This window comes from Anguilla anguilla, chromosome 5 (genome assembly GCF_013347855.1).
Source record: "Anguilla anguilla isolate fAngAng1 chromosome 5, fAngAng1.pri, whole genome shotgun sequence".
In the NCBI taxonomy this organism is placed as follows: Eukaryota; Metazoa; Chordata; class Actinopteri; order Anguilliformes; family Anguillidae; genus Anguilla; species Anguilla anguilla.
The window spans coordinates 40685965-40746001 of NC_049205.1; the positions used below are offsets into that span (position 1 = coordinate 40685965).

Consider the following 60037-nt stretch of genomic DNA (forward strand, 5'->3'; position numbering starts at 1 on the left):
GGTCATATTAAACCTTTAAAAACAAACTCTGACACATTTCAGCATCAAATTCTCGTCAGGTAGACAAAAAAAAGAAAACTTTTGACATGAAGTCAATAATAATACTGTCAATGACGATAACAGTATGTAGGCTATATAATAATAATAATAATAATAATATAAAAGGACAGGGCTCAGAGGCACAGCACGTCTTTTGAAATTGTAATGTGCTGCCACTGCCAATATTTTACCTGATTAAATGGGATTGATTACCTGCCAGCTGTGTAGTATGCAATTACTGCAACATCTCAGAGGTTTTATAGATATGGCCCCTGGTCTTGCACTACACATTTCACTTCTATATTGCATTACCTATTTTGATAGTCATATGTGAGGTTTATTTATGTCCAGAACAAGAAATGGAGCAGTGGAGCAGATTTCCTTAGTACATCCCTTGAACCTTTGATCTTTGAGAGTACAAGTTGAATCCTGAGAGCATCAGCCTGGCCCTGGGATGTATGTACCACATCTGAAGACTAGTCCATCCTTTACCCCTGTAGACAGCAAGAAATATGGAGGTGTCCATCCAAAGGTTCAGTCCACAGAGTCACTCAGATGATGTGCTGTGGCTTTCATCATTGAGATTATAATTTATAATGATATGTCTTTGATGTCCGGCATAAAATATAGTAAGATAGGACTTCTCCAGCTTCCATCATTGCGAGTTGAGATTGAGGACGGCTGTTGCGCAGTAGGCACTAGTCAGTTGCCGTTGCAACGTAGCGCAGCCATCGGACAAACGATACGACTCGATTAGAAATCTCCCAACTCGTGGGGCTGTTTCGCAGTAATACTAATAAGATGAGAGGTCCCAGAACACCTGAGAACCCTGATGGGTAATGATGTATTGGGGCCTTAGGGGCGGCCAGAAATGCGCAGCAACTGTTCTGTCAGTAATTACATCTCCCAGCACGCCCCTGTGGCTCTCATAATTACTGTTTGGGATATGAATTATTGAACAGTCGATCCTTGTGAAGTGCAAAGCAGAGGGATACTGTGTGCTATTCGAACATGTCTCTAGCGCCCAGTCACCAAAGAGCGCCAGGCTCTGTATGTTCAGGGTACAGAAGCCTTGCTTTCACACCATCTCTCTCCTTAACCCGGCCTCTGGTCTCTATTTATACGTGTTCTGTAGTCAAAACAATCACATTGTGGGGAAGCACCTTTCTGACTAAACCACTTGAAAGCATAGAAACAAATCCTAAGCGTGTGTATGTACATATATATATATATATATATATATATATATATATATATATATATATATATATAATCACCAAATATTTGTTTTTCTGAACATGGGCTACAAATTGTGGGACAAATACGTAGTTGAGCTGTGGAAGATTAATAACATGCTGTTTGATTATTAAAAATACATATGCTCAGAGTGCTAATGAAAACAGCTGGGAGGTCTAATTGAAAACATTGTCTGCTTGGGAAAAAACACATCTAATTGCATTCAAGGCTAGTCAATCAATAAACAAAAAGGCACAAAAATGAGGGCTTCATAACAAGACCAGGAGTGGAAACAGCCAGCATCATACCAAAATCTACAAGCCAAGTCCTGAACAGAGGGGATGCCATTAAAATGTGCTTTGCTGTAACTCTGACGTTGTGGAGTTTCTGTTCCATACATTTTCACTGACATTGCAAAATTGTTCTAAAAACAAGTTCTTTTATTTTCAACTGAGGCATTTTGGTTCAGCATCCTATTTGCTATAGCCAGTAGTTATGAGCTGTCATATGCGACTACAACATATGCGACTGCAACTGTGCTGGTGAACCCATCTCATTTTTAAAAATTATATTTCCTCATTGCCAATTTAGTTCTTGCAATTCAAACCATAGATTACACTCAATATGCAGTTCATAAAAAGTATTGTCCTTGAAAAAAAGCTAAACCATGATTTGTTAACTTAAAACAAGTCAAATAATATGAATATTCAGAATTTTGTGAGATAACGTCTCTTATTTGAAAACTCAGCTGCTTAGAAAACATGTACAACTACCATATTTGGAGTAGTGCTGAGAAGTGTATTCAAGTGTTTGACTATTTTTGCATTAAATCAGGCATTTAGAGCAGCATTCCAAGTTGAAAAAGGGAAAGCATTTTCTTTTAAATTCCCATGAGTATTCATGAAGGACAGCCAATGGACCTTTGCTTTAATGAGAATTTATTGTTTTTATCTTCCTGCCTGGAAGCATAAAAAGAAAAAGCGGAGCTTCATACAGTGTATTGCTTTTTTGTGGGGTGTGGGGGTATATTCGTTATTTAGATATTTGATCATGGAAATGGCAATGTTTGACTATTAAAATGAGTTGACAGCTTTTTATACAATCCAAGGTGCAAGATTTATAACCTGAACTGCAATTCATTCTGGCTTTACACATCCAGATACAGTATGTAAAGGCTTACCAGCCAGGACAAGACTCCAATAATTTTATTAATATGACCTGACTAATATGCATAATACATATACAGCTTCTGTGAAGATAATACTTTTTAGAGAAGTCCAGAATGATTTGGAGAGATGTGCTTTCTCTGACATTCTACAGAATCTCTAAAATATGAGTGTTTTTTTATTACAATAATTAACCGTACACACAGATCTACACACGCAGTACTTTGAAAACAAATCATAGAGTAATTTCTCTTCATAATATGTTGGAGCTGGTTAAACTTTGATTGGTTATGACTCTTTCTTCCCAGGGTGTTCTTTCATGTTATTTTAGAATCCTGCACAAGCATACAGTACAATACTTTTGAAGTCATAAGATGTTATTTAGAGGATGGGCGAAATGGGCAAGGATTGCAAAAATTGCTTGTTAGTGCAGATTGGTCTGTCAGTTAGAGACACTGCCTGGCTGCACGCTATCAAAGAGCTATAACTTCAGTGGAAATGGGGAATTTAGTCACCGTATGGAAAGAAGCTAGAGGAATATCTCTAGGCAAATTCACTATAGGGATTTTTTTTCTTCTTTTTTGTGACCAATATAATTTCAGCATCTTATATGTATTTATTCAATCATACACACACTTCTTCTAATTCTCAGGTGAATTTGCAATATTTTTTGCACAAGAGCAGTATATTGATTGAATTCAGATGGCAACATTGGCTCAGGTGAGAATGTGAGGACAAACAGTGTAGTCATTCACTGTGGAGTCATTATATTGACATTGTGCCACATGTTCCTTGTATAGGTATAATAAGTTATGTTGAGAACTACCATTTTTGTCATTTATTGTACCAGGAAGCATGTTGGACAATGCTGGGCAGTGGACACTGGAAATATGGCAATGGGCAAATACATTGTTTTATACAAATATTTATTTGTAACATTTGAAAGGACATTTTACACACTAGGTCTATAAATAAATTGCCACAGCACGTTACATGTGTGTTCATATAACAGAATTGTACACTCAAATCTTTATCAAAATGAATACAAAACAAAAAACACCCAACAATAAAATAAACCATGCACTGTATTAAAATAAAGTGAACACCTCTGAGAAAACATCTTATTTGGCCATGATTCAATGCATGATACAGACACCAAAAATGGAAGCTGGGACTACTGGGAGAACATTTAGAATACTTCAAAATAAGCCTCAGACCAAACTGTAACAATGTTCTTTCTTTCTTTACTGAATGGGGAAATAATGAAGGATGACCAGTCAACATGCAACTGAATGAACACCCCCATGCAAAGAAAACTCCCATAGGCACAGCATAAACAGTGTTAAAGTTGCTTCATTCTGGATGGAAGTACACATTTAAGGTGAACGTTACACTCAATGTCACATAATATTTTCTTTGAGTTCATCCACAAGCTTTTCCATCTCAGTCTTGTGCGGTTTACACAGTTACGGGGAAGGGGGGACTTTTAAAGAGTTGCAGGAGCCTCCCTGGCTCCCTCCAGTCGTTCCTTGACCAACCCACTGCGGAGGAAAAAAAAAACAGCATTACTGAAGATGTCCTATATTGAATGAGTTGCATGGGTGATGATGAGGAGAAGCCAATTTTACAAAAGAAGACAATATGGTCTTCTGCTCATCAGCAATAATGGACTTTTGCTTCCATTTTTTGAAATTGCTTCCCTGGTTTTGAATTCCCCAGAGTTTTTTTGTTGTTATTGCATACTTACATTTCTTGAGAAAAAAGCACTGTTACACAAAAAATCCTTTCAAGAAAGCAATCAAAGAAAACAAACAAGTTTGGCTATAATTGGTTTTGTTTGCTATTTTTCTAAAAACATCAATTTGAATTAAGCCAGTGGAAAAGAGCTTTTTCATTGGATGTTTAACTGACCCTTTTCGTTTTAAAAAAGCTCTATTTTTGAGCAAATCCAAGTGCACTTTGCAAAAAATGAATGCAGATGTAAAAAGGATGCGTAGAGTTTGGCTATGTTTGAAAGCAGTTTTTGGAAAGATGAATGTCTCTGATAGAGTGGGTATAACTTTGACTGAAATCACCTAGGATAGGCTGGATAACAGACAAGGCCTGTGATCTTGAGGGTCACTGGGGATTGAACCAGGACCTCAAAGCAGGGTAGCAAATTAAAACAGAGTCTCTGCCTTCTCTTGCACATCCTCTCACATAAGTCCTGTCAAATGTACTGATGGGAGGACTTGGCTCTGCGAGACTTACACAGCAAAAACACCAGTGTTTATTTCACTTGTACTTCTTCAAACTCAATTGGACTCAGATATTAATTAAAAATGCTATTCTGTTATATACAGTGGATGACAGTTGTTCTTTTAAATGGTTAGATATATCATTAAATATATTTTATCCCCAGTTTGGAATTGCTCTCTGATTTACGGTTCTGTTGTACCACAGCCAAGGTGTTAGGCATTGTCTACTTTTTTTAATTTGATGAATGTTTACTAGGGAAAAGCTGTCTCACTTTTTCCTGTGTAGGCTTGTAACGCATTTATAGGCCTACTTTGATGTACATGCAAGTGTTACTTTTTCTTTGCAAACACCAGCACATTAATAATTTTATTATCGCTGAACTGGCCACGCTGAGTTTGTGACAAGAAAATTAACACTTGAAACCCATTGTGCATCAAAGCTAAAGACAAAATGTTGTTTGAATCCAGTAGCCATACAGCATGACACGTGACATATGTTTTTGCTACCATTTTCTATTGCGTGTATTATTTCAGTTGGGTCTTGAAGGGTTAAACAAACATGATGCCCACATGCCATGCGCCTGCCAAGCCCTACCTCGACCAGTGGGTGCCAGTGGGCGATGGGCTTGCGGGGGTACGTAAGCATATCGTTCCAGTGGTCACGGCCCAGGCTCTCCGCCTCGTTGCCCACCCGACATACGCCGATGATCTCATTGTGACCTACACTGTGAAAAGGGGCCAAGAATGTATTCTGTCTTAAATCCTCCAGCAGATATCAATGTTTCATGCAAATTCCAGGCGCTCTTTCCTTTGTTATTGAATAAAAAGGCAATTACAGTCTTCAATATTCCTCATAAATATTTACAGATAAAGACATCGGGGAGCATGAATTTAGAATCCGTATGGCCTAGTTATCAATGCTAGTTTTCCAGCACATTTCATTATGCTATCTTCATAAAGAAGAAAGGATATCTCAGTGGAGAAAAACCAAAACGTTGGTACAACATGCATCTTAGTCTTTAAATATATCATAACATCTAGCCTGAATGTGCTGACATACAGAAATAAAATTGACTTTCAAAATGTATGACACAAGTGCATAGTTAACAGAATAAATTAATTTGCCATTAATTACACAGTGGAGATAAGCAGAGACCTACATAGCATCCACAGTTTTGCAAAATGTCAACCCCTGCCAGAATTTCTTTTGCAAGAAAGACTTTGAATTTCCATTGCATGTTCATGACTGTATATGCGAAGTATGAATAATAATAAGAACGTTAATAAATATTCAGCAAAAGACCTGAACTCTTCAAAGAGGGATTAATCTCACCGGTCGTAGTCCATTACGGCTATTAAAAGACTAATTTGGTCAATGTTTTCTGGAGGAACATCAAAGACTATGGCTTCATTGTAGATAGGATTGAGAGTGTTTCTTTTGGTTGATGTTTTTCGCTTCTTTAGTCTTCGCCCTTCGCACATTAAGGAAACCTTTACATAAGGATCTGCAAACAAACAAACAAAGAAACATCATGAACCTGGATACAGGACTTAGCAAAAACAAGGAACTTAGTCCATGGAGCCACTGCTATATAACACGTTATACAATTTCTTTTGCAGTGAAATAAATAACATTGGTGTTATAATCATCAATATGAAGGTTTATTTGTTTATTTATGGTTTTTCTCCCCATTTTCCAGTTTCCAGTCATACACATGTAGTCTCCATTGCTGATTTGGGAGCCCACAGACAAGCATGTGCCCTTTTCCAGGGCTGCCACTTCTTATCACACAGCAGTTTGCAACTTTGCACTTTAACAGACATGTAGACACTTCATGTGCAGCTGAATAGACAAAAAACTATAAGGGGCTGCCATGGCTAACTGAAGCCTTCCCCTCCTTGGATGATGCTTGAGCCAATTGCACATTGCCCTATGGGTCTGCCAGCCACAGTTGGAATTGGTACAGTCCATATTTTATACCAGACTGTAGGGCATGTCTAGTATTACACATAAGTGACTTTTTAAATGTTTTTACTTTTTTTTATTTTAATTGTATATATGATTTGGTCCAAATAAATATAAACCAAGATTACACAGTATTCATCTTGCCATCTGTTCAAAATTGGAACAACTACTGTATTTTATGGAAACTCTATATTATACAGTAGAACTTCAGTGATACAAACCCTTTGGATCAGGAGTGGTATTTCTCAAAGTAGGATTACTGAGTCAGCTGGATAGCTGCACTGAGTAAAACCTGGAACAGCGCTTTTTACTTCAGTCCATGTTCCAGATTTGGGAGGATTCTGGGTTTTACTCAGTGCTGTTATCCAGCTAACTCAGTAATCCTGTTTTATATAAAGGAGGGCTTAAGAAATAAACAGACACAAATGGTGATCTCTTCTTATCCAGAGAGAGCCACCCAAATGTTTTACACAGAACACAATCATGAGTTCCATAATTGTTCCAAGAAATAAATCAAAGGCCATTATGATAAACAGAATCTAGTGGTCACAAGCAGTACAAATTTAACTTACATACCCATAATCAAGGACAGAAAAAAGTGTATTCAATAAGCTTCTTTCTGCTAAACAGTTTTTCAAACGCAGAGTGAAGACTCATCTCTTCAGGCTGCACCTCTCCCCACCCCTCCCTAGCCTATAGTTCAGCTCACTGTACCTAGCTAGGATAATTTGATTATGTTAGTGTATCTGGCAGGATTGTTTTTGTATGATTAGGTGTGATTCCAGTGCTAGTTTGTACTTGGTAGGATTCTTGCTTGCTGAACAAGCTTACTCTACAGGGTTGGAGTCCTGATCGATGTGGTCACTTCTGGCACTACGATCCTTACTTCACTCTAGTGTTTCTTTTGCGCCTCTACATCATGAAACCTATGCACTTGTTGTACGTCGCTCAGGATAAGAGCGTCTGCTAAATGCCTATAATGTAATGTAATGTAATGTAAACATAGGGAAGCTAGTTTTGTTCCTATATAAAAAGTGAAGTTTCATCTTGTGTATGCGCACTTTTAAGTTATGTTTAACTTAAAAGTGAATCTATTATCAATCCAGATCCCCAAGTATTTACAGTTATTTCAATAGAAGTCCCAGCTAGAGTGCTATATGGAGATTGTCATAATCTTTTTTTTTTTGATCTGGTAAACAGCAGGCACTGTATCACTATTAAAAACAAGTTTAAAATGTATGAGTGCCTTTTGCAAAGCAACAAAACAGCCAAGGGGATGGGTAGAAAAAGCAATAAAGAACTGTTTCATCTGAATAAAAATGAAAATTACAGCCATTTAATATTTTAGATATGTCACTGATGTAATGGTGAACAGCACTGGACCCAGTATGGACCCTTGAGGAACACCCTTTAACAACTGTTAAAATTCAGACTGCACATCCCTAACTTTCTCACGCTGAGATCTGTCAGAGCTAATTATGGAACCAATTGCATAAGCAAATTGCATAAGCAAATGCAGAAGCGCTCTAATCTGATATGTGACAGTCTTTGTAATAACATGGAATTACAAAGTATCGAAGGCCTTAGAAAGGTCAACAAAAAGTGCAGCACAATGAAGCTTCCTCTCTAAAGCGAACACAACATTGTTTAAGGCTAAGGAAGCGGACGGTGCTATGCTTAGCCCTGAACTCAGGCTGATAGGGGCTAAGCAAAGAGTGGCTCCAAAGAAACAATTTGAGCTGGACATTAACCAGGGACTCCATCATTTTAGCCTGTTATGGCAATTTGGAAATTGGCCGGTAATGATTTAAAAGACTTTTTCCCCACCTTTGAGCACGGGCAACACATGAGCACTTTTCCAGGCTTTAGGGATAATGGCAGACACAACTGATTGGTTAAAATATGTGCAACATACTCAGCAATCAGAGGGGCAGCAAGTTTTAGAAAAAAAGGGGTCCACATTATCCTCACCAGTGGGGTACCTTGGGTTTATATGGTTTATTTAAGTGCATCTGCAGCCTCTCTAGTTAAAAGAATAAAAGTAAAAGCAGGAGAAGCTCCCAAAACAGAACAGACAATCCTTATCACACAAAGAAGAGGGCCCTGGCGTGTTTGTTGTGCATACATTATAAAAGAGCTGACTGGCAGCTGCAAAATGCTTATTAAAGGCTGTGCATATCTCCTTTTGACCAGATGCTAAAGTAGTGCCAGACATGACAGACAGGCAATGGTGTGGCATTATTGCTTGATAGAATTTACAATATTCCAGATCTTTGTAGGATTTGCATAGGAGCTGGTAAAATAATGAATATAATGTCTGTCCTTGGCTCTCCTCCCTATGATGAGAACGTGTTCCCTAAGGTAGATTTTGATATATTCTTTTAGGTTAGGTCCAATCAGTTCTGTGATAAATTGGGTTGAATTAAGATTTCTGCATATTTCCTTAAAATCATCTGATCACCCATAATAATGACTTCAGATTTAATATAAGTAGACCCATAATCACCCATAATAATGACTGCACATTTAATATAAGGAGACAGAAGTTCAGCAATCTTAACAAGAGAATCCTCAACTGCAGATGGTGGTCTATATATACCTGAGAAAACCACATAATTATTTAATCCTACTTCAACCTTTGAGGCAATTAATTCAAAATGTTTATGTAAAGTGACATCATTCAAAATAGTAATAAAAAAACATGACTTTACATAAAAAGCTACAACACCACCCTTTCCAACCCAATCTATTCTATACACATTATAAATACATATGCTATATCAGAGTCAGAAACACCTTGTTGGTTGGACACAGGTTGAAGGGGTAAAGCTAGCTCCTCTGAAGTAGAATCATGCGGATGGATTAGTTATTTGGTTTTCAGCCTTAGCACAAGTATGGAAAGCATTTATTTTGGCTGACCTGTTACTGTTAACTAAAACAGGAATATAGAAAATAATTGAACGAGCATTTGCATAGTTCCCTCCACACCTACGGGGACTTACTGACCAAAAGCCCGAGCCTTTTTACAGACTGAATAGTGTTTTGACAGGATTTGTGGAAGAAGTGTGTTGAAACGGGCTTCTTTTCCCCCTGCATATCACCATCACCCTCCCTCTCCCCTTCCCTCTCCACCCCCTCTCCTAGCTCTCCCCTTGCCACCTCTGGCAGCAGCAGGTCTGGAAGATTGTAAAAAATAACTGCATTAGATATTTAGTTTACTAATGCACTGATTGAGGTCCATTGCTTTAAGTTTTAGACTGGTAGCGCTGTGCTCCTGTTAGTGTTGACCTAAGATCTCTGTTAAGAAAGTCACAGAAATAATATTTAATGCCTTGGCAATCTACTGTGTATCTTTTGAGCAACTCATTATTTCAGTAGTTATGTAAAGAGTAGGTGTGACCACCGAAGGGTCCCTCCATCTCTGCACAATCAAAAGAAACTATACTTGCAAGGAAAGAATTTGACATGTGAGTGGCCTGTCGTCATTGCAATTTTATTTGCTAGTGATGTATTTTCATGAAACACATTTTTACAAGATATTGGGCGTCATTCATGAAACATGCATATAAATCACATTTGAGTGTAAACTGAACTTTTCCATGAACATCATTTTTTTCTTATCTGTACTTGTTCATGGTTTCCTTGGTTTCCTGAACAGGATTGTGCATAAAATTTACAGTTAGCATTAATTTCATACACCTGGGATATGCACAAAAACAAAGGTTTGCACATGTGTCATGAATCCCATATTGGTTTTTTGTAGGAAGATTCTTAAGAACAAAATTATTCTTAAGAAAAGTTTTGTGAATGAGGCCCATTGTGATTGCGATGTGAGAGTGAAATGCTCACAAATCACTTTTGTGAAACAAGCCCTGTCTGTTGACTGGTCAATCTGTAACCCCGAGGCTTCTATCTCAGAGGTTCTGGTTGTATATCTTGTTACTGTCATTTTTCGCTGGTTCCCCTAAAAAAAACTCCTTGGCCCACAAATACTTGGTATATGAAAAACCGAAGGATTGTTTCTGTGAGTCTATAACTGAATTCTACTGAGAGTGTGTGTTATTAGATTTCTAACTCGTGTCCCCTACAGGCCAGTAATGGACTAAAAATTGTCCGAAACAGTTGCTCTCTGTCAAATATTGTGAAAATAAAAAAAATGAGTTATATATTTTTTCCTCTACGGTAAGAAAATCTGCAGTCATGAAAGCACATTAGAGATTATATGGTCACTTGCCTGATGCTCCAGTGATGTCCATGGCTTTTAGATTTCGTGCCTTTATTATTGTGATGGTCAGTCTTCCGGCAGTAGGTAGGTAGCAGAGTGAGAACATGAGATCTCCTAGGTCCACATTATCCTAAAAAATAAGAATAATACATAGGAATGCATAACAGTGAAATTCTAGGCAGATATCAATAAACAATATTTGTCTGTCCATTATAATCTGAGCAATTTTATTGTATAAGAAATCCTTCCAACTTGCTTATTATCAAGCAGCAAGCATGACTCTACAGCAGGGGTGGGCAATTCCTGTCCACAAGAGCTGGTGTCTATGCAGATTTTTGTGTCTACCCTGGCTTTCTAAATGAGCTAATTAGCAGTACACACCAACACTGGTTCACTCGCAGATTAGATCACTGTAAAAACATTTCAGATAGGGACACAGGAACAGTCTTTGGCTGTCATCCATGCGTTATCAAGGAATGTAGCTAAAATTTCAGATTGTGTAACTGTTAGGGCTAATTTAGTAAATAAGACCAAAGATTGGCATGAAAACCAGAAACCGATACTGACCTCCTTGCCCACCTCTGGTCTAAAGAGCTACTGAATCTAGATAGCTTTGCTTGTGATTTAGAAAAATCTGCTCACTATAATTAGGCTACTTGACAGCATAAAATTATTATTATTATTATTATTATTATTATTATTATTATTATTATTATTATTATACAGCTTTATTTTACCAGGAAACGTCATTGAGATTAGAAATCTCTTTTTCTAGAGTAAGACAGGCAGCAGTGCATATAACATGGTTGCAGACGGACAATATAAAAATAAGTTATAGACAATAAGGATTACAGAAGACAAGGTTATATAAAATAAAAAATAAAAAAACTGTAGTAAAAACTGAAAACCCATCATTCGAGTACAGAACCACACAGAGGCAAGTAGCTTACACAAAAAATTGACAGCCTGTTATACCTGCCTCCAAAGCTCTCACATTGGCCCTAAAGGCTCCAAAGTGAGATCAGCTCCTGGAAATTTAAAACCTTCTTCAAAGAATTCCAAGTGAACGGAGAAGCATACATAAGAGCACTTTTCCGAATCCTGTGAAGGCTCTGGGGACGGACAGAAAGACTAGTTGCTAGGAGCGTAGACCATAATGTCCTACACTTTTCTTTTGTATATGAATACGTAAATAAGCAGACCAATAATTGCCTTATAAACAAAAGTATACCAATGATTAAGTCTATGGTGCAGTCCATCCCACCTGAGCATACAGGAAACAATGGTGAGTAAGGGCTTTGCAATTCAGTTATAAACCTAGACTGTATCTAATGCACAAAGGCATTGAGAAGATGCATGCATGTATACTATACCCCCATAATCGAGTACAGACGTGAAACTAGCAATGACTAGGGTCTATTTAGCCTCAAAAGAAGAACAAGACTTTTTTCTAAAATAAACCCAGTTATTTTTCAGTTGTTGAATGCAGAGTCACCAATTAAGACTCCTAGATATTTACACAAATTAACAGACTCAAGCTCATTGCTAGGTAATGATGTAGAATTTGGTGATTTTTTCTTTTAATTTGTGAACAACATGAGTTTTGTTTTGTCTGCATTCAAAACAAGTTTCAGATTGTGAAGGGTGCTTTGTACAGTATTAAAAGTAAGTTGTAGCTGGCAAAGAGCCTGATTCCCTGTAGGAGCAGAGCAGTGTATAACTGTACCATCAACATAAATATGAAGGTTTGTGCTGTATACATGATGACCAAGACTGTTAATATAAATAGTAAAAAGGAGTTGCCCCAGGACCGATCCCTGTGGCACACCCTAGTATATGCTTAGGGACCTAGAGGTTATACCTTCAGCCTGAAAACACTGATCTGCCTGATAAATAATTTTCAAACCAACAGACATTGTGTTGGTATATTTATATAATTTTATTTATTTGGCACTGTACTCCACAATATTAGATTAGTACTTCACATATTCACATGTGGTTTACGTGCCTCATATGTGAAACATTGTGGTGGGGCATTATGGTTTGGGCATGTATGGCTGCTATAGGTACTGGCTCACTTGTTTTCATTGTTGATGTAACTTCTGATAGCAGCTGAAGGAATTCTTAAGTGTAAAGAAAATTCTTATCTACTAAAGTTCGTCCAGTTTCATTGGATGGTGCTTCATCCTACAGAAGAAAAATTATCCCAAATGTACTGCTAAAGCAACAGTTATTCAAAGCCAAACTGGCTAAGTCAGTCACCCAATCTGAACCCAGCTGATCGTGTGTTTCATATGCTGAAGAAAAAACTTAAGGAAACTAGCCCCCAAAACAAGCAGGAGCCAAAGATGGCTGCAGTACAGGGCTGGCAGAGCATCACCAGAGAATATACTGGTGATGCCTATGGCTCATAGACTTCAAGCAGTTATTACATGCAAAGGATATGCAACAAAGTACTATACATTAGAGCTGGGCAATAAAAATGATATCATGATGTTGGTACTTGAATATATTGTGATAGGCGATTACACCAAGTGATCTTTTAGACTAACTATAAGTTGATACATAAAAAAAGAATATACATTTTTAAAAATATGTTTAAAATCATGTACACTCAAATTCAGAGTTTTAATAGGCTAGAAGGAGCTATTTTATTCTGCACAGAGCATGTTGCCTCATGTGCCAGATCCATTAGCAGAGCAAATCAGATAAACATGTTTTTTCCATTATGGTTTAATAGATGGGGAAATGTCAGCATTTTCTGTTAATCTGTTAATTGTTGATCTGTTTTCTGTTTTGTGCACCGCTGTCCACAGAAAGCCTGATGAAATAATATGGTATATTTTAGCCAGTTCTTAAGCCTCAGGTTTCGCTCTGCTGGAGATATCCTTTTTACAGCAGAGCATTAAAGGTCATTCCTGTCCTCTGCTGAGGTGCATTCATTGTCAAGCACAATCTGTGCCATATACAATGTTTTACTGCTGTGGGAAGGTTACTGAAGTCCCTGTGACCAGAAATGTATTACAGCCAAGTAGTATACAGTACAGCAGGACCCTATGTGTGCATTCCTTTCGTGTAATATGCACAGTTCTGTATGTTGTTTATCTGCCTTGCCCTGCTGCATTGTGAAAAATAACACATATAATGGTTCATTTTTGGTGATATTCCAATATATTTATGAGAGAGCCTCCACATTTATGATTGGGATTGTAAGGAAGGAACCTTTAAAATGCATAATACGCATACACAGAAACAAACAAGAATACACATACCAATGCTGCTTCATTTTTGATAATAATGTCCTTTTTGAAGTACTGTCAGAAACAGTTAAAGCGGGTAGTATGTAGCATGCACACTTTCATTAGTGCTATGTATTGAATAGTATCATGTTATGTCACTAATATCAATTATCACAGCTCAAATTTATTAGATGCTCAATTCTTATTGGTCAATGAGTGGTCATCATTTTTGTATAATGACTGCTATATAATGACCACTGCTTCACACCTGATAATATCCTTCCACACCCTATGTAGCCAAGTAGCCAGTCAAAATTAACTCTCTTATGTCAACATATAACTAGTTAAACAGGTGATATGGGGGGGAAAAAGTCCCCTTTAATATGACACACTTCACAATAAACTGAAATGTACATTTTATTTCTGTAATATTTTTTTATTTTTTAATATATATTATTATAACTTCCTAAAATAACAATATTGTGACTTAACTTGTTTGTGTTTGCTAGAATACTGTTCATGTCGGAGCTGCATCACCCTGACTGGACTTATTTTGAAACAACTGACTTGTTCACTGTACGTTATCCCTTACATAGTTAATTATCATTGTCAAGTTTAATAACCCTATATCGCTTGCTATAGGCTGGTCATTATGGTTATGTATGTGTATAACAAGGATTATAGCCTTTACTTGGTTATAAGGTTATAAGGGTGATGTGAAGACACATTTAACTACAAGAATGTTTAATCCTCATTCATAAGTGATTAAGGAGGTATAGTGGATTGTGGAGGATTGCTGAAGGTGAATATTCGGAATAAGTGGGCATTAAAATTAGTCCAGTTCATTCCTGATAGACAGAGGTTAAACTGGGTCAGAATGATCCAGAATGCCATTTGGAAACCGTCTGTAAATATATACATTAAGGTTAACTTGAATTTGCCTGGAATTTTCAGAAATAACAATGAATTTATTGCTCTAGCCAGTGTACTCTCAACCAATCAAAAAAAAATCCATCCACCCTTTACTTCTGTAACAACTTCCACTTTTCTGAGAAGGCTGTATAATAGATGTTGGAATATTGCTGCAGGCCTTTGCTTCCATTCAGCCAGAAGAGCATTAGAGAGGTTAGGCACTGGGGCGACAAGGCAGTTGGCTTTCCAATTAATCGCAACAGTATCGGATGGGGTTGAGGTCAGTGCTCTGTGCAGGTCAGTCAAGTTCATCCAAACCGGTCTTGACAAAACCATTTCTATATGGACCTTGTTGTATGCCTGGGTGCATTGTCATGCTGTAACAGGAAAGGGCCTTCCCCAAACTGTTTGGTGAAGCACAGAATCATCTGGAATGTCATTGTATGCTGTAGCATTAAGATTTTCCTTCACTGGAACTAAGGGGCCTAGCCCAAACCATGAAAAACAGTCCTAGACCAAGGGGTGTTCAGATACTTTGGGTTATATGGTGTACATCAGATCTTCAGATTCCACCACGTCCCAAATGGCAATTAAAATTTTTATAAAGTATGCCCTGTAATTCTAAAAAACAAACAAGGCAATTTCCAATCAGAAAGGTAGTACTCAGCATGCCACAAGTGCACAATCACTCAGTTTTATCAACATATTCTTGCCCTTCTCAACATTCAGATTGGCAATTTCAGGTGAAAGACCTCTGGTTCACAAAGCTATACTACTACACCACACCAGACAGACCTTTCTCTCAAGGTAGCACTCAGGGTGAGAGTAACAAGGTAGCACTTAGGGTGAGAATGACAATGTAGCATGAATCATCTGACCACTTTGTCTCCTTGCATGCTGACGATGAGGGCGGATCCATGAAAGCAATTTCTCTCTGGCTAAGCAATCCAATTACCTGCTTCCATCTCCAGACTACAGGCTGACAGTAGCCTCTCTTCTCATGAGCACTTAAATCAAGTCAGTGGTGAAATTATGGTTACTTGTGCTCAGTAAATCAAATTACAACGAAGCACTGAAGAGCTCAATGTAGCTCAGAAACAGTGGAACTAATCTGATGTAATTATATTCCTTGCCCCTTCCATTTGGTCTACTTTGGACATTTTTAATGTTGGTATAAATAGATATAGTCATGTTCCATGTTTTGAGAGAGAGACAAAGAGTAGAAAAATAATGCTTTCAAATAGGTTGTTTGTGTTTGCAGCTTAAACAAAACAGTTTTGTGTGTTACTGGGTCACAATGCATAAAATGTACCAGCTAGACAGTAACTCTGAATCAGGGGCGTCATGCAAGCCAGAATTCTGGGGGGGCACAATTAGAGCGGGGGGCATGGGGTTCTTCCCCAGAAAAAAAAGAAAATAATGACGCAGTTTTCTGCAATTTGACAAATATATTCAAAGACTTTGGAGGGATTATTTTAAAACGTCACTAAATCAGTTTTTGCAGCTCAGTAATCTCCCACTTTATATTAGGGTAAATACTGTATATTTATTTGGAGATTTTCATGTCAATTATTTGTGCTGTTATGGTTATTGAAAATGACACTCACTTATTCACTCACTTCTACACTGCTGCCACTTTTCTTGAAAAAGAGCTAAATCTTGTCTGCTTCACCCAATAATTTTAAGGGGCATAAATTCACATAAAAAGACTATATCCACAATGCAAATTAATTTAGAGAACATAGACAATACAGCCACAGATGAAAGGAACCTGCCAACATGGTAATAGCTTTATTTTCAAACACAATGCATAGGAAGCAGCATGAGTACAGATGAGACTGTGCTGACATCACATAGCAGTGTCTGCTCCATTGCCAATAAAAGCTCAGACTGAGCAGCAGTAACCTATTTTCCAAACTGCTCAGCCTCCTTGAAAGATCCATCATCACCACTAGCCTAAGTACATAACCTGTAACCACACCTACACACAATTACATCTGCATATATTTCCATGAAGGAAAAATAGCCTATCACTATAAATCTCACCTAAGATAACCTACCTCTTGCACTATCAACCTCCTGGCTAAGGAAAGGGCTGGGGCTATCTGTCGTTTTTATAAAGATTGACGAGATTTTCCTCTGCATCTTGACCTGGACATATCAAATGGAATTCAGGGTTTTGCTGTGATATTGGTGGTAAAAATTATCAGCTCACTGCCATACAATTCACACAGCTCTCCTTTACCAATATTAAATAGGATGCTATACTATCACAAGTCACGACTAGCTAGCGAGCCAGAAGGCTAAACAACAGGGTTGAGGGATGGCTAATAACTTTAGCTGGTACTAGCCAACTATCTTGCAAAGCAAGATATATCATGTCTATATTTATCAAATGCAATTAAGTGTGTATAACTAATAGCATTTCATTTTCACATGTTTGAAAAAGGGATTGATGCTCTACTAACCACTTCAGCAACACACCGTTAAGCTTTAGCCTACATCTCCTCCAGCATTGATGCGCAACAGAATGTTGTGTGCGTGTGTACCTGCTGTTGCGAACCGATTTCATCCAGCAACTTTTGGAAGAAACCAATACCATAGGGGAAGGGGATGTGTGACTTTTTGAGGTATGATCTATGATATAATTAAAAGAATACGTTTGACTCATAAAATTAAATGATCATAACTACATATTTTATAAAAAATAATAGTAACAAAATAAAATAAAATAAAAAATCCAGATATCAAAAATCTGGTGGGTGCCCCCCCAGCTTAAATGGGCATGACGCGTCTGCTCTGAATTGATCAAATAATGATCCTGTTTTGTGACTTGATTTATTGTTAAATCATCATTGTACGCCACAATTGACTTAAGATGTCAAATTTAAAAAATGCCAAAACTACTATATGACCAAAAGTATCTGGACACCACTTGGTCCGGTGTTGATTTTCATGGTTTGGGCTAGGCCCCTTAGTTCCAGTGAAGGCAAACCTACAGCATACAATGAAATTCTAGACAATTCTGTGCTGACCCAACAGTTTGGGGAAGGCCCTTTCCTGTTTCAGCATGAAAATGCCCTCGGTCTCACAGCAAGGTTCAAACAGAAATGGTTTTGTCAAGAATGGTGTGGAAGATCTTGACTGGCCTGCACTTAGCAACCCCATCCAACACCTTTGGGATCGCCCAATCAGTGCCTGACCTCACTAATGCTCTTTGGGCTGAATGGAAGCAAATCCCTGCAGCAATGCCCCAACATCTAGTATATAGCCTTCCCAGAAGAGTGGAGGTTGTTATAGCAAAGAAAGATGGACCAACTCCACATTAATACCCATAATGTTGGATGATATTTTGGATGTCAGGTGTCTACATACTTGTGGCCTTGTAGTGTGCAACCATATTCTTATTGATAATAGTTTTTTGTATGATACCTGAGATTTGTGACCTCTATTGATTTTCTTGTGCTCAGTGGACCATCATGATATGTGTTACACGGGCAAAAATAGATGTGTTGTTTGAAAGCACAGGTCGGTCCTAACAACTCCTCTCTTTGTAGTAGTAAGTCATTTCTGTTGACCTTTTACTCTTTGTGATTAACAATTCCTTCACTTGATCGATGGCAGTGAGAAAGAAATTGTCAGACACATAATTCAAATGGCAGTTATTTATGGATAGAACAAATCTGCCTCACCAAACACACAAGTGTATCTCCTGTATATAACGGCTGCACTGCATGTGCTCTGCGTGTTCACTAATGAACAAACAAGTCAATAGTTTTGGCAGTAATATTGCATGGCAGTTGGGAACTTGCCTAAAATTGGAGGTTGCTGGCTGAATCTGAGGTTTGCTAGCAGCTATATCTTTGCTAAGCTGCTTTGCCTAGATTTACCCAGTAAAGACTCAAAAGTATAGATGGATAAAATGCCTGCTAAGAAGATGAATAATGACAATATCTAAAGCTTGCTTGAGGAAGAGAACGAAAGCAACAAATAGACCTTCTTGGCAAATCAAGCTTTTTTCCATTTGCTTTATCTTTGAATCCACTGATGGTAAATATTGTGAGTCGTACTCTTTCTCTTCATTTATGCAACATTCAGTCCTCAGACAAACCCTCAGTGGTATTATGCCACTGATATCAGTTTTACAAAAGCATTCTTTATTCATGTCTGAGTGTGAGTAATTATCATGCTGTGTCTTTATCTGTGTACACCAGATATGGCATTAGCACACTTTGTAGCGCACGAAAGTATAATGTGCTGTGCAGCATCATGACAATAAACAGCCAAAGGAAATACTGACTGACAGGCAATGCAGTCAGTGCTCACACCCACGAGACTCAGGCTGCCAACTCAATCACATACAGGGAAAGTCTCTGTACACAGAATACATAAATATGAATATTTTCCCCTTCTTGGACCTGTTCAATGCAGTTACACATTTTGCAAGGCAGATGCCATTCAGGTCTTTGCCCGCTACAATTCAGGAGGTAAATAAATAAATAAATAATCCCTTGGCAGTTTATGTTTTTTTTTGTTGGTTTTTTTTGGAGTTTCAAATGTAGTTTAAAATTGCAGCTGGGCTGTTCTCCTATTAAAATGATTTGTTGTCATGCCATGTTGTCCATAATGGCAGTTAAGTCTGTGAAATTCAATAATCATCCAGAAGTTATTCTAAAAGTACAGGTACTGTAGCTTTTCCTCTGAGCTTAGAATTTCTTTTTATCGTCCAGTTTGATATATATATATATTAAACTGTATTTTTGTTATAGGTTTTCCAACATGTTTCTTTGTTTGGTTACTGGTAACATGATTTTGGATTTTTACTAAACTTTTCTCCATTCTTCCAAGCATTATTTAATTTGAATGGTATGGACAGTTTGTGCATCTTGTCACGTTTTTGGGTATCTATGCATATTTGCATTTAAGAGGGTGAAAGACAGAGAGAAAGAGGGTGCTACATGCTTTATTTTTAAACCATTAGCTATATGCTTGACTCCAAGCATCCCAAGATAATGGGACATAATATTTGCAGATGGGTGTTTATAATGAGAAAATTAGTTATAGAGTGAGAATGCTAGAAAACCAGTTACAAGTAAATGTAGTAATGTTATTCTTTCCGTGTGGTTAGGATATCATGTAAGATTTAAATCCTACATGATATCCTATGCATTGTCAAATGAATTATGCATTGGTGAATTAATTTGGCACACAAGGATATTGATCAAATAATTGTGTGCACATTTACTTTAAGAAAATAGTGACAAATCTTAAACATGCAAATCTTTGACATGCTTTTCTTTTCACAATTCAGTAGTTTATTCAATAGTTAATTGCCGTGCCAACATAGTTGAAAGGAATTTGCATTAGTGCAGCTCGTTAAAAACACACAATCGTCTAAATTCACAACAGTTCTTGCCATACGCAGACATGCATATCCACTCTCACACAGTATCACCAAAACCTACACACACAGTCACATCTAAATTCTTGCCTACCTATTACCACCAAACTTTCATCGGACACCTAAAATCACACAGATCACTCAACTAAAAACAACTACAATAATGCAATAACAAATTCTAAAAGATTAATTAAATATGGACCTAACCTCTTTAAAGTGCTTTCACTTGAATGAAAGAATGCTCACTCAAATGTCCATTTGCATTATGCAGTTCATATGCATTATGCAGTATTTATCGAAAAACGTCAATACAGTACCATGCTGGTAGAAAAATCATAATAACTTTTTAACATTTTAATTCAGTTGCAATATGTATGTACCTATTTAGAAGTTCATTCAGAATGAAAAAACCCTCTGAGATGAAACAGTGGGTTTCCAAGGGGATCTAGTAAGTTGCAAACACCTACAATTTAAAGTAGTGAAATGAAACAAATAAAGACGAGTAATTCAAATTCAGTCCAAGAGCAATTATTCAGTTCATAATTTTTCTTTTTAGAAAAATTATGTAATAATGATATTGTACAGGATTACATCTACTCAATGTCACTGCTGACTTTGCTCCAGTTAACCTTATAAAAAGGGGCTTAACTAGTTGCAATCACAATACTGATTTAGATCAGGAAACATAAAATTGTATGCAAACTTATAAGCTTTTGCTGTGTTTTTAAAGGTGAATTTCAGTGTTTATATTTTGAGAGCAGATCATCAGATGGTTGATGTGCTTGTCTCAATCCTTCGTTTATAATGAGTAAATCTTTCATGTTTCTCTTGTTTTATTTCTCAGTCATCTCCCCACCTCTTGGGAGGATAACCATTGATAGGAGGGGAAAATCCAGAGAAAAAAAGAGATCAAAGGCACATGTCCCTATGCAGTTAATATCGCTTAATACTCCACATTTTTTCTTGCTAACCAAAATACAGCTCCAAATGTGTAGGAGGAGATCTTTAGGCACTGCCAAAGACTGGGATGACTAGTCAAGATTAATATAAATTATTGGTTTAATATTGGTTGATTAAATTCCACTAAATTAATTAACTATACTCCAAATTATTTAACAAGAAAAAGCTTGTAAAAAGTGGTTTTAATTATGGCAATAGATTTGTAAGTAGGTTTTTGTCTTGTAGACATTACATTACATTACATTACAGGCATTTAGCAGACGCTCTTATCCAGAGCGACGTACAACAAGTGCATTAGTTCAAGGTGCAGAGGTGCAAAAGAAACACACTAGAGTGAAGTAAAGATCGTAGTGCCAGAAGTGACCACATCGATCAGGACTCCAACCCTGTAGAGTAACCTGTTCAACAAACAACAATCCTACCAAGTACAAACTAGCACTGGAATCACATTTGCCTAATCAGACAAAAACAATCCTGCCAAATAAACTAACGTAATCATATTATCCTAACTAGGTACATTGTTAGACAAAACAATGTAGATGGTAACTAAATTTATTTTGCTTAACAAAAAAAAGCAAAGTTAAATACACAATTAGATTAGTAAAGGTTATCTTCATTATCGGAATATGAAGCCAGATTATTTTATTTGTGGTCTTTTTTTTTTTTTTACAGTATGGCCTCTCATAAATATGTATTTTCGACACATGGGAAGGTGCTCAAAGGGGAAATGCTAGCCTTGGATTGATCATTTGTCTTTCAAAGATATTAGCACAAGCCTCTGCATGACCTAGGTAGCAGAGTGGAATCACATATTTGTTCTCTTTAATCTCCACCCACTTAAGCTCAAACGTTAGTGCTGTGAAAATTATATCAACACACTTTGAAAAAGGTGGTTACTTTTCATGAAATATTTAGTACCTGGAAATATTTAGCTCCTGGATTGCCAAGTATGTTATAAATTAACTTTTGTTGACACCAATGCTAGCCGATGTTGATTGATATTGAGATAACCATCACTGCTTTAAAAAGGCAGCACTTCACAGCCTCACAGCAAGAAGGTCCTGGGCTCGAATCCCTGTTTGGACCTTTCTGGGAGGAGTTTGCATGTTCTCCCCGTGTCCGCGTGGGTTTCTTCCAGGTACTCTGGTTTCCTCCCACAATCCAAAGACATGCAAGCAGGCTACTTGGAGACTCTAAACTGCCCATACAGGTCTTCACCGTGTCGGCTTGTGACAGACTTTTTCGTCAAAATGCGATTTTTACCACGGACATACAAAACTTGAAGTAGTCAAATATTACCAGAAACACACAATTGCCTGCTAGACCTGTGCCATAGTACATATTTTAATATGCTACACAATTTATAATGATAGTATTTCTAATTTTAAAAAACAATGCCCTACCTTGTTATGATGAAAACTTGGAGACTGGAAAGTCAGCCGTTCTATATGAGCAGGTGGCAATCCTAAGAAAGGCATCAATAGCCGCATTTCCACCGCAGGAACTATACCCCGGAACTAGGAACCTTTTGAGGAACTCAGTGCGTTTCCACCGCAGGAACTAGGGTCTAAATTTAGTTCTGGGGGCTTTGTTTTACCCCCCAAAACGTTCCTGCTCGGGGGGTAGTACTTTCCGAAAGTACAGGAACCTTTTGGGTGGAGCTTGCAGCGCTGAACATTTCTGATTGGTCGAGTACTCGTAGCATTTGTGTTGTATTTATTTTCCGCCATTACCCGCCATGTTTGAAAATATGCAGCGGCAAACCAATTTATTTTCATAATAACTTCAAATAAAACTTGTATGTTATGCGGCGCAGTAGCCTACTTTTGGTTATAGCCTGTCAACGTCTTGGAATTATAACGTGTGCTCTTCTGTTCTTTTCTTGCTTTAGTATTCGTTTTATAAAATGCTAAGCATTCGTGCTGGGACAGCATATTACGTAGGCTACCAAAACATTCAAACGGATTAATTTGGTTGCTGAATATTTTCTTCCGGATTTTCTTTGTTAGCCCGTTGTAATTGACTCAAAACGTTTGATACAGTTATGTGAGGTATGCGGTAGTTCTGCATAATTAACATTGGTGATACAGTACAAGCAAACTGGAAATCACCTTCCGCACTTTATCCGGGTAAAATAACAGGTTAATTCTAGTAATCTTCCCTTTAGCTTTTTCAGACTGCCGTAATTTTACTCAATTTTACTGCCGTTTTTCAATTCCACGAAAAGACCAGGAAGACTATGGACTCATTTATGGTGCATGGTTCGCATCTGGAGGGCACACTTCGCTGCTCGGCTAGCAGTAACTTCGAAGGAAAGCAAACGGTGGCTGTACCACTACTAATTTACATTTTCACGCAAGTCCGAGTTTTCGTTCTATTCTTGTCATTTTGCGATTAGCCTATATGGAATTGACGACGAGAAAGTAATAAAACAGCAAATTGTTTACAACGTGTGCATGTTTTCTGCTGTTAATGAATGTGTTTGAGAGGATATATGAAAATCAATAAATACAAAAGTAACCATATATAGTCATTGTTGGTAACCCGTTGTATATAAGTGGAATAAACCCCTCCGGGCTGTCCCGGTTATTAGAAAATAATGTAGGCTACTTCGGTGGTAGTATGGGGTTACAGAAGAAATCATATGACAGATGGACCGACGACAACGTCAGTGGGCTAATTTGCCTAATCTTCGCGGTACTTTAGACCCTGGTGGAAACGCAGACAACCATTGGCTGAAGGAACCTTTTAGTTCCTGGTAAAGTAGTTCCTGGGACTGAAAGTTCCGGGTAATTTTGGTGGAAACGCGGCTAATGTGGCATGTACCAAGTCTATTTCGCGTTTGAGTTTTAATAGCGTTCATATGACTGAAACCTCACGGCTGCAGTTGTCTGGGCTTAATGTGAGCAGGAGTATTGCAAGTTTGCTCAGTTCATTGTACTCCTCGCTGCTCTCAAACAGATGGCACCAGAATTTGACAACATTACCGTTGCATTGGTCAGACTTGTACAGTCGCACTGTGGCCAAATTAATTCATTAGTTTCAGAAAACATTAGATTGTCAATATTTTGACAAGAAAATGATTGCAATGTATATTATCATGGGAAAAAAATGTACTTTTTTCCCAATCTATTTTTTTTTGTTGCCACGGACACAGACAAGTCTTGCCACGGACACGTTTGTCCGTGTACGGACATGTTGATGACCCCTGTGCCCATAGGTGTGAGTGTGTGAGTGAATGGTGTGTGTGCTCTGCGATAGATTGGCAGCCTGTCCAAGGTGTATTCCTGCCTCTCGCCCAATCCACGCTGGGATAGACACCAGAACTCCCTGCAACCCTGACCAGGAATAAGCGAGTATAGATAATGGATGGATGGATGGATGGATCACTGCTTTAAATAAGTCTGATACCTGTGATCACATACATGCTGAAAACCGTGTTGGCTTGGTTAACTACGAATAGCCAATGTACCCTGTTATTCTGAATCTTACCAATTTAATTTTATCTGTGTGTCATCCGTTGTGGAACATCTTGAGCCCCGGGCTTAGCTATTTCATAGTCAGTCATTTGTTGTTCTCTGCCTTAGTCAGCCATCACCCCAGAAATTCTGAAGTGTAAGCAAAATGAGTCCTGCACATACAAATCCAGTCTCCTCTGACATACCCCTCAATCCCACTTCTGTAGAGCAGCAGTCAATCTCTAGTTTTGAGCTAACAAAACAACCTTGTCGTTAACTTTGAAGCACACTTATGTGCAAGTGTTATCTGAATTCTTGCCAAGCAGTTTGGTGACTTGATTATCACCAAAACAAACTCACCAACATGTTGTTATGAAGGAAAAGTAACAATGGCAAAAGTTAAACTTAAGAACCAGTGATCTGGACAATTATCTGCTGAAGAACTCGGGTTAATGATGATCTATCTTTTGAATTTTACAGTATGTGGGTGTGGTGAAAAACTGAATATTTAAATGATCTGGATTTGCACACGATGTTGCCACTATCTTATTTAATAAGGAACATACTGGAGTTCAGTTGTGAGCAGTTGCCAGTGTTGCTGCACAGGGGTACAATTAAAAGTATGCACAAATGAAAAATATATTGTTAGAAGGTGAATATACTGTGAACTCCATGTTTGGTAAAAAATAAACATTTTTATTTGGCTCTGTACTCCACAATAATAGATTTGTAATCAAACTATTTGCATGTAGTTAAAGTGCAGATTCTCAGCTTTTATTAAATGCTATTTTTATACAATTGATTTACATGTAGAAATTAAAGCACTTTTTATATACATAGTGCCCACATTTCAGGGCACCATAAAGTTTGGGAGGGACATATTTATGTTATGTAAATTAGTCATATGTACTACTTTGTTACATATCCTTTCTATGCAGTGACTGCTTGAAGTCTGTGACCCATAGTCATCACCAGATACTGAGCATCTTCTCAACTCTCTGGTGATGCTCTGCCAGGCCTGTACAGCTCCTGCTTGTTATGGGGGCTAGTTGCCCTAGGTTTTCTCTTCAACATGTTTAATTGGGCGAATGTCTTGGCCAGACAAGATGTTGGCTTTAGCAGTATGTTTCAGATCACGGTCTTGCTATAGGATGAAGCGCTGATCAATGAGTTTGGCGCCATTTTTAAAGCCAAAAACTGGAAAAAAAATTGACCAAGTCATTCACCCAATCTGAATCCAATTAATCACAGAAAACTATGTTTTAAGTGAAATGTTTGCATTTGCCAGAAATGAAAGCCCTAACACTAACAGCCTGTCCTTCTTTAAAGTGTATCAGCACAGACAACTGCTATAGTCCTGTATGTGTGTACCGTACTTCAAACAACATGTACTCACCACTGGGAAAATTCATTATATTTAACTGACTGCTTGCCACTTCAGACAGGGTCAGTGTATGACTGACTAGCTGCTCGGTGACCGTGTGCCTCCCTGCTGTTTGCGTGCCGGTTGCTGCAGTGCTAGACATAATGGTGTCCCAATTTTCTCATGTTCATTCAGAATTTTAGAACAAGGATAAGCTAGCTTGATTTTGTAAATTAGCATTATGTCGCCCCATGTTAAGTCTATGGGCAATTTGGTGTCCAAATTTCGAATTTTGAGGTCTCATTTAAATTTAATAATGCCTACAGCCATGAAAATATAAAAAGCATGCATGTCTAAAAATGACAGATATAATAAGGGGTCTTGTGTTAGGATCCAACAGATTTAAATTGAGTTATGTTTGTGCAAAAAAGTCTTATTTATTAAAGCTAATTTTTAGGGGTATCCACAACACCGTAATGGCCTAACGTAGCTATAGACCATTTTTGGGCGTACGTCACGTTTACGTCACAATGTTCTGGTGGCAGAAAACAGGCAAACTGATAGGAAGAGAATTGAAAGTTGAAACACCGACAAAATGTCTTGTACTGTTGCCTGTCAAAGGAGAAATAGCAAAAAAAAAATAGGGCCTTCATTTTTACTGAGTACCATACTCGAGTACCCTCATTGAAGCCAAGTGCAGAAAAGTTTGGCTGCAAGCCATTAAAAGAACAGACTGGATTGATGGTACCATTCATAGTTTTCGTGACTGCAATGCCCATTTCATATCAGGTAACATTTTCTCCAGTACTCAACACACACACAAAGCCAGAAATAAATGAAGCAGGCTAACAGTTAATGATACCTAAGCACGTTAATTCATAATTGGAAACGCCAATGACTCATATTAGCACCCTTAGTGTGCAGGCAGGAGTAGCTTTTAATCGCTCATGGCAAGTTTATGACTTCCTTCATTTTATAAGGCAAGCATAGAATTATTGAACTGGCATATTGTACTATGGTATATAGGCTATGGTATAATTGCATACATATCACGTGTTCCTACTTTCCAGAATGAACAAACACAAATTTAGCTAAACCTAAAATAACCCTGCTTTTTGAAGTGGATGTAGTTTTATCCGAGAAGGGAATACCCCACTTTTCCGCCAAATCATGTTGCATGTACAATCCCGATTTCCTAAGAGTTACGATTTCCCAGATTCTGACATAATAATGTGTTCATGTGGACCTTCCTGGTGGGAAACTTGTGTAGACCGTAAATCTGACAACAGCAGCAGCAGTCCTAGTTAAGTTAAAGGTTGGACTCTCTGACAAGATAGCTACTTCAGTAACGTCATGTAGTGAACAATGATCTCTTAATGGATCCTTATTAGCGTTATGTAATTTGTTTTGTGCCGAAAAACATTCAAATAATTTGACAGGGTGTCCTGAGGATCCATAATATTGCTTTCCATGAGTTAGCAAGCTAATGATGAAAGTATCACGCTCAGATTTTTCTTTTGCTACCACTGCTACATTAGGCAAACCATCAAGACACCGTTCTTTCTGCCAACAGTTCGGCTCTGCCCACAAAAAATGTCATCAAGGTTTACTAACTCCAAAATGGTCTATACCAAAATAGGTAGTTAGTGAGAACATGGCTCGCTATGTATATAATTCTGAGAATTGGCACTGGTTTTGAAACAGAAGAAATGGCAAGGTTGAAAAATCATCGTCTTACATGGGAGAGCTGACCAACGCAAACATGCTAATTAAACATGCTGAAGAGGGAACTTAAGGCAGCTAGCCCCCGATACCAGCAGGAGCAGCAGATAGCTATAGTAAAGGCCTGGCAGAGCAGTGCCAAGGCATCATAGAAGTGAAGATATTCAGCACTTGGTGATGTCTATGAGTCACAAACTATATGCAGTCACTACATGCAAAGGATAAATGGTAAAGGACTAAATATGACTACTCTCATGACTCACTAGTCCATCCACAAACAGCAGAGTACACGTTCCCCACAGTAAGTCACTCATACAGATGCAGCACTTTGATTTGATTCCCATCCCCACAGTTCATGTTCCACATAAGGAATGTAATGTAGCGTAACTGGGCTTATAAAGTGATTTATGCATGTAATCATGGTTTCTCTGGTGTTGTCCCTCATTGTAATTTCTCTGGAGGTGTGGCCCAGTTTGATGTTTGGTACTGACACCGCGGATCTTAAAGCTACAAGTTGTGGCTAACCAGCCCTCACACTCTGGAACTCTGATGAGGTCCATGATCATGTGACACAGGGTCGTTCTGTGGAGGAAGTCATTATGCTGGTAACTGATTCATCTTGGCATGTAAATTCAGATATGTCTCCCCTGAAAATATTTAGAACCTATTTTATACCTATTTTTTTTTTTTGACATATTAATTATATCTGGATTCTCATTTGTAGATCAAAAATGTAATGTCTGAGGTGCTAAACCCTGGTACGTACAATGGCTTCCAAAATTACTGGCACCATTAATAAAGAGGACCAAAAAAAAGGTCCTCTTTATTAATGGTGCCAGTAATTTTGAAAGCCATTGTACGTACCAGGGTTTAAAATGGATAAAATAAACAATATTAAACAATAAACAATAAGATATTGGTGAACATATTGGGGTGCATCTTTGAATTTTTCACCACCTTTCACAAGCCTTCAGATACTTCTGTCTGCACTTGTGTATTGTATAAGGGAGCTTTCAGTATCTAGTCTTGATTCTAGACTTTTGATTTCCTTTGGAGTCTGATATTGGCATTTGCCAATAGGGGACCAGAGGTCCAGTATTTTGCCAATGAAAGTCAAGGAGGCCAAGGCTGAGAACCAGTGAGGAACATAGGCCAAAACGTATCCTTACCAAAATCACAGGTTGGAACCTCAGTAAGAAGAAAGAGAGCACTGTTGAGTTCAGTAATCTCAAAGGGCCTGGTAGGCCAAGGAAGACCTCTACAGTTGATGTCCGAAGAATTCTCACCATAATGAAGAAAATCCCCCAAACACCTGTCCGACAGATCAGAAACACCCTTCGGAGGGCTATCTACAGAAGACTCCACATACAGAACTACAGAGGCTACACTGCAAACGACTTGTTAGCCACAAAAACAGAATGGCCAGGTTTCAGCTTGCTATGAAGCACCTAAAAGAGCCTGTGGAGTTCTGGACAAACATCTTGTGGACAGACAAGAACAATATGTCATGGCTTGGGCATGTTTGGCTGCCACAGGTACTGGCTCACTTTTCTTTATTGATGATGTAACTGCTGATAGCAGCAGCAGAATGAATTCTGAAGCGTAAAGAAACATCTACTCAAGTTCACGCAAATGCCTCCGAACTCACTAGACGGTGCTTCATCCTATAGCAAGACAATGATCCCAAACATACTACTACTAAAGCAAAAAACAAGTTTTTCAAAGCCAAAAACTGGAAAATTCTTGACTGGCCAAGTTATTCACCTGATCTAAATTCAACTGAAAATATGAGTTTCCTATGCTGAATAGAAAACTTAAGGCAACTAGCCCCATAACAGCCAAGTCAAGGAGAAAAGTATTTGGTCCAAACATTATGGATCACATTATTCTTCTTTTATGTTATTTTACTTTACTGTGGTGTACAACTATTTCAATCTCAATAGCTTAGAAACAGACACATTTAAAATCCTGTTTAATGTGTACCTCTGACTCGCCATATGTTTTTTTTTTTTTTTTTTTAATGTAACAAGACAAAATCCATGAATAAGTTAGACTGTATGCATCATCTCATTTCAGATGAGCAGGTCCTTAAAATAAAGGATGACTGATTTTCAGTTCACAAGTTTGATTGTGAGTGTTTGTGACTAATGGGAAAGAGAGTTGAGTGAGGACACAGGGAAGCTCATTATAGTTGAGAAGACGTGCTGGCATAAGGGATAGTGTGGGAGACATGTAATTGGACACAGCATTGCCAAGCACTGCATGCTCTGGTAGCTTGTGAGCAGATAAGAGCTGGGGTGGGAGAACTCAGACCTCCAAGGAACCCCTGTCCTGGGCGAGACATGTAAATAATGTATGGCAGTTCCGTCTCTATATCTCACTTTCAAAGCAGCCCTTTTACTGCCATTTCAAATTTAGGTCACCTTTTCACATCCTACGTAGGACCTTGTGAAATATTTACTCCTCTAAGTATGTTTTTGTGTTGCCACCTTTTTTTCTTTATAAACCAGGAGGGGGGATCTGGGGACAGCGAAGTATTCCATTTGTACCCTTGTATCTCACTGTCATGGTCAAAATAATTGCCTTGTGTGTTTTGTCCATGGAAGCATGGATTGGGGGAATACTGGCACCTCCTCAGTGTGACTTACATGTGCTCTGATGTGTACTTGCAGAAATATTAACAAGAACTTGAACAAAAAATGGAAATAATTTTAAATTAAAATTGGCTGTTATTAAATTGATCATTTTGAGTTGATTTGTGGTTTGGCTCGGCTAAGTTTAAAAAATTCAGTTTATTCCCAAAGAGCAGAAACAATTGGACTTAACATTACTAATCGCAAGGTCTGCATTTTAAGCATTTAGCAGGTGCTCTTATCCAGAGTAACCAACCCATTTTACATTCTTTGTACACACAATCAATTCAGTGTACATTTACAGTAGCAAGTTAGGATAAGTACTTTGCTCAGGCGTACACCAGTGCCCCATCTGGGAATCAAACCTGCAACCTTGAAGTTACAAACCCCTTGAAGTTATTACCCGAGATTGGTCAATAGTTTTGAACAGTGTCAATGACTAGATGTTTAAGGAAATTCCAAATGCATTTCTTCAGCGCTCTGTTCTGCTGTCCCTGAAATAGCCATTGTATGCTAGTCAGTGTTTCACCTGCTTCTACAGTGCACAAGGTTCAGATTCAGTGTTTACCAGTTAAACAGCAAGTGAATAACCATACAGGAAGAATGGGACGCAAGCTAGAGCAGTGAGGATTTCAGAATGTTTCATTCTGAGATTTAGTGAAATGCTGCATTGGAACATAAGTGTGGATGAAACTGAACAACTTCAACCTAGTACCTAGCACAACCTCAAACTGGGGAAGTCCTTGATATGCATTTGCTTGTGTATGCATTATTGTGTTCATTGTACACCTCTTGACATATAGCCAAAGGGTGCATTGTTATTCATTGCCTGTGTAAACCAAGGCATTAAGTGAAAACATTTGAAGGAGCCAGTATATGCCAGTAATACAGGAGAACATGATCTGTTCCTTAAAGTCCCTGTGCAGCCTCCCTTTTCTTACATTTAAATGGTTCCTTTAGTTACTAAATTATAATATATATGCATTTTTTTTCTACTTATTAGACTTTGAAAAGATAAAAAACCTGCTTTGATGTAAAACTTGAATTTCCTAATATAGCAGACTCAAGACTGGCTGGGCGTGTCAGTTCTGTCCTAATTATTTATTTATGCATTCACTTTTGATTGGCATCCCGGGCCGCTCACTCCCACTGACCTGGATCAGCGCTCACTCCACGTAACGTCAGTTGTTAGCTAACGTTAGCTAGTTATCATACGACTGTAATAATGGATAACGAGTACAGCAATAACAGCATTCAAAATTTTGAATGTCATCTAGCCCGAAGGGATGCTTACCAGAGCCGGTCCGTTTAACTGGCTTTGAACTTGGGAGCGCGCACTACATAAATATTCATACTGGGTGAGTGTTTTGGCCACCGCACATTGGTCAATGCAAATTAGAAACATTTGCAACGTCACAAATTTGGTCTCAAAACCACCAATACCAAATCCTCCTCCAGGCGACAATGTCGAGCATTGTATAGTTTTTAGGGAAAAAAAATTAATTCATTACATACATGTATGAAATACTTTTAAAATCAATGTGTAAGTAGCCTTATAGTCTTTGGTCATACTATAAGCATTTTAAAATCATGATTTTGACTGCACAGAGTCTTTCAGAATATTTTTAAAAGATTAAAAGATGATCATATTAAAATTCCAGAATACACCCCAAAATACATTTAAGGCAGAAGACTCTAAAGCTGCTTATAAACTGAAAATTCCTGTCTTTAATCTGAGTATGCTGCTATATTCGCAGATACATTACTGTCCCTTATAGTGAGGGTCACCGTTTTCTATAGCGCATGACCCAGTGGGATTGAAAATTTCAGTACATTTGATATCCTCATCTGATCCCTTGGGCAGCGAATCAGCATGATCATCTGACTAATCATACAATTACTAGTTCACTGATTGTAAAATTACAATTAGCAACAGTTAGTTACTAAAAATGGTTTTACGCATTGTCCATGCACAAAGTTTACCGACAGTCAAAATGATAATAACTAATGCATGAAAACATTCAGCAAAACTTTTTGCAAACATATTGCAAACCACTCCAAAAGAAGTTTCTTTTAACTTACACACAAATTCCTTGAGGCAGTTTTAACCCAAATAAAGTCTGCTCACTTGACGAAACTCCCTCTGGACTTGATACCAGCATTTGACATGATCTGCTCTTCCAAACTTGTCAATTACAAATTATTTGAACAAAAAACAGCAGTGCAATGGCACTTGGGGAGTTCTGGGACAGAGGCGAGAAAGGCTTTCCAAAAATTGCACAGAAAGCAAAATGGTACCTGTCCATCCAAATCAACTTTGTCAGTGTAAAAAGATGCATCTCTTCATGTGGAAAAGTTTGCCCTAAGCTTTGTCAAGCAATTGCAGAGAACACTGTTAAAGTTTTACGATGATTAAATTCAGACACAAAGCTTCAACCTTACATTTTCAGTCCATTTGTTGGCCTCCCTCTGCTGCTATGAATAGTCTTCTATTTGTCATTTTTGTACTGGCAGTTTCACTACTTTTACACAGTAAAAAAGCAATATAACACTGTTAAAATATGCAACTGACTCAGCGGTTTTAATAACTGAATGCAGCACCTGTCAATCACTGTTGAGTGCCAATTCACTTCTCACTGTGGATGACTAGAGAGACTATGATATGACTATGATAATCAAATACAGCTCATCAAAGAAGGCTCTATTAACCTCATGCTGATGACTGAAATTCAAGAGAGAAAACTGCTTTGGAAAAAAAATGGTGACCCTAGTTATGACACATCAGACATATTCAAGATGGTTGTTTCTCTCCTGGTCTTTACTTTCAGGAAAGAATATTTATAATACAGCAAAGGACAAAAAAGGGTTAAACTGTGCTGATCTGAAAAATATGAATTCATTGTAAAGTTTACTTTGGCAGGGCCATTACCCACAATCTGTTTTAGAGTGAAATTACTGTTCCATTTGTGATCATATTTATTCCTCTAATCTCATAGTCGTTTTTTGTATACATGACCAGAAGGTGACTGTGAAAGGTACTTTGCAATTTGGTGCAAAGCAGGGGTGCTCAACCCATGGTCCTGGAGAGCCATAAAGTCTACTCTTCAGCAATTAATTTGGATTAAAGTCTGGTGCAACCAACTGCTTTAATAGATCAGTTAAGTTTTGGGTCGCAACAAAAACCAGCAGAGTCTGTGGCCCTCTAGGACCAGGGTTGGGCACCCCTGGGATATACAGACGGGTGACAAATTAAAGGACCTGAATAAATGAGTGAAGAAACATAAATGCAGATGCTGCCATACAGGCATACTGCAAGATACAATTAAGCAATTAACATCCTATCATGCACTGTGGCATGCATAAAAATGCAAAGCAGGCCCAGTTGACCTTGATTTTGGATCTAAGATCTAAGTGACTTTGAAAGAAAGCTCATTATTAGGGCATGGATGGCAGGAGCTTCAGTCACAAAGACTGCTTTATTGGCTAGTGTTTCAATAGGAACAGTGACTAAAGTGACATCTGCATTTAGATCTAGGGGAAAGACATCAGTAAATATGATGTAAGAAAAAAACATAAGAGCTTGACTGAGAATGTCAATACAGGACGTGATCAGACTGTCAGCAAGAACAGTGTAAAAAAGTGATATGGTCATATTAGTCATCTTTCACCATATTCTCGACAAGTGGGCAAGCGCATGTGTTGTGAACACCAAGAGAACGGTACAGGCCTACAGTGAGGGGGTCTGGTGGTTCTGTTATGCTGTGGGGGGCACATGGTTTGGGTCCACTTCTACCCTTAGAGGGAAGGGTCAATGCAAATCAATGCAAAGTTATTTTGAGTGATCACCTTTTTTCCTATGATGAAACATTCCTATCCTGCTGGGAGTGGTCAGGATGACAATTCACAGGGCACAGGGGTCACTGAATGGTTCAACAAGTCTGAAAATGATGTGAATCATATGCTATGGCCTTCGCAGTCACAAGTTTTCAACCCAATTGAACACCAACGGAAGATTTTGGACCGATGTGTTAGACAGTGCTTTCTACCACCATCATCAACACCAAATGAGGGAATTTATTTTGGAAGAATGGTGTTCCATCCCTCCAGTAGATTTCCAGAGACTTGTAGAATCTATGCCAAGGCACATTGAAGCTGTTCTGGTGGTTTGTGGTGGCCCAACACCTTACTCAGACACTTGATGTTGGTTTTTTCTTCAATTTGTCATCCGTCTGTAGTTCCCAAGCTGCACTCCGTGATATTTATTCATTGAGAGAGCAATGGCTTTTGTTTTCCCCCAGCAAGCATACACATGACCGCTGTTATGAGGTTAGTCTCATTATCTCTTGTGCCAGGAGACAGCGACCCACTCCAGAGAAATTACCTTTCTACGCCTAGACTTGCCTCCTCGTCCGAGACTGACCTACCTCAGTTACCATTGGGACAGCAACCACTATAAATCTGATGAACTGACTTCCTGCAGTAAGCAGGCTTGTATTCAATAATTCACTGTCATTAAAGTGAACTCTTCCAGGATTGTGCACATACAAAACTTTCACTGCCTCGCTCCTTGTTTTCCTTTGATCTGAAGATGCCTGAATAATTAATCTGGGCTTTCCGTCCCCTTCCTCAGCTGACCTCTGAGGGGAGGAACATGATTGGATCTGAATGAAAATATCCTGCAACGCCTCATTCACAATTCATAGGTCAGGCATATTATCTGGAACGTTTCTGTATTAGTTCTCCAGAAAAAATGAAATGGTGATTGAAATCTTTTTTAAATTAATTTCACATTCCCTCCTTGTCCTTGCCTCTGTGTTTGACAATTAGACAATGAGGGTTCATAGCTTATATGGTCTGTATTGGTTTGCAGCTTGTTCATTCATAAAGCGAGCCAGTGAACATGGTAGTATCGCTTCATTGGACAGTTGGCTAGGGTTTCAAAAGTACCATTGACAACTACCATTGCACAGCATTGCCTGTTTATATCCTCGTTGCCTCTTCTGAATCATCAATTAAAAATAAGCATATCCTTAATAGGACTCTGTGCCTTCCTCTACTTTCCATTTAGTTCTCATGAAATAATCCCAGAAAGTGTCCATCACACTGTTAGTAAATTTTTATGTCGTATCTAATATGTTTCTAGTATGAAATAGATTTTATTTGTGGATTCAGTCAACATTTATCCTTTTCAAACTGTTTAGGCAGTAATCACCAAAAATGTCATTTAATACTGAGGACAATTTAAACTGAATCCAAGCCTTAGTTTTGTGTTTGCTGCACAACATTCTCAGCCAACAACAATGGTGACTGGATCATTTCCATCTAATATTTTTAATTCCCTGACTGAACAAAAATAAATCTTTGCATCAGATGGCAAGTGAGCCTGCTGTTCATAACATGTCTTGCACTTGCACGTGTAAATCATAAGAGTTATAAGTTATTTCAAAATGCCACATCATTTCAAAGTTACATCAAGTTGATGATTATATGAAGACTCCCTTCCAGCTTTGTGAAAAATCACTGATTAAATTGGTTAAAACCCTAATTGGGTGGGACATCTCTAAATAATAATGTAACATTTTAATGTAAAGTTCATCTACTGTATGTCTGCAGCCAAGTTGGCACTGTTCCATGAGAATCAATATGTTCAATGTCATTTACTATTATTTTTTACTAATACAATGAAGAAAAAATAATTTTTTTCTTTAGTTCATTATTTGAGTTTGAAGAGCAGAGAAATAAGAAAAAATGTGTACGATATATAAAAAAACAATTGCTTATAATTTCATTCCTCATTGAAAAATGCTGCAAATAGAATTTAGTGCTTACATAGGCCTGGATTCAATCAACATCTGTATTTAAAGGGGTTGTTCAACTAAAAATTAAATTAAATCTACTTACGTGGAGTAGTATCTGTCCATCCAAATAGTTTTGCTAAACTGCGAAGTTTTCTAGATATTCAATTCAATAGCAACGTCTCCTTCCAAATATAACCCTGCAGTTACTCACAGACATAATTTCTCCACGGTTTCATTGAACCACTTCTTCTACAGAAGTATGCCACCTGTGTAGCCTATATCTGTGCAAAGTCTTGTGCAGACTAGTATGAAACTTGAGTGATGGTGACGTGATGTTGGTGAAATGTGACTTCTTGAAATTTCAGTGTGCCAACTTTTTAGCAACTTACTCGATTAAAGCACTTAATAGCTTCAAAATGCATGATTGAGATATCAATTTCTAGACATAAATTACACCTGTTAATATTTGAATTACAAAGCTGTTATGAGCTTTAATAAAGTAAGTTGCTAACAAGTTCCTTTATTGAAACTACAACCAATGGTCGTACTCCATCACATCACAACACCAACACTGAAGTTTGATACTTTTTTGGGCAGTTCACTCAAAAATGAACTGCCCCTTTAACTGATTTTTTTTTTTTGCTTTTTATTTCATTGTCAATTCAAAAATTGACATCTACAAAATTAACTTGCCAAAATGTGTTTTTACAAAGAAAGAAAATAATACTTGGATTTAGTAGTGAATGTTAAGAACAAATCCAGGCCTTTGTTTCACCATTTTCATTGCACGAATGGATGTGAAATGAGATGCATTGTCTGAGGTGAGACTCTTACCGAAGAGACATACTGGATGTCCCTGCAGAGTCTCGTTTCCCTGGGGAAGTCCGCCAGGTCCAGGAAGTTGTCCACCACCACCTGGCCGATGATGTCATGACGGGAGAATCTGTCAAAATCGTACACGCTGAAGTGCAGCTTGCGTGTGGGCAGTTCGGTGTAGGCCACGGGGAACAGGAAAACCTCATCGAATACTGGGTTCAGAGTCTTGCGGTGCACCTTGGTCTGATGTTTGGTCTTGCGGTCTGGGAGCAGGTAGATCTTCACATATGGGTCGGAGGTACCCGAGAAGTCCTTGGCTGGCAGGTCGTTTGCCTTGTGGATCTTGACGATGAGCTGCTCCAGGTCACAGTCGTACTTGAGTATGAAATGGAGCTGGCCGCAGTTCTCGCTCCTCCTGCCGTCGTCTGTGTCCACCGACCTCTGCTTGTACAGCTCTGGCTTGATACGACCCAGGCTCAGACCCGACAGAGACTCCTGCCTCTGGAACTGTGCCACGTTGAAGTCTGGGTTGGACAGGTTCATTTGTCTCCTGATGGAATTATGCCTTCAAATAAAGGGAAGACAGCCAAACCAATGCCTAGTCAGAACAGCATCTACATCTTATGGTGAGGGGTTTATTTATTGTACAAATATCTCCTTTTACTCTTTTGTCTATAACTTGGACTTCAAAGTGCTGGTAGCTTTGAAAAGTGGGATTATGGATAACTGCAATAAACGTATGAGTTAATCCAGAAACGGTAGATTTTTTTTGTTTACAGTATTTTACTGTCAAATCAGTATTCCGCAGTGAATAATTCATGTAAGAGAAACATGAGCTAAAAATGACTGATAAAACACCCTGAGTAATAATTACTTGTTACAAAGATTCTAAATTGCACTATATCCTCCTAAAACTCAGCAATTATTTTTTGTCCCCTGGAGGGGACCTGAGTTAATGGTCTTTATTTGAAGAACTATATTCTTATACACAGACACCTACACCACTTGGGGCATTCTATAAAAATATATATATATATATTTGAAAATATTTTCACTGCAACATGTTTTTGACATCCAAAGCAATTGTATTATGTCAAAATAGAACTTTTTTTCTACCTCTCAGGAGGAAATTTCTCATTTTGAATGGCAGTTTGTTGCAGTTAATATCAAATTCCTTAGTGTTTATTATTCAGTGATATAGATTGGTACGAACCTTGAAAATCTACAGAGATTTAACAATGGAATAATTTTTTTGAAGTGCAGACACTTTTCTTGCCAGAAGTATACGTTTTTGAACATTTTTATGTCATTTACACTGTAATCCGTGGGTGTTTGTCTTTGTGGCTGTGAAAATGGAAAACCTGAGTAAATCATAAACACACTTAGGCCTACATTACGCAAAGTTAGATATAGCTGAAAAGCTAGATTCAGGCTACCAAAGATTGGTAAGGAAAAAATTGTGGTGAGGCTGACCGGACAGAGGAGGTTGGTTCGGTGATCTGCCGCTGCATGCGTGGGTTGGAGTGGATGCAGTTCTCCTTGCCCTTGGACTGGGCCTCCGCTGGGATGTCCGGTGAAGTGTGGCTGATCTTCATGGCGGACTCGGGCACCGGCACGGCCGTGGCTTCCTTCACGCACTCCTCGCTGTATTCATTGTCGATTCCGTCCACGTCCGAGTAGACGGGCTGCTGGTCCGGCTGCCCGTCCTTGATGACGGGGGGGAGGCCACGCTCCCGCCAAGGGACCCAGCACAGCTTCCAAGACACGAAGAGGGATACGGCAAACAGGGCCAGGCCACAGGCTGTGACCACGAGGGACAGCAGGCTCACCGATACATCTGTAAGGCAGAGTGAGACCAACAGATAACATCCTCAGCTATACCCAAAATACACTGCAGAAACACCCTGCAGACATTCCCTACAGCTACACCCTGCAGACCTTCCCTACAGCTGCACCCTGCAGACCTCCCCTGCTGCTACACCCTATCAACCTCCCCTGCAGATATTCCATGCAGACCTTCACTGCAGCAACACCCTTTACACGTTTGCTGCATCAACACACTACAGTACATTAATTGCAACAACATCGTACTGAGCTTCCATACAACTACACACTGCAGACCCTCATCGTAGCTACAGATTGTAAATCCTTATCTTCACAGTTGGAGCTGGGAACACAAAAAGAAAAATCACTGATGCAATACCAAAAGTATTTTGTATGAAAAAAAAGAATATATCCCAAGAGGGTGAGAAATACTAATTTACTCACATACAGTAAGTAGCAAGTCTTGGATATCCTGCTGCTGTATTTGCACTTGGGTCATGCATGGTTTGCAATAGTGTGTTTGAAGAATAATGCTACTTTCAAAGAACTGACACACTCGCGCTCAATTTGATTATCTCAAAACTGTGGATTTGATGCATCCAGTTTTCTTGATATATGTGTAAACCTGTTGTATGTACAACAGATTCAGGCAGGGTTTGGGGCAGAAGATTTGGAAAGTGAGGAAGGATTGCAAGTGTAAAGGTGTGTATATTAATATAACTCTACTGACCTTCCTGTCAGTATTGTGGCAGATTCTAGTGGTTCTGCCATTGTCCTGATAGCTCAGCGGGTAAATTGCCTTGACACCCTGCGGCATGTGAAATTGAATCATACAACTGCTCATGCATGGATAAGCATCTCTGACTATAATTTCTGTCTAAATCCAATCATAATCTGTGGCCAACTTGAATTATTTTTGAAAATTCATCAGATCTGACCAGACCATAACTAAAACTTGCATCTAGCTGGGGGAAGAAATTAAACAGATGTTTCCCATAAAAATACATAATTTAAAATATGACTGAAGAAATATAGATTGGTTCTCGTGACCAAGCACCCACACGTGGACTTATTGCTTCATACTTTGTTAGACAAAACACGAGCATTGGATATAATTTCATGACCTTATCAAGAATACAACTTCTCTTTCATTTTATAGACTATACTATGCATTTAACTATATGTTGACCACACAGGCTTTTAGTGATGCTGCCCACAGTGGCCCTATCATTCCTTCACTGTCTAACTGATAATGAGATTGTACCAGTTGGGTTTTCAATCACATTCCTTGTGGGAAGAAAGCCATGAGAAATTGTCTGGTTGAACTTACTTGAGAATGATGAGAAACTTGTTCAGAGATTTGTCTGCATAAAGTCATAATTCCTGCATTGAGTACATAATAGAGAGTTTTGTTTTTCAGAGTGTTCAGAAATGCAATCATGTTTTGGCAGTAGTGTTATATTGGCCTGTCATGGTTTGTTAAGGCTGGAATAAATCTTGGACGAATGCATATTTGGTAACTATTTATTGGGGGCACAGGGGGGCTGATTTTGGCACAAGATACTGAGTTGCACAGCACGTGAATTGCAGTCCTCATCTTCCACCAAAATAAATCTTGCAGATAGGACACAAAAATATCCTTCAGTATAAATGGGATATGGTAATGGACATACGCACTGTATGTTGCATTGTAAAAAGTGTACACTTAAAGTAATAAAAGGGAGATGCTAGTTACTGTAATTCTGCAGTGCAATGCACCAGCTTAGTACCTTTACCTCATCATGTTTCTGAGACATAGCAAAAGATTTGGATTTAATAAAGGCCTCTCCATTGGCACTAAGTTCCTGCAGTAGGCCTTACAGAGTTAAGCTTATGCTTTGGAGCTACATCATAGACAACTACATTTCTGGAAACCTCCATCTGGAATCATCAACCTCGGAGTAATTCAACTTGTGAAAAACGTCTGGCATTCTACTTGGACGACATCCTACTTCCACTGTATTACAGATATTGGATGGGGGATAGGCTCCGTTTCCATGGCAAAAGCAAATTACTTAATTTAGCTTCTGGTTTCCTCCTCTCATTCCACTCAGTAGAAAAGGCCTGACAGAGTGAACTAGCCTATGCACATTTTACACCACTTTGACGCCACAGATTTATACATAATACATATTTATACATAATAATCCCTATTTCCCCTGTGTTATAGATATGGAGTTGGGGTGGAGGAGTAGGGGCTGAGTTCATATGTCAACATAAAATGAACTCATTAAGCTGGCTAGCCTCCTCTTGTCCTTCTCAAGAGAACAAGCCCTTTAACTACTTTTCATCCTGAATCTTTAAAGGACATAATGTGAGTTATGTTACATGTATGTATGTTATGTGTCTTTCTGAGTAGTTGTGCTTTAAAAAAAAGAATTAAGAGGTACCCAGTAATATTCTATGCTGTGCAGTATGACTTGAACTTGATGTTCCACATTAAAAAGTCACATTTACAAAGCATTCATTGTGAATGTGTGTTCAAAAATAACTGAGAGGTCTGCTGGTATTGTTCCAGGCCGATCAAAGGTACCTTTTAAGATGAAAACATGTATACTGTACTAACAGTTTCCACTGGAATGATGGTTGTTCTCTGGTGGTCTCAGCACCAAACTTCTTATCATCCTAATATAAAGCTGACCTGGTGTAATGATGAAATAATTCACTCTAAATTGAAACTCAATTTGGCTCTCTGCAATTTAATTAAAGTCAATGAGCTTTTTAAATAATAGAAAATCCACATAGAGGCTTCTCTTTTTAAAAAAAACTGAAAAGTTAATTAGTATTAACTGCATTTGTTTAATTATCTCTACAGCAGCTAGTTCTCTGCTCCTTTTGCATTTCCCTGTTTAAAACTGATAAGAATACAAAATAAATAACTTAAAATGGTTTGAATATGTGCAGTAATAAGGTTGAGATAATGAAATTAAACAAAGGTTTGACTATTAGAGTATGAGCTCCCTCATGCTTAAAAAATATTCACATTTATCTGGTATTGCGTAGTGACAACAAATAGTACCGTTAAAATGGATTGAAATTACCTGTTTGGAATTGAGAGTGACAAACTAACCCAATGATTTGCAAGTCCAGAGACTCTTCAAGGTACCCATTCTGAAGTTCAGCCACAGCCTTTTGCTATGTTATTTCTGTTGAAAGTGTCCTATAGTGCTTTATTACCTGCACATTATAATTTGGATGGACACAGAGGACATTGAATTTTTTTTTTTTTTAAAAGCAAGGTTTACCTAAATCAAAACCTGAAGTTACATGCAAATAGCAAAGTGGAGAGATTTATTTTGTGCTCTTATCTCACTTGTGTGCAGGATGCTTCGAATTACACTTGGGCCAACACATACTGAAATTAGATATAAATAATGTAGCAGAACAAGGTGTGAGGATCACTGACTTTGACTCTCCTCATATATAGATATATATCCTCTCCTACTCTGTTGCCTGCTCCAAGCAGATATACAAGACATTTTGGAAAAAATACAGGTCACTGGTCCAATTTTCAAATATTATCTTCATACTTTATATTCTGTAGCTGTGATAATGTGAGTTATGTCACAGTGTCTTTCAAGTATGAGAATGATAAAAAATGGTTGCTATGCCTACACAGTGATTAACAGTGCTGTGAAATGAGAGATATATAGATTATGTACTCGTAATGTATATCATCATATACCAAGGACCAGAAAATAGATTTAAAAGAACAATTAATAAGCAGTGAGATATGGTTGTCAGGAATGCATGCTATGCAATAGAAGCTAGTTTTGCTCGGAGCAAACTTCAGTTCAATACTTTTTACTCTGAAACAACAAAGTAGGAGAGCTTAAGATCTCTTAAGCTTAAGATCTGTACATGACTTTCAACACACTGCCACAGCGACATCAGGGATAAGCTGCTGAAGACATGAAATGCCCACAACTCACTGAAGTAAGTTTACACTGGGCACAGCAGCCAGTGTAAAAGGTTAATACATAATGAGATGATAGACTCATCTCGATCAGTGACCCAGTTTCAGTTTTAGAAAGACGGAGAGATGAGATCATGAGGCCTCAGCAAAGTTATTTCAATGGGAACGATCAATACAGGTTTCACTGCACCAAAGAAGTTAGACCTCCTTCAGCAGCATAAAGACATTTTATCATTATTGATAGTGGTGGATTATTCTCAAACAATTGATTAGTTTTGGTATTTTTGCTGAAGAAAACAACTTGCATCACCTCCATGTAACAGCTCAGATCATGTAGGTTTTTCTTGTACTCAATTTTCTGCAGCTGCTAGCAGACCTGTAGTCTTTTTGAATATTTATAACCAATTTAGATTTAGAACCAATAAAATACAGCAACAAGAAAGTTAGATGGCATTGAGTGGGACATATATAGAATCTTTGGGAGGAACCAGGAACTTAAATATGTAATCTACTTGGGAGTGTGTCTTATAGTTCAAGTGAAATGTGTTGTAAGGAAAACAGTAAGTAAAAGTGGGATTTGGATTTGAGCTTTAACATCAGTGTAAATTGGTTAGCTTGCAGTACAGGCTGCCAAGAAGAATCACTGAAGGAATGGGTCCTTTCAGTTCTTCTTGTGAACAAAAGACTAACTGGGAGTACAAATGAATATTCAGAAAACAAATCTTTACTGTGAACTGATTCAAACAGCTTGCGTTACTGTCCACCACTAATCACTGGAATCAGCTCTGTCTCCATTAATCATTAGGGTGATTCATTAGAAATACGAGGCTTATGTTTTACTTGACAGATGTATGCCAGCATCTTTTTTTTAATGACAGGATCATCCTGAGAAAATAACATCCACGTAATGAGCCACAGCAGGAAACAAAGTTCTTTGAATGTGCTTTTATGAAACAGGTGGGATTTGAGTTTGAAAGAATCAATATACTGCGCCAAGCCATGTAGTAGAATGCTGTTTTTTTATAAGGAATTTTAATAATCCATAATCATAAATTAAGATTTTTTTTTTTCAAATAAGCCCCCCAGTTTAGCCTCATTAAACATTGAAATTAAATTTTACACAACACAGAATGCTCAGTAAAATACCTGACAAGAGCATGCCAATATATTTAAATCTCTCTGTGGAGATTATTAAAAATGTTTACAATCGATACTCTAAACACCTTAACAATTAGTCAGTAATTACTAGTAAGAACACAGAGCTGGGAGTTGAAAACTCTTTTGGACCTTGTAAATTGCTCCCTGTTTTAATAACTATAAAGGCTAGAAATTAGACTCTTCGATGATTTCATATTTCGGAAGAAGTATCTGTCACAATAATGTGAAGAAATCTGTATGGACCTAATAAACAGTCAAGTTGCAGTTAAAACTGAGCCACAGCTGGTCTCTTTGATGCCCATGAAATGCCCTGATGTCTGGAGCTGCCTACTGTATTAGATATTCCCTCAGAACCCAACGGAGCCATGCCAGTCTGTGGTTGCTTCAGTTGTCTGCCCCTGATTTGCCTATTCACTTTACTTATCTCAACATGTTTCAACAATGATTCCTTTGCATGGTAATCTCACAGGCAACCGTGTGGCTACTATCCATCCTAATGGTGACAGTTGCAAAGTTCAATTTACCCCAATTTACAAACATGTGAACTTAAAATAATGTTGCTGTTTGGGAGTACTGTCTGATATTGCATCTTACCTGTTACCCTATACCTCACAGGGTATCCACATTGACACAGAAAAGATATGGGAAGGACCTAGAGATGGTATGCTAAAGCCATTATCCAAGTCACAGCCTAGTCATAGCACTTTGATATGCCTGCTTCCTATCACATGATCTGGGCCACTGATTGTACACATGCCTGTGTGACATGTTAATAATGTGTTAAATATTATTTATGCCTATGCCCTTGGCCTTGATGCTCTTATGCAGCTTGGTTTCATGCACCAGGGGCCACTGTGTTCAGATTTCAACCTTCTGACATGAAGACCATGGGTTTACGCAATTTTCTCCAGGTTCAAAGAATTGTCATCTTATCATATCCTGGAAATGGGGCTCATTCTCAAGACTCAGAACACTCCCACCCCCTCCTCTAGAGTTGTCACGATAATATGATAATATCGCATATCAAGCTATTTGAAGATATTGCTGATATTATTGTCTATATCTACATCATTATTATTATTATTATTTACCCTTAAAATAATAATTATTATTATTATATTTAAATGGTTTTAAATAATAAGATTAATTATAAAATAAACAAGTTCATTTAAAAAAAAATCAGAATAACTCTAGATCTTTGAATAACCGCTTGTTCCGTGAGCCCCTGGAGACAAATCTGAGCGGAGTGTCCCTCCCCCGCCATCTTTTCTATTATAGTTTGGCTGCCTTGCAACAATGTTCGTATGCTTTGTTTTCTACTATTTGTATATTATTATTTGCTCTGTTTTTTATATTTTTATTATTATTATTTGTATATTCCGTTTATTAACAGTGCCAATTATCTGATAATCAACGCAGAAGAGGATCCTTTCATTTGGTGGAAAAGTAACATGCTCACTTTCCTGGCTAACAACACATAAAACGAGATAAAACACAGAAAATATCAGTGTAGTTAGTGTCTAGCCTGGAGAAAATTTGAATTTGAGAGTGTAAAGTTATTTGATTTGATGTTATTTAAATGTTCATATTCCTTCATTGTTAAGCAGTTTTTTAAGTGTTCATACATATTTATTATGATGTGCATTTAGGTTTTTATTTAAGCTTAGTTTAAAGTAACTGTGATCTTTTAAAAAAATATTTTTGTTTTAAATTTTCAAAAGCATTGTTTTGCTTATGCTTCTGGTCTGAGTCATTGTTTGTAGTTGATCATACTGTCACTAACTAAAGTAAGCAGCACTAAGGCTACTGCAATTTGAGATTAATTCTGCCAGCAGCCCACATGTGCTAATTACTTCTGTTAATGTTTACTTAATTCCAGTATAATATTTAAAAAAAACAATAATATCAAATATTGCCATATTTCTCCAAGGCATATCAATGATATGAAAATTGGAAATCGTGACAACATTACTCTTCTCCCTGCTCACAAAAAGGATATATTAAACTCAACTTTTTAATAAAATTGGGCTGAAAGTTTGGGTTTCACATAAAACTCACTTTTGAAGTTTGTCAACTGGATTAGAAACTTGGTGTCATACCCTTCACAGTGATAGGTTGACATGCCATATTACCACCAACGGATGACACAATTTTCAGTCTGTAAATAAATAAATCAACCTGGTGCATATTAATAAGTTTTATATTTCTCAAAAAACCTTTGTTACACATGCTTTAAATATTCCGCACCAGATGTACAACCACCTGGGAAACCAATCAAAGGAAAGTAATTTGCTAGGTAGGGTTTGATTATCTTACAGATATCAAATGAATAAATTATTTGCATCAAAATATGCTTTCTTTTTGTTATCTGCTGTCATGCATGAAATGCGCAGAGGAAGTTCAGTTAGCAAACTCTTGCTGCAGCCAACCATTGGTCAGTCTCAGCAACCACATGCTCTCATACTCAACCAATCACATATACACATCACTACATACTGTCATTCTCAACCACTCACATGCCCACATTACTAATGGAGCTCTTTTTAAACTGACAGCCAGACCTCCCCAGTGCTGCTCATTGCCTGAGTTGCTCATTGCATGTTTCACTTCCTGCTGCTCACAGCATTGTGCTCACCCTCCTCCACCCCAGGTTTCACCTGTAGTTTGGATCTGCTTCTAGGTACTGGGGGGTCCTTTGATATAACTCCCGGTAAGTAGGAGAGATGCATCCTGCTCCCTGTTTGATAGGTTAGTGCACACTGGTGCGCGTACAGAAGTACCTAAAGCAGGTCCACTCAGTGCCAAGCCAAAGTAATTACATCGCATATTCATTAATATATTTAATCAAAGTACATGAGTTGTCCTGACTAAATTTAAGTTATATTAGCAACAGAACTTTCATATGAAGTCTATATTCAATTTCTATAATTTCTTTGTAATATTATCTGAGATTTTTGCATTCACTCCCAGGAGTAACATGAGTTTGCAGACCCTACTTGGATTTCTGTTCAGATTAAAAAGAAAACACTGAGAAGAGCCTTGTTGAGAAACATTAAAATAAGAAGTGTGTACAAAGAAATAAAAAACTAATGTCCTGCCTAACTTTTAAGTGCACAACAGGTCTAGAGAGTGGCATTTTAATTGAATAATAGTAACAAAGATTCAAGGTAGTTTTTCTTTGATGATCCTGCTGGAAAGAGCAGCAAACCGCAAGTTCTGTTGCTCAAGGGTTCCGCATGAATAAATGTCTCTCTCTGGTAGAGTTATATAAAGAGAGAAAGAGAGACCCTGATTGTGGGATGGTTTGAAGATGAAAGGGCCGAATAATATTGTAAGACTGACTGTATTCAGTGTTTAGCTTTGAACATTTGAGTATCTTTAAAAGGCTGAAGAACCAAGGATGATTTTGAACAAATATGAATGGATAATACATTTTGTTTGTTCAAGAGCCAGACATATTTATGAAGGGCAGAAAATGTTTTGTAAAATAGGGAGCCAGTTGTTCCTGGTGATGTTTGTGTAAAATGACGTCCTTCATGTATGACGCCAAAGTCAAGGAAGCTGTTATTTCCATTATGCTCTCACCATAATGGGAAAAAACCCAAACACCTGTTTGACAGATCAAAAGCACTCTTAAGGAGGCAGGCATGGATGTGTTTTAGAGACTACTGTCCACAGAAGACGTCGCAAACACAGTTACAGAGGCTACACTGCAAGATGCAAACCACTAGTTAGCCACAAGAATAGGATGGCCAGGTCAGAGTTTGCTAAGACACACCTAAAGGAGCCTGACAAGTTCTGAAAAAAGGCCTTGTGGACAGATGAGACCAAGATTCACTTGTTCACTTGTATTAGACTGATGGTAAGAAAAGTGTGCAGGCCAAAAGGAACTGTCCAAGATCCAAAGCACCCCCCCCCCCCATCTGTAAAACATGGTGGTGGGGTGTTATGATTTGGCATGTATGGCGGCCACACATATGGGCAGCCGAATGAAGTCTGAAGTGTACAGAAGCATCTTATCTGCTCAACCAAGTTCCAACAATGGCTTCAAACTCATTGAATGCCACTTCATTCAACAGCAAGACAATGATTGCAAACATAATGCTAAAGCAGCAAAGGAGTTTTTCAAAATTATAAACTGGACAATTCTTGACAGGCCAAACCATTTAGCAGATCTGAATCCAATTGAACACGTGTTTCATATGCTGAGCAGAACACAAAAACAAGCAGGAACTGAAGATGTCTGGAGAAAGTCAAAAAAAGCTGAAGAAAGCACTAAACATGACCATTTTCATTTACATGACATAAATATGTCCAAATATTATCCATCCATCCATTATCTATACCCACACACACCATTTATGTACCAACAGTGCCACTGAACTGTTTTACGCCCATTAACATGGATGCGCTATCTAAACTAGTTATGCCTTCAAAACTGACCACCTGTCTGCTTGATCCGATTCCTTCTAAATTGGTTACAGAACCTGTACTAGGCCAACACATGGTAAAAATCATTGACACTTCCCTAGTAACAGGATATGTACCTGAGTCACTAAAAGTGGCGGTTATTAAGTCATTGCTAAAGAAAACAAATCTCTAGCCTGACAAATTTGTAAATTACAGTATAGACCTGTTTCAAACCTTCCGTTTTTATCAAAACTATTGGAGAAAGCTGTCGCTAAGTAATTTTGTTAAGGTTACTAATGATTTAGTGTTGCCAGCCAACCGTAACTCTGTCTGTTCTTGTACTTCTTGACCTGAGTGCAGCTTTTTATACAATAGATCATGAAATTCTATTTGACAGACTCCAGGCCTGTTTTGGACTTCATGGACAAGCCAAATACGACTACGGAATACCTTGGTGTTACCATTTATCCAGATTTAACCTTTTTATGAGAAAGTTGCAGTGCTCGATTTAACCCGTGTCATGCGGTGCGTGAGCTTACACAGGTGTAGTTATTTTCACACCATCCATACTGGTATTTTGTATTTTGACAATTACAAGCTATATCACTTTTATAAAGCTGTAAACATAAATCCATGCTGTTATTTCAACATTTACGAAATAGTATCATCTGGCAAAAAAAAACTGGCAGAAAATGGTATTTGAAAAATGCTTTCTGCATTCCACTCTCACAAACATTTTCAAACATATTGAAACTTTTTTCTGTTCGTCACAAACGTCAGCTAACGTTAACTAACAGTCTGAAAATGTAGTGTGCCATGAACAAAAATGGCTGCTGACACTGAGAGAACAAGTAAATTGACAATCATTTTGCTGTTATAATTGTTGTTATACTTTGATCAGTGTAATATTTGTTCTGATATTTTAAAAAAAATCCCAGCTAATCAGAAAATCAGCTGGCTACCATTGTTAGACCTAATCTAGCTAGCTTTTTTCACTCCATTTAGTGCCATCCATTTTTATCAAAAATGCGTAGGTGGCGAACTAAATGGAATGTTCATTTAAATCGTTCAATGGTAACTGTTGGCCGCAAACTTAGTTTGCCACAAGCGTTCGTCATCTTGAACACATGTCAGTCTTGTAACCTAAAGGTCATGGATTCGATTTCTGTGTTGGATATGGCTGTTGTACGCTTCAGCACGGCACCTAACCTGTATTGCTTCAGTATATATCAAGCTGTATAAATGGATGCAGTGTAAATGCTATGTAAATAGTTGTGTAAGTCGCTTTTGATAAGAGCATCAGCTAAATGCCTGTAATTAAATCATGATATCAGAGTACCTCTTTGGAGGTACTACTACTGTATGTCTATGTAGATGTCAGTCAAGATATCAAGCTGGAAAATTGTTGCAAATTTGTCAGTTTACTTTTGAATACGATGGAACACTGCCTGTATCAAATTGGCTAGATTGGCTTTGGTCCAACATTTTTCAAAGCAGAGAAACATTGGTGGGCTGTTCATAAACCTTCTCATATTCCACCTAGGGCTGGGCAATATATCGATATTATATCGATATCGTGATATGAGACATACAAAATCCCAGACGATATGTAATAGTAATATCGTGATATGGCATAAGTGTTGTCTTTTCCTGGATTTAAATGCAGCATTACAGTAAAGTGATGTAATTTTCTGAACTTACCTGACTGTTCTAGCTGTTCTATTATTTCCCTTTACCCACTTAGGATAGGCATTACTGATGATTATTTATCAAAAATCTCATTGTGTAATTTTGTGAAAGTACCAATAGTCATCCCCACAATATCATCACAATATCGATATTGAGGTATTTGGTCAAAAATATTGTGATATTTGATTTTGTCCATTTCGCCCAGCCCTAATTCCACCTAAACAGTCCACTGTCACTGAAATATGTCTCTGAAAACATTTGTGCCGAGAAATAGGCCATGCAAGTGCTGAATATTGATTCATATCAACACCTAGTTTCACGGTTTGATCCGAGGTTCTTGAGCCAGGCACAGCCACACTGTGCAAATTAATTTGCATGTAGAATACTTTATGAAAATGAGAAGGACACACCTACTCCACTCCACAGGATGCATTTTTTCAAAATAGTGTAGTAGACGGAGCTGCAGAGCTTCAACATTGTCATTATTAGATGAATATAAGCACATTATATTCACACAATACTCAATACCATCAGATATAGCCAGTTTTCCTCAATTAGGCTATAGGTGAGTATTAAAATAGCTTTTATATGTATCTCTAAATGGTTTATATATTTTTTTGATATTATTTCAATTTGTAGATAGATATACTCTTCATTCTCCACACTGACACTTGGATAATCTTCATGGCAAAGATCTGCAATGCACAGATTTAGTGAATTAAGGGCAGGTTTAGTTAAAGATAGCCTTTGTAGGTTGTGCTAAGCAGTAGTTAAGAGTGGTGTATAATTTGTTAAGTGGATTCTAGCAATTAAAAATGATTCCTCTCTCACGCATACACACACACAGTTTACTCAGGTTGGATAACTGTAATGGTTTCTGTTCCAATTAAATGTTATGTTCAAACAAATGCATGTTGTTACATTCTCTAATTTTGGGGGCAGGGGGATTGGCTGGTAAAAATGCTGAGTGGCTAGTGATTTTGAAAAACCGCTAACCTCAGTGAGCCAAAAGGTTCACGTCAAGCACTGACTGTTTACAGAGCGAAATCAAGAAAAGAAAAGTCTTTATCCCAAACATTATGGAACTCATTGTAGATGTGAAGGTGCTATGGATCATAGATGGAAGACGAATCAACCCAGCTATGATCACACAAAATTGAGAAACAATCATGCACAAAAATTGATGTGACCTTTTTGAGCAGTGATTCAAAATCTGTGTGATCGAATTTTGAGGCCTGGCCATTGCAAGGGGATGTGACAGAGATGAGTCAGTTGTAGCACCATCATTGACTACATCTCAAATCAAGCTGTTTCTGCTATTGCAGTTGCTACTAACTGCAGAGGAAATAAGTACAGGGTAAGCTGTACTGGTCAAACACTGAATCAAGACCATGTGTTTGTGAGGCTTGCTGTCCCTGCTGTGGGAAGAAAGAGCTATGGACACCTTAATGGACTCAAAAGGGTCCCTGATTTTTTGATGCACAAAGGAAGATGAAGAGCAGATCAAGAGATGTAGATAATTATGTTATCCAAAACCTTCTCAAAATCATAAGGGACAGAAGGCTCATTTGCAGGTGCTGAGGTGATCAGCTGGTAGAGTACAGACAGCTGTTCTCTTTTAGTTGGAAGGCGTGGCCTAAAAACATGCACTAATTTGCACAGACTCTGTTCAACACGTTAAATGTCAACACTGGAAAATGATTTCAGCCCTGATAATCACAAATTGTTCCATATTGAGAGCATTATGAAAGGTTTAACTTCACAGCTTCATCAAAGCATGAACCGTGTCACAGCTCAGAGACCTTAAACAGAGACTGTTCTACAGTCACTCCAGTTTGAGGATACGGGCCTTTCATTAATTGAATCCTTGGTTAATATTTCAAGCAAGCACAAGTTTCAGGGGCACCACTGGATTGCACTGGAAGCTTGGGAGAGCGGCTGATGGATGTTGGCAGGCTGAGGCTCTGTAGAGCCGGGCACGGTCTCCCTCACAGTTTTAAATTATAGCCCCAAGGTGTATCCTAATACGCAGGCATGGTGACCACTTAGAAAGTCACTGCTGGTCTTGGGATATCTGTCTTGCTCTCAGAAAGAAACCTGTCATCTTTTGTGTTGCGAGAACACTGTACACTCGGTAACAAAAGGACAAATGTTGCCTACCCCACTGCGTGTCACGGTAGCTCAGGTCGACATGACCAGTTATTGAAGGACTCAGTCGATCATTATTCCTCAGGCAATTTGCTAACAGTTTGCACGTTACCATGGGATCGTGTGTGGACACCTCAATCACTCTCACACTTCAGATGCTGCTGGGTAACATTCCAACTATCTGCAGATATTGTGTTGCAATGAGATTGGATGCACTTTAAAACTGGTTCTGCAGCTCCTTAGATTTCATACTGAAATAATATTGAAGCAAACGTTTTCAAATGTATACCCAGACCCTTGCAAAGGAAGAGAACACAAAGTAATGAAAACAGGGGAGCCAATGATTTTGCCACCTTTTGTTTTTGGAAATTAAATTGTAACTTGTTAAAAAAAAATCCTTCTTTTCAGAGCAATTCATTAGGAATGGAACACAGTTTCCCATATTTTTTGAGCATAAAAACTGCTTGTTACCTGTGTTGTATATTTTACACAGGTTTTTTGCTCATCCGTATCAGGAATGGCAAACTGAGAAAAAATAATTATAGAGGTAACTGTGTGTGTGCGTGCATGGATGTATTACACATACACACACCAGCGCAATACACCAGGGATGAGAACAGAGCCTCCCCCTAGCTTGCTTTACCAGTGACAGCAAAGAGCCCTGAAGCTATGAATCAAGACACTCCAGTCTACCCAGTAGCACTTTCTTCTTTATTGAGATGCTACCCATCTGAGGCTAAGCTTTTCTAGCCTAGATTGAGACCTCCAGGGAAACAAGGTCACTACAGAGGTCCTATAAAATTATATTATAATAATGGTAACAGCGAGATGATACCAGTATACAAGCTGAAGAGCCCAAGGGGGAAGAAGTTAATCCTAAAACCCTTTAAGCAATACTCTAGCTGAAGGACAATGATAGCCCAACCAACATCAGGGATGATGCTGCCTTTTTGTGTTAAGGAAGGTAGGAGGAGGGTAGCAAGATAGCAGGGCCATTACAAAGGAAGGCAGCACAAAGGGGTTGACCCAGGGGAGACTGACATGCAAGAGGGCCATGACAAGAAGAAATATAAGGGATATAGGGAGGCAGCCAGGTAGATAGATGGGTGAGAAGGTCAGACACAGAGATGGAAGCTACAAGACAAGCGTGACCAGGAAAAATATAAAGGCAAGTGCGTTTATGGGCATGGATGGGAAGGGGAAGTGTCTAAAATATGCACTCTGGCAGCTGAAAGCTTCCCTCACACCTCGACTGACAATGCAGGCTGTCCTCTCCATGGAGGGACTGGATTCATTAATTGCATCTAATCCCCCGGCTTTTCGTTTTTATCACCCTGTTAGTATTCTAGCTCAAAATGGAGCCTTGTCTTCACAGTTTTGAGCTTTCCATAATCAAATAAAAACTTGACTGTTTGCAGTGATGCAATTTATGCATGCCATTTGGAAACATTTTCAGAGCTCTTCGGCATCTTCTGACCCTTATGCCACCATAAACGATGCACAATATTGATTTCTCAATGGCAAATGTTTAGATGTGCCAATGTTTCATCTGATATATTCATTCTGGGAAACTGACTGCGTGTGAGTGAAGCAGATAGACTGGAGTTGACCACAGCTGCACAGCAAATGTCCTCCGTGTAGCACACACACACATAATCCACTTTCCCTTATGGATTAAAGTTACTCTATCCTAGTTCTTTTTAATTCTGTGTGTTGGAGAAGCACCTTCTCCTCACATTGCAAAGGCACAGACAGCTATCAGGACGCATACTATTGCTAGGCCAATCTGAGTAGGCTACTCCTGATACATTACATTATTCTTCAATTGCCCTTATCACCAGCAATACATAGATTAACACAGTTTAATAGTTCCCAGGGTGGTTCAATTTACGTTGTATTCCAGTGAACATGCTGTGGGAAAAATCGGTAAAACGCCTTCTAGGCTTTCAGATAAAAACCAGCAACATTTGGTTAAATAATGTAAGTTTTCTAGCCAACTAGGACATTGTGAGGCTATATTCAAATAACTTAGTCATTTTGTGTCAAAACGTTTCTCAATCTTAACTTTCACCCCTCTAGACGTCTAGATCCCGCATTTGCTCACTGGGATCAGGCAAAGAAAGCGTTTTGTTTTTTGGAATAACCACAGACTTTATAGTAGCGTATTCCTGTAGATCATTTTCAAAATATTGACTGTTTGAATGGAAATATCTCAAAACGTGTAATATGTAGGCCTATGTATTACAATGAAGAGAAAGTGAAGCTGCCATATATTGCATGTCACTTACAATTATGCAAAATCTCCCCTCACGTGCCCTTAATGCCGTAGGTGAAAATGTGAAGCATGCAGTAAGCGAGCTTTTGTCGTAACTGATGCGCACCTAATTAAATTAGTAGGCTAATGAATGATTTTACTCAAACGGTATTTTGCCATATATCATGAGCATTAAAAACACTACCATTATAAAAGCAATTGTGCTTGCAATACTCTACACACTTTACGGATGAAAAGAGCGTATGCAGAATACATTGTCACATACCTCCTGTTGTACTACAGCAAACCTTTTGTAAAAGGGTGGGGCTCGTATACATCCATGTAATTTACGGAAGATTGACTATAGCCTACTTTCGAGCACTGGAGGAGTACCTTTGAAACTTACTACGTGTTATTGTGGCATTTTATTAGACTTTCTATTTGCCGTTTTTATATTTTAATATATTTTTGTAGATTATTTTTAGCTACGCGTTCAGTTTAAGATTACTGTAAGTATATTTATGAAAAAATGTCAATGCTTTCGATTTTAGTGGGTGGAGTAGCTTCATTCATAAGCTCCAAAGTTGAGAATGGAAATCCCGTGCAATTCGTCAAAAATAATATCAAGCACCTATCACAGTCAATTCTCCATCTTTGCGCGTGAAAACACTTATCTTTTCACTATAGAGAAGAAAAGAAAGTAGGCTACATTACTGAAGTGCATTGCTGCGTGATTCAAACATTACCTGAGTCTGTATACCTCGGTCTGGCGAGATCGCGAAAATAATATATGAAATCCAAACAGTTGTCACTTTGCACCTCGCCCTTAGTGCAGAGATCCGACAAGAGTTCCAGTGCCTTTTGACAAATCTCGTCCTCTCTGTCGCCAGGCATTTCCCACCAGCATCCTTCTGTGAAGAGAGGGGCTCTCCGGGCAGCTCCGTACCACTTCTACCGCCTAGATACCGTCCTTCAACACTTCGCTCATCCGCTCAATCCTCAGCGCACTTCATCACAGCGTAGCCGGTGTTGAAAAGCGAGTTACCAGTTCTTAAAACCCTGTGATTTGTACTGCTTTCAAATATGCACTTGTTTTCGTCCATATATGAATATATCATACCAAGTTATATTTCTCAGAACCTTTTTTTTTAAATAACAGGCTGAGTTCACCACAAAGCCACAAATCAAGGTGTAAAAAGTAACACTGATACTTTGCACCTCGCCCTTACTGGTTACGAATGCGCAACTGAAACCAAGATGCAGAGTCCCGCTTACTCAGAGCTTGAATGAACAGCGCAGGCTTCGCTGACTTATTTCTCAAAGCGAGCGCCCTGGGATTTTCAGCGTTCCATCTCCAACTGCTCCCCTCATTACCGTGAGCGCTCAGAATCCACGATTCTGTCGTTTGATCGTAATTCTGCTGTAGCCTACCGCGCCGTGTTTCAATGTGTCAACCTCAAGACCATTTTGAAACAAAGTTTAAATTAAGTAAAAAACCGATACGAACGCTACTATAAGGCAATAGAAGAAGCAGATAAACATAACGAAAAATTAAAATTTCTATTGAAGGTAAATATGAAATAAAATGCATTCTAAAGTATGTACTCTGGTATGCTATAGCTGACCATGTGTATATTTTAAAATATAACACGTGTATGGTGTTGTAAAGAATAAAAGCCCTTGGCTCCGAAGTTATGTTACTGCCATTATACTTGTTGCTCAGTTACTTTCGAGAAGGCTCCCATCTGCTTTAGACTATTTTCACACAAGCTGGTTTTAATTCAAGTTTTATAATAGTTTGACTTACCGCAGCAAAATATGCACCTGCTGTAATTATGTGGATGCAAATTTATTTTATTACCATCCGTACCTATGTTGGCGTGTTGCCAAATTAATTTTCTACAAATGTGTTGATTATACAGCACGGGGGAACACTGTTTTATGGATAATGCTTTTTTCAGTTGTGCAGAATGCCCTTACAATAGCTACCTCCGGACCTTCAGCCATCACTGGAGCTGACGGCACGAAGGTTATATGGACATCCGTGAGAAGTAGCTGAGCTTATCTATAAGGAAGTCCAAAAGGTGAAATAATAATATCACATACGCACACGCACACGCACACGCACACACACATCCTCAGGATATGAATGTTACAGTATAAATGCGTGAGTTTATGCCTTTACAGTAGATTTTGGCTGCAGGCTAAAATGGTACATTAATAAATCATAAGCTAGCCTTTTGCTCAGACCTCTCTCCAGAGGTGAATAAAAAAGACACCCGTGGGCAATGCAGAACGGATACTGAAGTACAATTAGACATCAGATGCTAGTCACAGAGGTTCCAGAAGTAAAGGATGTGAACTGTTCTGTTGTGTTTGATGTGATTTCATTATTGGAAACTGAGCTTGGCAAGCCTATAAATATATTCCTGCAATTTAACAGCATCATGCAGTCACTTCTAAAGTTGTCTCCTCCAATTGTCTCTTTAAGTCAACATATAAAATTACAATATGTAGCAATACGCACCGTGATAGCTAATCCCTTAAGTGTATCAAATAAGTCAACTTTCACAGGCATTCAAGGGTGTGGGGAAAGTTGAGATAGGAACAGTTCTAGTGGAGGCAAACCACTTGTCTAGATGCAACATTTTGAATTGAAATCATATATCTGACTGGAATACATACTGAAATTATTTTGGTCTTAAGTGCCAAGGCTCTGAGCAAACAAGGCTGTGGCATTGATACAGCACTAATAAGCATCCTTTCCCAGGTGCTTGGCATCAACTGACAGTTGCCTGGGCCTCTGCCAATCCAGCCAGAGAGCTTTCACATTGAATTAGCTGACATTACAAAAACAACCAGGTACCTGTTCACAGAAAACACAGTGACTCTTCACTCCTAACCTGTCACAGGCTTCCATCTTGAAGCTGTAATTGGATACGAGGCATCTTGTGCCCCTTAGTGTGAGGGGAGGGACTACACTGTTCTGTAAATTAATATTTGGTTTTAATCTATGAAAACACTAAATTCCCCAGCACACATGTTCAAACAGTGCAAGTGGTTCAAAATAGCGATAACATGTGATGGCTTCATTATTTTTTGAAGAATTATTCATGAAGCCTTTTTTTTTCCCCGTCATGGGTTTAATGAAGCTTCTGTGCTGCTCTAGTGTGTGAATGGGTCCCGCAGTCTGATATAAACCGCAAAATGGGCCAGTACTGACTGGGCCTGAAGGGAGATGCATAATTGGCTATATCATAATTTATGATGCGCAAAGAAGAAAAAAATCATTTTCTGAATCATGATATTTAGTCATGCGATCTGGCACTTAAGCAGACAACTAGGTCATCTTCACTGGCGTGACAGGAAATGTTACAGGATAAATGTGTAAAGAAATTTAATTGAAGGTGTGCAGTTTAACATATGAATAATTCTCTTAAAAAAATGTATTGCATGAAATTTCATAAGGGGGTTGTTGATACACGTGTAAACAACATGTGTTTATCTCCTCTGGCCGTGTTGTCCAAGATTCACCTACTTAATTGCATCCCCCTTTCAGTAATGTGAAGAGGAATCAAATCATCATTAACTTTTTTTTTCTCTGCTATTGGCAATCTACTTTGAATTACAAGGATTATAAATATTAAAGCTCTTTTGGTGCATTCAGTCCAGTAAACACTTGATTTTTTTTCTCTTTACACCACAAAGCCCATGATTTTGTGATCAAGAAAATGGTGTCCTGCATTCTGTTCAAATGACATTTTCACAAGCTATTAGTTTCTGTATAATTTCAAATGCAGCAGCTATGTAATGATTGAAGATAAAAACATTCCGACTACAATTATACTTTACAACAGAACATCACCCATAGACGTGGGAAAAGGCTGTGTCATTAGTTCACATGCCGTTAGGTTGCCCTCAAATATTACAATGAGGTATGTGGAAAATAAAACATGATTCATTTATGGTACATTAACGCTATTGCTAAATGAATGATTTAATCACTGGTTGTTTCCAGCAAACCTTGTTTTGCATAATGATTCAACATTCATGCCTTAACTCCTGTGAAATTAAGTCCCCAGGGGAATCAATTTTTTATTTTTTTTATTTATTTGTGTGTGTGCATTGTTCCTAGTAAAACATGGCCACATACAAAATAAAGCAAGCCTGCTTGGTTTCAGCAAACATGAGCTTGTAAGAATAATCCCATGACTGAAAACGTGTCACAGCCAGGAAAATCACGGGGTTTTCGGTTGTGAATGTGATTGAAAAGTCAATGGGGACCTCCTCACACTCTCTGTGGATGCTTGTTGATCCACAGAACCTGCAATACACCAAAATAAACACCTTTATAGGCCCTCTTGAATGACCATGGGCTTGACTTTTTAATTCAAAATATTATATCGAGAGTGAATGCAATTAGCATGCAGGATAATAGGAAAGTGAGTTATAAGGGATTCTCTAATGACTGTGTCTATAATCTGCAATCACTGTGTCAACAATCTGATCACAATCATTAAAGAGAGCATAATGATTGGTGTCACATGTCTTTTGAAAGATGCACAATAGGAAGGCATGGAGGGGAAAATAAAATTGTGTTTTTATCCAATATGGTTAGAGTAAACAGTAAAGGAATACCACCATTAAGTTCACTTATACACAGAGAGGTGATGGTGTCACCCTGTGTTTAGCCTGGTGAAAAGGATTCTCACAGTCAGTTCCAAATTGGCAGATATTCCTCCAACACCTCCCGCCTCTTTGGCAGTCTAACTCCAAAAATAGCTTGCAGTTGTGATGACAGCAGCCCTTTATGCCAGTGCACCCCCCCCCCCCCCCCCCCCCCCCACCGTATGTGTATGCTCATTTCCAATTGTTCAAAAATGAAATTTCAACCACAATTGCAATCGCAGAATTTTAACAAGTTGTTACTTATTTTTTCTTAATTACTCTTTTCATGTTTAGAGGGATTATTTGCTCTCTTAAGCCACATATGTTAGAATCAGTGTGCCATGAATAATAAAAGTCCAATATTCACATTGTTCTATATTGCAAACAATTACAAAAAGAGAGGTAAAATGTTTTAACTGATCAAATTAAAGACGGGAGAATCAATAGGCTCCTAATTGTTGAAAAAGTGGAGACACATGGCCACTAAAACTAACAATTTGGTGGATAATGAAGAATTCAAAGACAAAGCAAATGGTAACAAACCAAACCTACACTGTGGTATATGATTCAGGAAAATTGTTGATTTAATTATTGATTCACTTCAGTCTTAAATTTTATCAGCTAAAAAGTTTTGTTACCTCTTTTTATTGTATATATTGTATATATTCTATATTGTTTGCAATATAGGACAATAAGCACAATGTGAACATGGGACTATTATTCTTCATGGCATGTATAGCTATTTCTGACATAATGTGGT

General features: G+C 38.2%; 1 protein-coding gene across 1 annotated transcript; it reads right to left on the minus strand.

Moving 5' to 3' along the window:
* Positions 1–3350: 3350 nt before the first annotated feature.
* Positions 3351–56041, minus strand: syt9a (synaptotagmin IXa). Its single transcript, XM_035417222.1, has 7 exons — positions 55356–56041; positions 38645–39008; positions 37190–37736; positions 10879–10999; positions 6012–6183; positions 5274–5403; positions 3351–3982 (listed from the first exon to the last, which is right to left on the minus strand). The coding sequence occupies exons 1-7, from the start codon at positions 55501–55503 to the stop codon at positions 3908–3910; spliced, it is 1557 nt and encodes a 518-aa protein (XP_035273113.1). The 5' UTR covers positions 55504–56041; the 3' UTR covers positions 3351–3907.
* Positions 56042–60037: the final 3996 nt, after the last annotated feature.

Bases quoted from the DNA above. Each gene is read 5' to 3' on its own strand.
- syt9a (XM_035417222.1), bottom strand. From the start codon at position 55,503: ATGCCTGGCGACAGAGAGGACGAGATTTGTCAAAAGGCACTGGAACTC. The intron at 11,000-37,189 runs GTAAGAGTCTCA...CTTATTTTTTAG, and splicing joins ACATCCAGTATGTCTCTTCG to GATAATGTGGACCTAGGAGA. The intron at 3,983-5,273 runs GTAGGGCTTGGC...TTTCCTCCGCAG, and splicing joins ACTGGCACCCACTGGTCGAG to TGGGTTGGTCAAGGAACGAC.